The sequence below is a fragment of the Meles meles genome, chromosome 3, assembly GCF_922984935.1.
Source record: "Meles meles chromosome 3, mMelMel3.1 paternal haplotype, whole genome shotgun sequence".
Taxonomy (NCBI): Eukaryota; Metazoa; Chordata; class Mammalia; order Carnivora; family Mustelidae; genus Meles; species Meles meles.
In genome coordinates this window covers 100,095,748-100,150,518 of record NC_060068.1, presented here as the reverse complement: position 1 = coordinate 100,150,518, position 54,771 = coordinate 100,095,748, and the positions used below count along the sequence as shown (strand labels likewise).

The 54,771-nt window shown below is 46.5% G+C and overlaps 1 protein-coding gene across 1 annotated transcript; it reads left to right on the top strand.

Annotated features, from left to right (window-relative positions):
- The first annotated feature begins 28,761 nt into the window (after nt 1-28,761).
- On the top strand, nt 28,762-30,095 carry POU4F3 (POU class 4 homeobox 3). Its single transcript, XM_046001193.1, has 2 exons — nt 28,762-28,881; nt 29,199-30,095. Exons 1-2 carry the CDS (start codon nt 28,762-28,764, stop codon nt 30,093-30,095), a joined length of 1,017 nt encoding a protein of 338 aa, XP_045857149.1.
- Nucleotides 30,096-54,771: the final 24,676 nt, after the last annotated feature.

Below are 54,771 nucleotides of genomic sequence, written 5' to 3'. Positions count from 1 at the left end.
CCTGGTCACATGCCAAACCACTAGCCAGAGGAGGATAGGACTCATGATTGACAGACCCACCAAGATTGTATCCATTCAAGAAGGGCTAGTTCCCCAAAGCAAAACTGGAGTGTCTGATGGTGGAAGGGGGAAGGGATAATGGTCAGATTAACATTATATTCTCTCAACATTTTATCTGATCCCTCCCCAAGAGTGGTATGAGCAAGGCGTCTATAAAAGGAGCTGCCATATATAGGCTTGTTATCATCATAGCCATGGGTGAACCCCACTTAGCTCTCTGTTACTTGGTGCAGTAGGTGTGTACTTGGACTATGCGGACAGTCGTGATGTGCAGGAGAGCACATACATTGGGGCTGCATGCTGCTAGATGTTGGGTTGGTGTAATTTGAAGAGATAAACCATCCTGTGGAACCAAAACCTACACTGTTGGCAGAGAAGGAGAATTTGATCTGGAACGTTTAGGAACAGAATTTTTCTAAGTGGAGATAAATTCAATAATTATTTCTGATCAGGTCCCCAAATATGTTTACTTCAACTCTGAAAATGCCCCCTCCCCTTGACTTCCTTACATCTTTTCAATGAAAACAAATATTTCACATTACTCAGTTTTGGATCATGTCCATGTATATAATATGAAAGCTTCCCGGTTTATTCTCTATTTAGGTTCACAGAGATCGTTGTCCTCTAAAATATTCATCAGTTACTTTAAAGTAATTTTTAGTGCTCAAGTAATTTATGTTCATTGTAAAAAAATAGAAAATAGAGATTGGCCAAAGGAAGAAAAATGAAAACCCACAGACAACCACTTGCTGCTTTTCCGTGTATATACCTCTAGTGAATATATGTACCTACATTCAGTAAAGGATTTATGCTCGCAATTTTCAAAAAATAGAATCATGTTGATTATATTGATTTCATTATCTTTTTCTTCCAAAAATAAGTTGTTATCTTTCCATAACTGTAAAAAAATATTTCCTCTACGTTGTTTTCAGACCTCCAAAGAGCTGCATATTTTAGCATCCTATTAGCTTACTGGTTCATTGCAGAGAAAAAGACAACTCGCCACATTTCTTTTTTTTTTTTTCCCCTTTTTAAAATATTTTATTTGTTTGACGGAGAGAGATCACAAGTAGGCAGAGAAGGGGCGGGCGGGGGGAGGGGAGGAAGCAGGCTTCAGCCAGACAGCTGGGAATCCAGCCAGACTGGATCCCAGGACCCTGAGATCATGACCTGAGCTGAAGGCTTAACCCACTGAACCATCTAGGAGCCCTGCCACATTTCCAGTATCTCATTGGGGCCTTGATTTTGGTTTGCCCTCTTTCCATGACCATGGAATCTAGATTTTTCTGAGGTGCTCCATCTCCCTCTCCCTCTGCACAGCCCCCCCCCACAACTGGTGTGTGTGTGTGTGTGTGTGTGTGTGTGTGTGTGTGTGTTTACACGCGCGCGCGCCCACGCGCACTGTCTCTCTCTCTCTCTCTCTCTCTTAATTGCCCTGGGCAACATTTCTTTAAGGACGCGCTAGCTTTGCTATTTCACCACTAGGAAGAAGGAGACAGACGGCTTTGAGGCCACGGGAGAAGTCAGTGGCAGAGCCCAGAAGAGAAATTCTAATGGCCCAGTACTCTGGTCAAACCGCAGAGCCGCACTGCTTCCCCTTCCGCTGCCTCCCGGGCTGGGCTGGGAAAGGCGAGCGCTGCGGGTCCGGGAGGGCTGAATGATGATTCGCCATTCACCTGCCAGGGCGCTTGGTGGGAGACGCGCACACTCCCCAGCTCTCAATTGCGGGTGAAAGCTTGTTATCACGTGCAGGACCCATTGATCTGTTTCAACAGTGACTCCTGAATTATATGGCCCCTAAATGTTTGCTGCCAGAGGGATCTATATTGTGGACGAGATGATGGTACTTACTGGAAACTGTTGCCTGATATATGAGTGTGGCCGTTTAGTCTCAATGAAAATATCCCCAGCGCTCTTGGAGATCTCGCTCCTTGCTACGCCTTCCCACTGCTCAAGTATGGTGTATGGAGCTAGAAAATAGTGAAAAAAATGACTTGTAAATGTCTTAGCATTTAAAGTAAAGTGGTATTTGTGGTGTGAGTAGAGAGTGGCCAAGCTGCCCAGAGGATGAATTTTTTAATTCATTAAAAAAAGAAAAGAGAAAGCTTAACAAATGCGCCTACGCATTTACCCGGCATTTACTGTGCTTTGACAATTTATCCCAAGTGAATGAACTTCTAAAGTTCATTCTAAAGTGAATGAATGAACACTAAATTACAAGGGTCTTCTCCCTAGCACCGTTCACAGTGGTGAAAAAATTGAAGCCATTTCAAAACTGAACCGTAGGAGATTGGTTAAATGAATTATGATTTGGTTGTATAATGGTTCTGTGCTGTCATTAAAAATAAGTTGTATTAAGGCTTATGATGACAAGGAAAGTTGTTTATGATATAATGGTAAGTTAAAAAAAAAAAACAAGCTCTGAAACGATTTGAGTCGAATGCCCATTTTGGAAATATAATATGGGCATGCACAGCGTCACCCTTATCCAAATGCACACAGAGCATTTGTGCATTTGTGAGTCCTGACTGCCTCTCTTGCTCCGTGTCCAGCTCTTCTCACCCTTGACTCTTTCCCTAACTCCTCCTACAACATCCAGACCCATGGCCTGAGATGTTCACTCTCCCTGAAACATCTCCCTTCGCCAACTCATCCTTCAGATCTCGGCTCAAACATCGCTTCCCACAAATAGGGGTCAGATCCCTGTTATACATTCTCAGGGGCACCTGAGATGAGAAAGACATTTTCGGCACAGCACTGCAGAAGTTATCCATGCTGTTGATCAACTACAGAGTATTTAAAGTCTGGGAACAAGAAAATATAATTTTTTTCATGAATTATAATATCAACAAACTATTCAAAATATATTCTCCTATGTTTTTAGACTTTGTGGACTCCCTGTACTTCCGGTTCCCCTCTGTCTAGGCACATGATTGGCCACGCTTCCCTTGCCTCCAAGGAGTTAAGGGTGGTCGTGAGACTAGCTTTGGTATGTTCAATGGGTGAGAAACAACATATATCAAGTCCCCACAGAAGCCTGTAAGGAGCCGTCCAACTTGCTCTAACCTTTCCTCCTCGCTGCCATGGTCTTGCAACTGTCCAGGGACAGAGATTCCATCAGCCTTCATCGCTGAGTGAGGGTGCCCTGGGCAGAGATACCTTCTGTCCCCACCATTATGTGATGGACAAGTGTGAAAGATAAGCTGTTCTTTGTTATTTGAGGTGGCTGAGACACAAGCATTGTTTGTTATTGCAGCATAGCCCAGCTTCTACTGACTAGTGTATTCTCTTATCAAAGTTGTGGTTTTACACTCACACGTCTAATATTCAGTCTCATGTATGATCCGCATCTCTGAGGTGATAGACACTGTACTAGAATGTGAGGCTTCAGAGCAAGGTATAAACTAAGTCCTCTGCTTTCATGGAGTTTCATTCTGGTGAGAGACAGATAGATCTTAAAGAAAGGAAGCCAAGACCCGCATGAAAATAAGTCATGTGCTCAGATTGGCAGCAGAGGGCTCCACTGGGGTCCTGCTGTTCCTGAGTTGGGGTACAGGAAGCAGTGTGAGGAGTAGGGCGTGTCTGGGGCAAGAAGATCAGAGGGGCAGTGAGGGAGGGGAGTAGGTCCCATAGGACTTTGTAGGCCCTGGGACTGTCTTGGATTTCATTCTAATGTGATGGGAAGTTATTGCAAGGTTCTGAGCAGGGGTATGATATGACGAAACTCTTTCAAAAAGAATCACTCTATTGTTTTCAAAATCAGCTAGAGAGACAGGGAGCTACAAGTAGAAGTCAGGAGGTCAAAGGCAAGAGGAGTGGTGGTCTGGACATGGTGACTGGCTTGGAAGTAGCTATATTTGGAAGGTGAGAGAGATGAGATGTGTCAGTGGATTGGATGTGGGGTGAACAAGAGAGGACTCAAGCATCATTCCTAGATACTGCCCTGAGCAACTAGGCAAATGGTACTATTTTGGGGACAGGCCACACTGAGGGAGGAGAGAGCTTAGGGTGAAGGTGGGTGAAATCAACAGTTGTATGAATGCATCTGAACATCTAGGGGAAAAAACAGTAGGAGGATATATACTAAAATGTTAGAGCGTTTGTGGTTGTGAATTGCTTTTATGCCTTCTTTGTGCTTCTTTATATTTTCTAATGTTCCTATAATAAGCACAGGTTAACAATTTTTTTAATTGAGCCATTTTTTTTTAAGATTTAATTTATTTATTTCACAGATGGAGATCACAAGCAGGCAGAGAAGCAGACAGAGAGAGAGGAGGAAGCAGGCTCCCTGCTGAGCAGAGAGCCTGATGTGGGGCTTGATCCCAGGACCCTGAGATCATGACCTGAGCCGAAGGCCGAGGTTTTAACCCACTGAGCCACCCAGGTGTCCCTGAGCCATGGTTTCTGATTATACCTCGGGGACTGTGAGAGAGAAACAAGTTCTCTGGGAACCCTCAGAGTCCTATAACCTTAGAAAGGGTGTGCTCCGTGTTGCAGCAACACCCACTTTCTCAGCAGTACCCCTAGGGTGTGACCACTACAGCATAAAAAGGAAGAAAGTGTTATGTATTTATGTGGAGAAATACTATTTTTCAAGGTAAAAGTGAATTTTTAAAAAAGATTTATTTGAGAGAGAAACTGAGTGAGCAGGCAGAGGGGCAGAGGGAGAGGGAGAGAGAGGATCCTCAAGCAGACTCCATGCTGAGCACTGAGCCCAACGCAGGGCTCAATCTCAGGGCCCCCAAGATTATGACCTGAGCTGAAATCAAGAGTCGGATGCTTCACCGACTATATCACCCAGGTGCCCAAAAGTGAATTTTTAAGTACAAATTCCTTAAGCATAGCCCACACTTGAGCCTACCAACTATGTACAATTTTTTTTCTTCTGTTTTAACAGCTTTATCCGCCACTGGAGGCAGTATCTTTAGTTGGGCAGACTCTGAAGTCGCTCAGATCCTTGTGCACGTCCAGATGGAGACGCCTGTCTCCGTTACCGTAATTACGCGACAATCTGCGAATCTGTTTTCATGCTGGCACCTGGGGATACAAATAACACCCGCTGCCTATAGTCATGGGGTTGGCAGTGCCCATAAACACTCAGTAGGACGTCTGTCCAGAGCAGATGCCTGGGAGATGTTGGCTACTAGCTGGTGTTGCTTTTATCATCGTGATTTGGGGGAGCATGACTAGTGACAGAATAACCTCCCTATAAAGGACTCACTTATTTGTCTGCACCAATCATCATGAATGTCCACACCTAACCCTGGGAGGTAGGAACCAATAGCACTTTATAAATGTGGAAACTGAAGCTCAGAGTGGTTAATTAATTTATCCCAAGTCACACAGCTGGGAAGAGGCAAAGCATGGATGCCAGCTCCTGTCCCTCAAGTTCTAGAGCTGGTGCTCTCTAGTTACCATCTTACAGCCTCTCCCAGGGAGATGATGCAGTGCCTCCTCTGTACATGGGGCCTTTCAGGGGTCCCCACTGGGTCCTTGTTAAGGAAGACATGTTCATTGTTCCTCATCTGCCATTCTGATTATTGCATACTCATCCTGATGTGGCATTTCACAGCTGCAGGCTTGTTAGCTCGCGTGGCGGAAGGCTCACTGTCTTTTTTTTTTTTTTTAAGATTTTATTTATTTACTTGACAGAGAGATCACAAGTAGGCAGAGAGGCAGGCGGGGAGTGGGGTGGGGTGGGGAGGAAGGCTCCCTGCTGAGCAGAGAGCCCGATATGGGGCTGGATCCCAGGACCCTGGGATCATGACCTGAGATGAAGGCAGAGGCTTAACCCACTGAGCCACCCAGACACCCCGGAAGGCTCACTGTCTTATCTGTGCCCACAGTTTCTGGAACCAGCTGTGACCGTGGGCCAAGGGGCGGGGGGTGGGTGCGGGTCCCTGGCAGCCCAGCTCTGCTGAGAGTGTTTCTTCCAAACATTCTGTTTTCCAAGCCTGGGCACCGAAAGACTTTTTGCAGGTTGTTACCATAGCACAAGTTCTTTTCAGGAGTTAGACACATTAGTTCTCTCTCATCCCATTCTGTTTCCACAAGCATACTGGCAGCACTAGTTATCTTGCTAGCACACGGAACTACTACCTCGTGACACGCCCACAGGTGCACAGACGCATCGGAACGCCACGGGCAAAATGTACAACAATTATGTTTTAATGCACAGGAGTAGAAGGACTCCCTGGGGAGCGGACTGACAGGCACCTTAGAGGAGGCAGGAGCGTGTCTCCTGGCCTCAGTGCCCCCTCGACCGACCGAGACGGTATTTTGCAAAGAGTTGCTTAGGTTTCCCGAAAACCTTCTTTCCCCCACACTCCTACCTTCCAGAGATCTTAGGGTAATCATGTACTTAGAACAAGGCAAACGTCACACGGCAAGTAAGGGGAAGACCCAGCAAAATGTAGAGCAAAGCTATAACTTACTCACCTAGTTGGAAGAGAACCACAGACATCCCTATTCTAATTACAGTGATTTTGGAAAAAGACTTCAGCCCTCCAGTGAGAAAGAAAGAGTTTTGCCTCATTTCAGAATCAGCTTTGCAATAATTCTATCTACCTTAAATATATATATATACATACACACACTTATACATACATATATATGTAATTGAGAGAAAAGAGATCCATTATAATACATTTGAAATTTTTATATCTCTTTAAAAAGGTTATGTGATATTTTAAATGTGTGGTTTTCATAAGGAACTTCTCTTCCATGTCCCCCAACTCCCAGAATGAAGGTGGCACACAGTTATATTTACCCAAAATTGTATGTGTGAATTCTTTTTTAAGATTTTATTTATATGACAGATCACAAGTTGGCAGAGAGGCAGGCAGAGAGAGGGGGGAAGCAGGCTCCCCACTGAGCAGAGAGCCCGACACGGGGCTCGATCCTAGGACCCTGAGATCATGACCTGAGCCAAAGGCAGAGGCTTAACTCACTAAACCACCCAGGTGCCCCTGTATGTGTGAATTCTTAAACAGCCCATTTGCCCTCTCCACTCTAAAAAGACTGTTGAGAACATCACACTTAAATACAAGGGTTGGGGCTAAAAGTCATACTTAGTGACATTGGTGATTTAGTGACTTAATGACATTGGTTAATAGCCAAACATAAGAGTCATGCCTGCAGTCTGAATACGGCTAAACATTGCCAAGAATAAACAAAGAGATCTAATTTTCTCAGTTTAGAAAGATATCACCTGTGCTAGGTCTCTCTGAGATGCTTAATTAGTAGTAATATGGGGAAATGTTCTTTTTGTTATTCAAAGATCAGCTAGGAGAAGAGTCCTACTTTCTAACAGTCCTACAAATGTGTGTCTTTAATGAAGACTTTTAATATCTGATGATTAGGGCGCCTGGGTGATTCAGTGGGTTAAGCCGCTGCCTTCGGCTCAGGTCATGATCTCAGGGTCCTGGAATCGAGTCCCACATCGGGCTCTCTGCTCAGCCGGGAGCCTGCTTCCCTCTCTCTCTCACTCTGCCTGCCTCTCTGCCTACCTGTGATCTCTCTCTCTCGCTGTCAAATAAATAAATAAATAAAATCTTTTAAAAAAAATCTGATGATTATCTGCTTAGCAGCAAGAACAAGTGGCTGCAAGTGACAGCCTTTAAAAATTTTGCTTATTACTTATGTGATACATTTTTTTACAGATTTTATTATTTATTTATTTGCCAGAGAGAGAGAGAGAGCACAAGCACGGAGAACAGCAGGCCAAGGGAGAAGCAGGCTCCCCACCCAGCAGGGAGCTCAATGCCAGACTCCATCCTGGGACCCTGGGATCATGACCTGAGCCAAAGGCAAACACTTAACAACTGAGCCACCCAAGCACCCCGATACACTTTTTTTTTTTTTAAGATTTTATTTGACAGGCAGAGATCAAAAGTAGGCAGAGAGGCAGGCGGGGAGAGAGAGAGGAGGAAGCAGGCTCCCTGCTGAGCAGAGAGCCTGATACCGGGCTTGATCCCAGGACCCTGGGATCCTGACCTGAGCAGAAGGCAGAGGCTTTAACCCACTGAACCACCCAGGTGCCCCCCCCGATACGTTTTTTTAAAAAGATTTTATTTATTTATTTGGGGTGCCTGGGTGGCTCAGTGGGTTAAGGCCTCTGCCCTCAGCTCCGGTCATGATCCCAGGACCTTTGGATGGAGCCCTGTGTCCGGGCTCTCTGCTTGACAGGGAGCCTGCTTCCCTTCCTCTCTCTCTGCCTACTTGTGATCTCTGTCTGTCAAATTAAAAAAAAAAAAATCTTTAAAAAGATTTTATTTATTTATTTATTTGACAGAGAGAGGGCATAAGCAGGGGGAGCAGCAGGCTGAGAGAGAAAGAGAAGCAGTCTACCTGCCAAGCAAGGAGCCCCATGTGGGACTCATCCCAGGACTCTGGGATTATGATCTGACCTGAAGGCAGATGTTTAACCAACTGAGCCACCCAGGTGCCCCATGTGATACATTTGAATCACTCTAAGAAATTCAGAAAATACAGATGAACAAGCAAATAATGAAATGTCCTTCTAATGGAATGCTGTGCCATCATGAAAAGGCTAAGACAGAGCTTTACATTTGCACATGGCAATGCCAACGTGGCCACGCCGGCCACCAGCATGAAAATGGCTGGAACTACCATTAATGAGGGCGTAAATACTTCAGGCACACAACATGTTGGGCACATTAATTTATTCTTTTCCCCTTAAACACCCCGATGATTAGGTACCAAATAGTATCTTCTAAATTCTGATAAATTGCTCTCTGTGAATTTTCTACCTAAGGGTGGACTTGAGCTGAATTTGGGACTAAACAGCTGAGCTCCATCTGGCTAGAGTGTCCATCCGTAACTTCCTGTGATCACTTTGTGGGCAAAGTGGACCCAATTGAAGATGGGACATTTCGACAAGATATTTTGAAACCAGTGACTGAGAGGGCTGTTACTTCAACAAACTTGAGCCAGTGTTCTATGGCGGAATAGTTCCTTTTGGCGGTCTAGACAGGCCCAGGCACTTGCACTATATATAGACTTCAGCTAGTTCTTAAGAAGCATATGATGGGAACTTCTTAAAATGAATGTTATTTACCTGCTAGGATGTAAATGCTGAAAGGATGTGGTCTACATTATGGACAAAGGCTCTGTAAAATGTGATATTAGAAAATGGAAATTTTACGAGTTCTGGGAACAGAAACAGGTGATGTGAGTGAAATGGGAGAAAATTCTAATTTTTGCTGCCTTGCTAGAATTTAATCCAAAGCTCTTAAAAAAAAAACCCAAACAAACCATGAATAGTAGAACTGCAGGGTCCCTGGGTCAGTTGTGCTCCTTTTGACTCTATCAGGCTACCTGTTCCTGAAAAATAACCCTTGTACTTGAGACGACAGTCCTTTCCACCAGAGTTCATAAGGCTCAAGTTCCAGAGTTCCAAGCTGTTGGGGCATTTCGGATTCTCAATCCAGCTCCCAGCCTGGGTGAATTACTCTTTGTTGTGTGGTCAAATCGTCTCCGTCAGAACTTGTAGGATGGGAGTTAGTGGAACGCAAAGCGTGAGACCTCAACAGATTCTGCTGTCATATTTACCTAGCTGTGTTCTAGGGATAAGGCAAGATTAGGGTCCCCCCTACTACTCTGCCATCTTAACTCCTCCCAGATTTTGCTTTCAGGTGATCTTCACTAGCTCTGTGCCCTTGGCGTTGCTTAGCCTCTAAAGATTTTGGCCAACTCATCTCTAAAATACAAATACCTCATGGGATGGTTGGAAGGATTAAACGAAGATATCTTAATAAAGCCTTGGGTGAAGTACCTGACAGCATCAATAACTACCTTTATCACCAAAATCATTGTCAGCAACATCACACAGAGGAGTAAGCATGACAGAGTTGTCATGACATGAGGGATCAGGCTGCAGCTGCTGAGATAGTGATAAGGCTGTAGGGTGACTTTGGATCATAAACCACTCTCCTTATCTTGAACCGGGGACCAGTCTCCATGAGCCCCCACTACCCTGAGTTCTGGTGAGAACTCTGTTTTCCTCATTTTAAAGGACATCTTGTGATACTCTACTCCTGTCTTGAATAGAACGTTCTTTAACATCAAAAAGACCTACCTTACAGAAGCGCTCTCTGTAGTATGACCGCATAGGAAAACAAAATCAAATTCATAAAAAAAGGGAAACAAACTGGTTGATTCTCTGATGCCCCTGCCCAGATGAAAGCCTAATTCTTTCAGTACAATCTTAACCTACCATGTAATTATACGGTGACAAATACTTTCTCATATTTTATTTCATTCACTGATTACTAGCAAACTTGGGAGGAAAATAGAGCAAAGAGTATGTTATCATCCTCGTTCCACAGATCAGGGAACAGAGAGAAAGTAGCTCACTTGCCTAAGGGGCACAGCTATTGGTAGAAAAAAAATCAGAGTCTCTCTGTATAGGCTTCTTGCCTGTTGTCTTTCCACTGCCCCAGAGAAAGCCAGTATGTGCAGTCACTCCTATATTCTTCGCTTGCAACAGACATCACTAATTAACCTCAGTATTCTTTCCCAGCACCCAAACTTACCTTCAGAGTTATTCTTACAGTGTTCCAGATAGCCGTCACCCGTTGAATATAAGTAACACAGGGATATAACAAATGTATTGGCCATTCCTGGACAAGACTGTCTGGCCTTCAGCATTGAGTTTCACCATTGAGCTCATCGTCTCATTCACTTGGCATATCACGTGATACAGCTGGGAGTGAGAATTTTTCCCTAGGAACTCTAGTGCCGGGTTCTCTTCTCAGCAGGTATGCAGTCAACGTTGATTGTGTGCTCCTCCAGCCCTGAATCCTGGTCATTTTCATATCCCATAACTTGAAATGGAATCTGACACAGATAGACATTGAGCCGTGTTTTGATGGATGGGTGGATGGATGGATGGATTTAGCATAGAAACATGTCTAGGGTGGAAAAGAGCCACCACTACTGATGGTTTTATAGACTTCCACTTCAGATGATGGCTTGATGCCTTTGTGTCTCCTAGAACTGGGCTGTCAATCTAGAAAGCACTGTCCACCTTCCAAACACTATTTATCTCCATTCATCAGAGAATATTATCAGACACTGTGCTGCTGAGGTAGCAAATTAGGTAGAGCTTTTAGTTCTGCATCTCTGATAAGGATTTGGGGAAATGTGTTCTGCCAGGGGAGGGCAGGTACACGGTCTCTCTATTCTTCTGGCCTGGTGACAGCTGCCAGCACTCTGCTGAGTGATCAATAACTGTCTGCCAGTCTAGTTACTCCTCCCTGGCTATTTTTAAACTGCCACAGAGACCCACCATGGGCTCATGAAGAAACATTCTGAAACAAGGAAGCCCATTCTTCCACCCTACACCAACTTTGACCTTGGTCGCAGTGTCCAGAGATGTACACAAGTCCAGGTGTCCTTTCAGAGGAGTACCACTGAAAGCCATTTACAATGGGTCAGAAGACCAGCCATTCCCATGCACTTAGCCATCGATCATGGTGCTGTTTCACTGGCGCCTGGACTTTTGGCACTGTTGGTGAGAATGTGAGGTTCTAGCTCCTTCTGCCTTCTCTGGATTGTTTTTCATTTTGGTGGCCTCTTTCCCAAATAAAGATAAACGGAATTTGCAAGAAGTCCAGCCAGTCCCTAAAGCATCTTAGCTAAGACTCTTTACTTTACTTACTTCTTGTTTTACATGCGGAATCTCTGAAAAGAAATTAGGATGGGGGAGAGTTTTTGACCTAATAAAAACATTTGTGGACTTTGTTTACTTACTCTGTAATATGTGATAAAATGGGTACTGCATACGTACTTTCATTTCCTATTCTGTCTTAAAGAAAAGATGCTATAATCTCTCTCTCTGTCTTGAAGCCATGGGGCTTGAAATCACAAACCTGAGACCAAGATCAGAGCTGAGATCAAGAGTTGGACGCTTAACGGACTGAGCCACCCAGGCGCTCCTGTTACAATCTCTTTTGTGGTAATGATGACTATTAAAAAATACTTAACATAGATTTCAGTTAACTTTATTTTTTAAAAAGTGAGATACTTCAAAAATATGAAAAGATATGGAGAATAAAATTAACCCATATATCTATACCCAGCTGAGAAATAAACCATTATAAATGAAGTTGAACCTCTCCAGTAGTATTTTTTTTTTAAAGATTTTTATTTATTTATTTGAAAGACAGAAATTACAAGTAGGCAGAGAGAGAGAGGAGGAAGCAGGCTCCCTGCTGAGCAGAGAGCCCGATGCAGGGCTCGATCCCAGGACCCCGGGACCATGACCTGAGCCGAAGGCAGAAGCCTTAACCCACTGAGCCACCCAGGCGCCCCTCCAGTAGTATTTTTTACTCCAAACTTGACTCCAAGCCCCAAGGGAGGCACTAGACTGCTTTTAGTTTTTCTCATTCCCATGCATGTCTTCATGCTATGTGTTTATAATAGCAGATAATAATAATATTTTGCATGCTTTAAAATATTATATAAATTATATATATAAATTATATATATATAAAATTATAAAAATTATATAAATAAATAAACCAAATCAATCTCTCTGGGCATGGATTCACTGAAATCCTCAGTATATATGTGAGGTTTTTTTCTCATTAGTGCATGTAGTTTAAGTTGATTTTTATTTATTTTTTATTTTTTATTTTTATTTTTTTTAAAGATTTTATTTATTTATTTGACAGAGATCACAAGTAGGCAGAGAGGCAGGCAGAGAGAGAGGGGGAAGCAGGCTCCCTGCTGAGCAGAGAGCCCGATGTGGGTCTCGATCCCAGGACCCTGAGATCATGACCTGAGCCGAAGGCAGAGGCTTAACCCACTGAGCCACCCAGGTGCCACTTAAGTTGATTTTTAACAGCAAACAATGGATTTTTCCAGGCCTGACTGGAGAGTCAAAAAGAGAAGGTTTGGGCGTCTGGGTGACTCAGTCAGTTAAGCATCTGCCTTCGGCTCAGGTCATGATCTCAGAGTCCTAGGATCGAGTCCTACATTGGGCTCCCTGCTCCGCAGAGAGTCTGCTTCTCCCTTTGCCTCCCCCTCACCCAGTCATGCTTGAGCGCTCTCCCTCTCTCTCTAATAAATGAATAAAATATTTTTTAAAAAGGGTAGGCTTCTCCAAACCCTAACCCAGATCAGAGATCCTTATTAGGGATTCTCACCCCACCCTATAATATTTGATCTTTCAGTAGTCTTTGTTCAATGATGGAGTAATAAAGCACTATATTTGTGTCATGTCTGTCTTCTCTGCTAGAGGGTAAGCTCTCTGAGGTCAGGGACTATGGATGTCTTACTGCTGTACCCATTGCACTTGGTTCCGTGCTGGCCACTGAGCAGGCAGATAAATGGGGTTTGCTGGACTGCCTCCGGCGTAAGACTCCCCTTCCTTAGCCATCTAATGCTTTCAGTGATCTGGTTCCCACTCCAGCTTCTGGGCCGAATTCCTGCCCTCCTGTGACCTGCACCCTACCTTTGGGCTCCACTAAAACACCTGCAGTCCCTGAACTCTCTTGGGTCTCTTGCTTTGGCACATGCTGTTCCCCTCAGTCTAGAGCATCCACCCACCTTTGTTTGCCTCTCTCACTCCTTTTCGTCTCTTAAGACTCATCTGAGATGGCACCTTCTCTGGGAAGCCATTGGCAACAACTTCAGACAAGAACAATTTGCTCCTTCTCTGTGTTCCCACAGCACCATCCAATTTCTGTACTCCTTTGTTCACTAATTTATTGAAAAATATGGACTGTGTTCCTACTGCAAGCCAGGACTTCCTCTGCATTCTAGAGTTACAGAACGCACAAGATACCAGCTCTGTTTCTGACAAATGAGTCAACAGGTTCTATGAAGGCACTGGACGGGGCGATGAGACAGTCATTGGCAGTCTTCTGTAGGGAAGGCAGAGAGGAAGGCCTGTCTGCGGAGCTGATATCTGAGCTGAGACCTAAAAAGATGAAAACAAGTCAGTCCCTCGAAGGATCACGGCAGTGTTTTCCAGGATAGGAACTGCCTGTGATGTATCTGCTCTCCCAGTGCCAGCGAACGACCATCAAAGTGTTTAATGAACGAATGAAGGAGCCAGATTATGTTGGCTCAGAACAAACCTCAGTTGTCAAACTTGCAGCAGCCTCACTTCACATGAAATATTCACACCAACCCAACTCAGGCCCTTCTCAGGTGCTAATAGCTGTGGGAAGAAAGGAATTCCACGGACCAGACCAGGTTACAGCCACGGGCAGAGAGAACGAAGTGTCCATCAGTTGCGGCTTGCCCTATTTTGGAGTTCACGTGCGTGAGTCAAGCTACCCCATGCAGATGCTTAACAGCAGGCCCACAGCGGCCCTGCTCCACTGTCGCTAACTTGTCCTTGATATTTCCACAGCATGAGAGAGAACTATCCCCTGTGGAGTGGTTGGCATGTGCCAGGCGTGGTCTCACTTCATCCTCATTTTGTTCCTATTATTATCTCTGAGAAAATGAAGACTCATCAAGGCCTTCCAGCTAGTAAAGGTGAAGTCAGGGCTCATACTGGAGTCTGCCTCACCTGGAAGCCTGTGTTCTTAACCCAGCCAGCCCAGGGCTGGTTTGATGGCTCGGCGCTGGGAAGGGCCCTGTGCTTGGTGTAATGTTCTGTTGCTGCCATCTTGAAATTCTCTTTCTTTTTTTAAAAAATATTTATTTATTTATCCTGGAGGGTGGTGGGAGAGGTGGAGAGAGAGGGAGCGAGAATCTCAGACTGATTCCCCACCAGGCTTGGAGCCTGATGCAGGCTCTATCCCACGACCCTGGTATCATGACCTGAGCTGAAATCAAGAGTTGGTCACTTAACCAACTGAGCCACCCACGTGCCCCTCTCATCTTGAAATTGTTAATTATTTTTGAGCAAGGGGATCTACATTTTCATTTTGCACTGGGCCCTGCAAACTACGTAACTGGTCTGCCTACCTCACACTATGTCCTGAAACAATACACTGGGTGTGGTAATACACCCTAATTTTTGGAAAACCCTGTGTCAACCGCTATATTCTCTTCAAGTCCCGAACAGAAACTCCTTCCCTCACGATCTGTATGGCCAAATCTGAGAACACTTGGGTCTTTTTTTTTTCTGATTGTAAAAGTAATACAGATAAGTACTAGAAGTAGTAGCCAAGGGAACTACAGTTTTATCTGTAGTGGAACAAGTTTTCCGAAGGAGAGTTAATTAGGCTGGGTATATAAAGCTCTGTGTCCTCTATATAAACTTTGTATCCTATTTATACCTTTTCTTATCCTTAGAATGATTTTTAGACTGACTCTCAGATGGATACCTGAAGAGGAATTATTTTTTTTTAAAGATCTTATTTATTTTTTTTTTTTTTAAAGATTTTATTTATTTATTTCTCAGAGAGAGTGAGCACAGGCAGACAGAGTGGCAGGCAGAGGCGAAGGGAGAAGCAGGCTCCTTGCCGAGCAAGGAGCCCGATGTGGGACTCAATTCCAGGATGCTGGGATCATGACCTGAGTCGAAGGCAACCGCTTAACCAACTGAGCCACCCAGGCATCCCTTATTTATTTATCTATTTGACAGAGAGAGAGATCACAAGTAGGCAGAGAGGTAGGCAGTGAGAGAGGGAGAAGCAGGCTCCCCGCTGAGCAGAGAGCCCGATGTGGGGACTCGATCCCCGGATCCCAGGACTCTGAGATCATGACCTGAGCCGAAGGCAGGGGTTCAACCCACTGAGCCACTCAGGCACCCCTTGAAGAGGAATTCTAAGAATTTGTATCACCCAGGGGACTTGTTGTTATATTTGCAGTCTACTTTTGCTCAATTATATGCTAGAGAGACATCTTTGACTTTCAACTAAAATGTTGACTAGTATGTGTTGTGAAATATTCTTATTCCTCTTGGTAAATATCCCCCTCATTTGGTAAAGGGAACTTAGCTTACATCTTGTCCACTGCTCCAGCTGTCTAAATCAAGCTCCCAGCCGCTGAGCTCCCTTCCCTTTGCCGAAGCTGAAACTAGTCCCCCTGGGGCTTACCACTTGATCTCTGGTGCTGGTGATCCTAGGGCCCTTTCTTGCCATGAAAAGACTCATATTGTGGAAGTTGCAGTGTTGCAGGCTGGTCAGGTAACTTCTGTTACTTAGCAACTTTTTCCTGCTTTGTTAAGTTGGGCTGTTCAATCTCCTTAATGAATAAGAGCCTCAAGCCAGGTAATTGATGCCTGGACGTTTAGCTCATGAATAATTGACTGTCTGGGTAATCCTAGATACATTTCCTCGATCAGATTGTACAATGGAACAGTCATGTCATAGCCAGTGTCAAGTTTTGTGTATGTTTTTTTTTTTTTTTTTTTGTCTTAATTGGCTTTATGATGTCAGAAATCTGCTTTATTGACCCAAAGGCTCAGATGAACAATGGAAGCAGTGATCCTCCCAAAGCTAGGACATGCTTCCTTTTTCCTCCACAAGAGCTCAGCATTTCCCCTTCAGTGTGGGCTTAGAAAAGTTCCGGCTCTTCTTGTATATCTTTTCAGTTATCTTTTCCCACATACATCGGGAAGGCAATGTAGTCTAAAGGGGAGGAGGGAACTGGGAATTGGGTTTCCTGGGCAATGCCAGTCACTCATTCTGCGGCTCTTGGCCAACGTTAGCTTGTCTGACTTGTTTATTCATTTATGCATTCATTCAACACGCATTTCGAGCACCGCCCTGTGTGCTGGGCACTGGAGATTCCATGAAACGCAAGGTTGGCCAGGTCTGCTTTCATGGAGCTTATGTTCCAGCGAAAACACGTGGGGCACAAACACATGAACAAGTCAAGGGAGAAGTAGTTTTCAGATCGTGCTAAGTGCTAGGTTGAAAAACAAGAACGGAATAATGGGGTAGAAAGCGACCAGTTGGGGGGATGGGGTATATGGAGGTAGTTTTTGATTGGGTAGTCAGGGAAGGCCAGGGAGGGCCTCTCTGATGAGGCAGCCTGTGAACTGAATGACAAGGACGAGCTGGCCAGGGGAAGAAATGGGAGGATAACATTCCAGGTAGAGGAACATGAAGACAAAGACTCGGAGATGGGAATGGGCTTAGCATGATGAGCAGAATCATGGGGAGCACAGTCTGAGACAAGGTTGATACCCATGTTCCCTTTCATACCTTCCAAGATGACAAAATGACTCTGTGGTCCCCCTGAATGAGGGGACCCAAATAGATGGCTCACCAATGGCACTCGTAGTGTCATTGTTTTAAACCAGATGTTGTCAAAACTCAGCTCAGTTAGTTCATTGATTCCATGCACATTTATTTAGCTCAGGCAGTGTTTGTGACACAAGGTAAGTGGAAATGGCTAAAGCCAAGCCCCTGCCTCCATCAAAACTACATTCTGTTAGCAAAATAAACAACAAACTATTAAGAAAGTCAATAGGACTATGAAGTTTCTAAGATAATGAGTGTTATGGAGACAAAGCTGAGAAGGGCAGAGACAATGTGAGAGGGAAGAGATAGCTGAAATAGTAACTAGAAGGTTTTGGGAAGGCTTCCTGGGAAGATGACCTTTGAGCTGACGTCTGAAGGCCGCGTGCAAGTGAGCCACATGACGTCTGCGGGAAGAGCATTCCAGACAGAGGGAACAGCAAGAGTAACACTTTTTCCTGGAAGACCTCCTTGCTCTGTGCCTGGTAGGTTGTGTTCCCTTTTAGGAGACTGTTATCAAAATGCTTATCACTCCCCTACTTAAAACTTTCCACTGCTCTTGGAACAAAGCACCAGTTTCTTACCATGGCTCATAAGGCCCTATTTAATCCCTTTCCCTCTCCAAACTCATCCCTTTCCTTTCCCTTGTTCCCTGGGCCCTGCAGAGTGTCCTTCCTCCTGGTCTTTGAACACACAACCTCTTTCCCAGCCTGGAGTGCTCCACTTACTCTGCCTTTGTAAACTTGTCAGAGATTGTCACATGGACAGTTCCTTCCCTTCATTCAGGTCTTAGCAACTCAGAGGAAGCTTCCCTGACCTCCCCTCCCCCTCCGACCCACCGACCCACCATTCCCTATCACACAGCCACTCTACACACTCCACTCTGCTGATAGCAGTTATCAAATGCTTACCGCTTATTCAGAAAGGATGCGATCCTGTCCTGCCACCCTGAAACTGGCTGGTTCTGTGCGACACACGCTCTTTGGGAGAAAAGGAGGTTATAAACGTGAAGTGAAATCTGACAGTGTCACCTACCATATTGTGTTGTGTACAGCGCTTTGAATATGACGTTCACTTCCAGATCCTTCTGTTTACCTTCCAAGACCTGATCTTGTTCGAATTCTGAAAGACGGAGTTGCAAATTGCATGCAAAATCTTGCCCCTGTTCAGGAAGTAGGATGCTAGAGCGGAAGAAATAGATGAACTGTCATCTTCACAGAGAGAAAAACATGTGAGAGAAGAGCTTCCAGGTTCTCTGTATTTCTTTTTTTTTCTTCAAGATTTTATTTATTTATTTGATAGAGAGAAATCACAAGTAGGCAGAGAAGCTGGCAGAGGGGGAGGGAGAAGCAGGCCCCCTGCTGAGCAGAGAGCCCGCTGTGGGACTCAATCCCAGGACCCAGGATCCAGGACCCTGGGATCATGACCTGAGCCGAAGGCAAAGGCTTAACCCACTGAGCCACCCAGGCGCCCCAAGGTTCTCTGTATTTCTAATCTACTAGAACTTGGATTCTGAACCCAGGAATAGAGCCAGATCTTCATTGTCCTTTCTGTTATATTAGAAAAACAATGTTTGAGAAATATAATAAATTATGGTTAAATATGCTGGGAAGAAATAGAATGGGGCAGAGGATAATTGATAGTATTTTGTTTGTAATGTGATGAATTTTAGTAAGGAGAAGCAACTGTCCGTAACACCCTTCTGGACTGACACATTAAAATGTGTCAATGGCAAGGTCATCATATATCAAAAATAATGTTTCACCCCTGCCCATGCACATGGAGGACATGGGTCTTGGAAGACGGAGTCTCTCCCACCACGACTACACCACCACAAACAACACCAACACACCCCCTTCCAACTCCCATCAAAGCATGAATCCACTAGATCAAAATATCTTGATGTGCCAGGATGGCAACTCCTTTGTAGTGTTGTTTAGAGCCACAGGACCAGCAGAAAAACACAGACACACATTCATCCTCTAGCTCAGACTTAATGGTGGAGTAAAGAGGTGAGTGTGTAAGTTTCTTTTAAATGCACTTTTGGGGGTACTTAATCAGAGCATAAGAAATTAAAGGACTTTAAAAAGGAAGATGGATGAGGCACTTGGCTGGCTCAGTTGGAAGAACAGGTATGTGGCTCTTGATCTCAGGGTTGTGAGTTTGAGTCCCACAAGGGGTGTAGAGATAACTTAAATAAAAACCTTCAAAAAATAAAAATAAAATAAAAGGGGAGATGTATAGTTTCTTCTCATTGAGGAATGCCTGCTCTTAGTCCCCCAAGGAAGCTAAAGGAGGGTGTTTAAATGGGGAGGGTTCTTTCTGTGCTATATCCTGACAGAGAATGGCTCAATATGGCCCAGCTGGGAGGAACCCAATGAAAGAAAAGGGCCAAGGTAGCTGCTATTTACCCACACCCCATCCACCTTCAGCCCAGTACACAGGCCCACCCTCTCCTCAACCGAATGAATCCTCACTGTTTCTTTCCAGTTTGGTAGATTTTTATTTTTCACGTTCAGGAGATCCATCAATTATGTAGGCCCAGTGATGATCTCAGGCAGTGACACCTCGGTAGGTCTGAATGGCGTTTCTGAAGGGAAACCATCTGGCCTACCTTAACTTGTTCATCCCTGGGCTGCTCTCCCAGCCTGTAAGGTGTGGCAGCCACAGAGAGAGCCAAAACCATCAATATTTCACAGCCTTAATTAAAGTAAGCCGAGAGCTGTCAGCCTCTCACAACTGGCTTCCTTTTCCAAAACAAAACAAGCACCTGGCATCTTGAGCAGGGGGCACAGAGAGAGAAATGGGACTTGGGCTAAAGTTGGGGTGGGGGAGTGAGGAAGCCCAGGACTTCGCCTACCCAGGCCTCTGGGACTTACGGGCTGGCCGGAGCATGGCCAGCAAATTCCCTGGCGCTGGCTTGGGGGCGGGCAAGAGGGAAGGAGGGCCGCACTACAGCTCTCTAGCGACAAACTCGTGAAGGGGACCAGGAGTTGGGCAGCTGGGAACTGCAGCTCAACTTCCACTTTCCAACTGCATCCCCTACGCTGGGGTGAATTAGTTCTGGGGTCCCAGCAAAGCCTTCCCCAAGGGCGGGGCTGGGTGGAAGGCGGGGATGGCGCGGGTCTCTCTCCAGCTGCCTCCCCTTTCCGCACCGTTCCCAAGTGCCAAGGCCCGCGCCGCCATCCAGCCCTGCCGGGCAGGGGAGCTCGGAGCCCTGCGATTTATACATCTATTAATTACCTCCAGCATGGAAGAACTGCCTATAAATACAGTAGCACTTTAGATAAAACTTTCATGCAGCTATTTAGATCCTTTAAAATATAAATGATTTCCTCTAAATTTTTTATCATAAATCAGGGCATGGAGCTAGGCGACAAGACGCCGATTTCCCCCCTGATGGGAGCAAAGCCTTTGCTTGTTTTCCCTTTTTCTTTTTCTTTGCTACTTTTCTTTCTCCTTCCCATCCTCTTCCTCCTCCTCCTCTTCCTCCTTCTCCTCCTTCTTTTCCTCCTTCTACACCCTCCTCTTCATTCCCCCCACTCCTCCTCCTCACTTTCCTACCCTCCTTCTTTTTAATGTACAGACACTAGTTAATGGTTCTGCTTCTCTTTGTTTCATCCAGGGGACTGAAGGGGAAGTGAACAAGTTGCAGGAAGTTTCAGCCCCTTTCCTGAAGGGTGCCTGGTGTGGGTCAGAAAGCCCACAGTTTAGGGCAGCAGACCTGAGTTCAGATCCTAATCCTGATGCTTATTTCCCTGGTGCTTCAAGGAACACAACTTCTCTGAGCCCTTGGCAGTCCTCTCTGTGAAACAGACGTAGTAACAGTACCCTCACCATAGCTAGGGTGGCTGTTAGGATTAACTCACATAATGCACACAGCCAGGAAGACCGAGTAAAGATCTCAGGAAACAATGAGCTGTGCATTGGCAGACAAGTTACTTCACCTCTCTGAGACTCATTTCCCTCATCCATAAAGAAAAGGTGGAACAATATTTCACTTCTGGGGAGTTATTGTGAGGAATGAATAAGACAACAGCCATATTCTAAGCTTTTAAAGCAGGGACCATGTAGCCCTTGTTTATCATTGTATCCCCAGCCCTAGCAGGTGCCCAGCACAGAGGAAGTGCTTGGCAAGCACCTGATGGATACATGAAACAACAGAGCTTCCTGGCTGGTTTGCAGAACACCCTGCAGAACCATTAGAGCTTGGCTTCCATTTATGGTGATGGATCTGACCTGCACCACCTTTCCAAGAGCCACACATAGAGAACTTTGACATGTCCACACTGAAAAGGCCAATCCTGCCTCACCAAGCCTCTTGCAGTCCTGAGTAACCAGAGGCCCACCACAGCCCATGAGTGACTTGTCCAGGGTCTCATAGCTGGTTAGCTACATATCCATGTCCGAATCCAGACTTTTTCCCTTGCGGCCTCTTCACAACCAAACTGACTGGATAAGAGCCTAATCCTTGGGTCAGGGAAGAGGAGACAACCAGCTTGGTGACCTGGGGATTGACTTTATGACTTTGAGCTCAAAGAGAGCTATGAACTGGAAAAGAGAAAGGCAAAACCAGTCTTCATGGGCCAGGAATAGGACCATGTGATTACGGGGTCCAGATTTTTGAGGACAAGCACAGAGCTGGCCATGCTGCCAAGGACAGAGATATTCTAAAGTCCAGAGCTGGGGAGAGTATGAAAAAGCCAAGGGCTAAGTGTGAGAACTTATTAGGAAGTGTGTTTGGGGCACAGGTGTGTTAGATCCAAACTACTGACTGGGTCTCCTTGATCATAGACTAAACCCAGAAAATTTGGGGCCTCACTCATCCGTTTTGGGCCAAGGCAACCCTGTTCCTACACAGCTACTAGAAGTAGAGGATTCCAGGAATCCTCTGTGGGCTCTACAGGGGTAAGGGTAAGGGGGGGGGGGGGGCTGTCTTGTTTGTAGCTGAATTCCTACCTGCTAACATCGTGGCTGCCAGCCGCACAGTAGATGCTCTATAATTGTGTTCAGTGAAAGAATGCATGATAGCGAAAGGCTCTAGGAGATCCCTGGCTTGGTCCCCTCATTTTTCAGGTGCGGAAAAGTGAAGCAGTAAGGAGTCAGGGACCTGCCTGGAGCCCTCCTGAGAGAGGGCCAGAGCTCGGTGGGCAGGGACTGGGCAGGGACGCCGAGCAAGAGGAAGGCTGGGGCGTGCGGACCCCTCAAGGGTGCTCGGCCTCGGGCTCCCCAGTCCCTCTGGGCGTCTCGGATCTTCTGAGTCCGAGCAGACAATGCGAGGCGAGCGGCCGACAGGCGAGGCCGGCAGCAGCTGCGCAGGCGGCGGGTACATGTGAGAAGTTTGTGAAAGGAGACGAGAGAAAAGGAGAGGAAGGCGAGGCGGGCGGCTGCGAACACCTGGCCCGGCAGCCCCGCCAGCTGCCTCCCCGCGATGGCATCTTGAGTTCGGGCGGTCCTATCGGGCCATCTCCCACCCCTCCCCTTCTTCCTCCTTCCCCACCCCCCACCCCGAGGTGGAGCTCCGCCAGGGATGGAGGTGGGACCAGGGAGCTGCTGCTTCTGCAGGTGGTCTCTGCAGGAAGCGTGCCTGGAGCAGGGCCAGCCTCTGTGCCTCAGGGTAGAGGCCGCCAACCTTCTGGGAGAGAAGTAAACCCGACTCACCATTCCAGGCTAAGCCTTTGTGCTTGGAGGGCGGGGAAACTGGTACCAGCCCAGGACATTAGTTAAAACGTGGGCTCAGAAGTTAGAGAAACCTGGGTTCTAATGCCTACCCTACCAGGCTTAAATGTCTCCAATGCCTTGGAGAATTCAGTCTCTTTGTGCCTCAGTTTTCTCATCTGGAAAATGGAGAAATAATACCAGTCTCGAAGTCCTGATGTGGAGATCCAGCTGTAATTCTTGTCTAAAGCATATAGCCTAGAGCCCGGCCATCCATAACTGTTTTTTCTTGCCACCATCATCTTGTCATCATCACCACCATTTTTTCTTGTTTTTTCTTGTCACCATCATCCTACTGCCGGAATCTTGGGAAGGATATTATTCATGCGTTCATTCATTCCATGCAAATTATTATATTAAGCTCCTATATGGTGCCTGGCCTGTCGAAATAGGCACTGGAGACACAGGGACAAATAGGACCCATCCTTAAAGAAGTCCCAGGGTAAAAAAAAAAAAAAAAGAAGTCCCAGGGTCCTTCAAGGAGTTGAGACGTTAAAACATCATGTTCTTGAACAGATAACAGAGGAAGATGCAAAAGACTCCAAGAAGAGAAACTATCTCTTTGAGTCTTAGCAAATCTTACATAATTAGGTCAGGGCTTAAAAAAAAAAAAATGTCAGGTAACAAGTTTCCGGAGCAAGGTTTTCAAGCTGAGGGTCCCAGGTCACCTTCATGCAAATCATGAATGCTTATGAGGAAGTACCTCAGCCTTTGTGGTCAGAATCTCTCTTGTGTGGTTCTAGGATGCGGGATCCTAAGGGCTGCAGATGATTCCTGTTCCTGCTGAAGTTGAAAAGCTCTGGCCCACAGGAAAATGCCTCTGCCCCAGCATCCCCCCCAGGGCTAGTCCTTCAGGGGGACACAGTGCTTTGCCTTTCTGGTTTAGAGTTACATGCGGCAATTTTTGGTTCCCACCAGATGCTAAGCTCTTTTTTTTTTTTTTAAAGATTTTTTATTTATTAATTTTGACAGAGAGATCACAAGTAGGCAGAGAGGCAGGCAGAGAGAGTGAGAGGGAAGCAGGCTCCCTTCAGTGCAGAGAGCCCGACGCGGGACTCGATCCCAGGACCCTGAGATCATGACCTGAGCCGAAGGCAGCGGCTTAAACCACTGAGCCACCCAGGCGCCCCAGACGCTAAGCTCTTAAAGCAGGGTGCTCTGTGCCTGCAGAAACTATCACAAGACCCAGCTGTCAGTAGGTATTCTGAAATGATTGCAGGATGAGGAAAGGGCCCCTTTAGTGTCACTTTCATAAAGTTCGTGGCATCCCTACTTGGACCATCAGACAGATTTTGTTATGTGGCGTTGTGTGGGGGGCACGTGCATGTGAATTTTAATTGTAATGTAATACTGGGGTTGGGGGGAAGGATGGGGCATTTGCTCTCCAGTTTACCTGTGTCCCAGTCTTCCCCTTTACACACCCAACTAGTTTGCTTTCCTGGACTTGCTTGGACAGAAATGGTTTGCAAAGAGAGTGTTCATGGTTCTCCTTCTCATTCTTTCCTATGTGGTGTTTACCTTATCTCCTCTCTCTCTAGGGCCTTCTCAGAAGGACTGGTCCCTAAGGAAGGGTGTCACCTTACTGCTGGTTGTATAGAGCTGTCAGTAGACCTTCTTTTTTAAAAATTAATTAATTTTTTCAGCGTAACAGTATTCATTGTTTTTGCACAACACCCAGTGCTCCATGCAGTACGTGCCCTCCCTATTACCCACCACCTGGTTCCCTCAACCTCCCACCCCGGTCCCTTCAAAACCCTCAGGTTGTTTTTCAGAGTCCATAGTCTCTCATGGTTCGCCTCCCCCTCCAATTTCCCTCAACTTCCTTCTCCTCTCCATCTCCCAATGTCCTCCATGTCATTTGTTATGCTCCACAAATAAGTGAAACCAAATGATACTTGACTCTCTCTGCTTGAATTATTTCACTCAGCATAAACACTTCCAGTCCCATCCACATTGCTACAAAAGTTGGGTATTCATCCTTTCTTTTTCTTTCTTTCTTTCTTTTTTTTTATAAACATATAATGTATTTTTATCCCCAGGGGTACAAAATGACAGATGCTGGCGAGGATGTGGAGAAAGGGGAACCCTCCTCCACTGTTGGTGGGAATGCAAGCTGGTGCAACCACTCTGGAAAACAGCATGGAGGTTCCTCAAAATGTTGAAAATAGAACTACCCTATGACCCAGCAATTGCACTACTGGGTATTTACCCTAAAGATACAAACGTTGTGATCCGAAGGGGCACGTGCACCCGAATGTTTATAGCAGCAATGTCTACAATAGCCAAACTATGGAAAGAACCTAGATGTCCATCAACAGATGAATGGATAAAGAAGATGTGGTATATATACACAATGGAATACTATGCAGCCATCAAAAGAAATGAAATCTTGCCATTTGCGACGACGTAGATGGAACTAGAGGGTATCATGCTTAGTGAAATAAGTCAATTGGAGAAAGACAACTATCATATGATCTCCCTGATATGAGGACGTGGAGATGTCAGTAGACCTTCTTGAAGGGAAGGATGAGAAAAACCCAGAGAACACAGGTTACCTGATGCAAGAGTGGTTTTTGATTTGTGATTCTAAGGCCTGGGGATGCTAGAATGGGGGCTGGTGAGCTGAAGGTCAGCACGGGAAGCCTGAGGGGGCCAGTTAATCTTGCTCTGGCTCTGACCCCTGCCTGACCTCAACCATGGCAAGTCTCCCAGGCCCCTGAGGGGCAAAGCCCGGAAGGTTGGATGCGGATGGGCTTGTCCTTCTGTTTCTGGGGGTTCAGCTTCATAGACAACTAGAATATGATGAAGTGAGTGTGGGTCTTAGGGTACCACAGGGTCAGGCAAGTTACAAATTTTTCTCCCTGGAGGATCCACCATTCCCACCTTTCTTTCTCCTTTTTGCCTTCCTGCACTGGGCAGAGAACAAGAGTGGGTGATCCTAAATGTTGGTGAAATAATCAAATAATGCCGCATTCAACTTCTGGGAAGCTATGGGTCCTTGGAAAGAAGCTCTTGACTTAATCAACATGCATTTCATTTAAAAAAAAAAAGATTTATTTATTTTAGAGAGAGAGAGAACAGGAGGGGAGGAAGGCGCAGTGGCAGGGGGAGAGAGAGAATCCACAAGAAAACTTCCTGCTGAGCACAGATTCCAATGCATTGGGCAGGGCTCCATCCCAGAACCCTGAAATCAGGACCTGAGCCCAAACCAAGAGTCAACAGCTTAACCAACTGAGCCACCCAGGTGCCTCCAAATGTGTTTTATTTAAATTAACTAGAATGGTAGTATTTGGCTGGAGTTGGAAGTACTTACTATCCAGTCCAGCCCTCTTCTTGTGGGTAAACTGAGGCCCAGCTATGGTCACGTAAGGCCCAATATTTAAAATGATGTCTAAACCCCAGCCCTCCTAAGGCCCACAGTTCTGGTGTGCATTCTGTGTTTCAAGAATCCCACCAGCCTTGCTCTGTTTCTTGAATCTACATCATTGTTTCCACTGCAGAGCGAGATTGCCGTCCATTTCCTGCAGTAGATTTCAGACTGGTGACTCCGTGAGGGCAGGGGTGGAGTCTGGTTCACATCTGTGTCCCAGTCCTCTGCACGGAATCTGGCACAAAGCAGGTGTTGAATAAAGGAAGGACAACAGAGAACCAGTTTGCTCCTCCAGACTAACTATTCTCTGGGGAGATTACTCAGGCCACTCTGGCTCCCAAATGCTTTATCTATAAGGTGAAAGAGGAAGAGGGGAATGAAGATTTATTTCTGGATTTCAGTGCGCCAAGCACTGTGCCGAATGCTTATCTCAGTGCATTGCTCGCAGCAGTCAGGGGAGGAGAAGTGATTCCTCCATTGAACACATATGGAGACTACAGTACAATAAGGTATGAGGTGGCTGGTGGCCTTTTCTGCAAGAGGCAGAGATGCATGCTGAATCTGAGGGCAAAACCTGTTCCCCAAAGCATCAGGCTATGAGGTTTGCTGAGCGCTCAGTGCTTCCTTTCTCTAGTTCACAACACCTTCACCAGAACCTAGGAAGGCAAACAGTAGCACAGACGCCATTTTACAGTCCGGGGAACGGAGGCTTGGTTTAGAGGGCAGCCCTTGGCCTTTGGCACCCCTGCTGAGGGGCTGGCTGTGATGTGGAGAAGACGGATTGCTGGGCCCATGCTTGTGGGGAGCGAGACCTAGGCAGGATTTCCTCTTAGGCCAAGGGCTGGCCCCTCCACACCCAACCACCATGTTCACGTCTGGGAAACCCGGCCCTCACATGCGGGCGCGCAGGCCTAGCCCGCAGGCTGGTGAGAACCCCAAAACCCAAAAGCCGCTCCAGAGCAGAGGCGGGGTGGGCGTCAGAGGAGAGGTGGGCTCAGCTGGGCGAGCAGGGCTCCGCTCCGAACCCGGAACCAGGACTCTCCATCCATTATTCAAGATGTTTACTAACTCGGGGAAAGGAGAGGAAGGAGAGGGGATCAGAGCAGAGGGGAGGCAGGGGGGGGGGGGCGGGGGTGTGGGGCGGGGCGGGGCACTAACCCCAGGGGCACTCCGTTCCCAAACGGGAGGAAGACAAAGTGCAGAATTGTGAAGAGCCTGGGAAGTCAGACGTGGCGCCTCACACACAGTAGGCCATCAGTAAAAATTCGAGGAATGGGTAACCGAAGAGCGAGTGAATGGCTCTGCTCCTAACCAGCTCTGTGATCTTGGGCGAATCACTTAACTCCTCTGACCCTCGGTCTCCTCAACTTGAAACCAGAGTAATAGTACGAACTCCGTAGGGTGTGAGAATACCACGAGCTAAGTCTCTAAACAATCTAGCACGTATTAGGAGCTCAAAAATGGTAGCTATTGTTTTGGGGGAATGGGGCTCCTAAGCGTTGGCAGCCCAGCATAAGTGTACTGACTGACATCTAAGGCGGATGGGCAGCCCCGAACTGTTACTAAACAGTACTCAAGATGCTTCCTTTGACTGACGGGTTGGGGAAAGGGGGAGGGGGACCAAGTTATCTTTCTCTAGCGAAGGCAAGAACCGTGAGCATGGGGAGGAAACCTCAGGCCTCCAGAACCAAGCGGGCAGTTACTTCCCCCATCTCCATCCCACTGGGCGATTGAGGTCACCTGGGGCTCATTCTGGCAGCCCCTCGCCCTCCCTGGAGCCCGTCTGGATGCTTGGAGGCGCCTCTTCGCTGAGCGGCGGGGCCGGACTCTCATGGACCTCTCGGGCGTGGGGCCAGGAGCTCCCTGGAAATGGGCAGTTTGGCGGCAGCCTGGCCGACAGGGAGTGTGTGTGTGTGTGTGTGTGTGTGTGTGTGTGTGTGTGTGTAGTAAGGTCAGCTTCCTGGCCCCGCTCAGCCCGGGGCTGCCCTTCGAGGGGGCAGTCCGAGTTGGGACAGGACAGAGAGGTTTGAGACTTTGGGGGAAACAAGTCCTCGAAGAAGAAGAAAGAATCCGGAAGGTCGGCCGCGCTGGAGCCAGGCGGGGCGGGGCGGGCCTGGACAGGCCAGGCTAGTTGGTATAAATGCTGTTGGCGGGGGCGGCCGTGGAGGGCTCACAGAGGCGCGCCTAGAGCTGCCGCCTGGCCTCGCCTCCCGGGCCGCCCCTGCGAGTCCCGGGCGCGTGAGCACGCCTGCGCGCGCCCGGGCCCTTCCTGGCAGGCTGCTTGTAAGATGAGTGAAGAAGCAGGTGGGGGAGAGGGGAGGCAGCGAGCGAGAGGGCGAGGGGAGCGCGGGCGCTGAGCGGCGCTCACTTGGAGCGCGGCGAGCGACCGAGACAAGCCTGATCCATGTCCCTCGCTGCCTCCCTGCCAGGCGCGCGAAGATGATGGCCATGAACGCCAAGCAGCCTTTCGGCATGCACCCGGTGCTTCAAGAACCCAAATTCTCCAGCCTGCACTCCGGTTCCGAGGCCATGCGCCGAGTCTGTCTCCCAGCCCCGCAGGTACGTAGTGGAGCATAATTACCGCTCTAAGGCACATTTTTTGACAGGCACTAGCTTCATGTTTTTTTCATGTCGCCCAGAACAATCGCCGCTGTCTGAACCTCTCTCCTTGTCTCCCCCGCGTTTTCTCCCGGCGCGCTCCCTCTCTCATTCATGTCTCTCTGATCCACACGTCTGTTCCAGCAGAGCCTCTGTCTCCGTATTAATTTTTATGACCTGGGCTTTGAGGAGAGGCATCTCGGTTGCTTGAAAATGTGTTTTAATCCTGAGTTGACAGTATTCCCCACTGACCGTGCTGTGCGCCTTCTCGCTTGCAGCTGCAGGGTAATATATTTGGAAGCTTTGATGAGAGCCTGCTGGCACGCGCCGAAGCTCTGGCGGCGGTGGATATCGTCTCCCACGGCAAGAACCATCCGTTCAAGCCCGACGCCACCTACCATACCATGAGCAGCGTGCCCTGCACGTCCACTTCGTCCACCGTGCCCATATCCCACCCGGCCGCGCTCACCTCGCACCCGCATCACGCCGTGCACCAGGGCCTCGAGGGCGACCTGCTAGAGCACATCTCTCCCACGCTGAGCGTGAGCGGTTTGGGCGCCCCAGAGCATTCGGTGATGCCGGCGCAGATCCACCCGCACCACCTGGGCGCCATGGGCCACCTGCACCAGGCCATGGGCATGAGTCACCCACATGCCGTGGCGCCTCACAGCGCCATGCCCGCATGCCTCAGCGACGTGGAGTCAGACCCCCGAGAGCTCGAGGCCTTCGCCGAGCGCTTCAAGCAGCGGCGCATCAAGCTGGGGGTGACCCAGGCGGACGTGGGCGCGGCTCTAGCCAACCTCAAGATCCCCGGCGTAGGCTCGCTCAGCCAGAGCACCATTTGCAGGTTCGAGTCTCTCACTCTCTCACACAACAACATGATCGCGCTCAAGCCCGTGCTGCAGGCCTGGCTGGAGGAAGCCGAGGCCGCCTATCGAGAGAAAAACAGCAAACCAGAGCTCTTCAACGGCAGCGAGCGGAAGCGCAAACGCACGTCCATCGCGGCGCCGGAGAAGCGCTCATTGGAAGCCTACTTCGCCATCCAGCCGCGGCCCTCATCTGAGAAGATCGCGGCCATCGCCGAGAAACTGGACCTTAAAAAGAACGTGGTGAGGGTCTGGTTTTGCAACCAGAGACAGAAACAGAAACGAATGAAGTACTCGGCTGTCCACTGACTGCGGGGGGAGCGCAGCGTCCTGGTCGGGGAGAGCTGAGTGTACACCACCCCGGCGTGGGGGTGGGGGAAAATGGTTATGGGGGACCCCAAGACGTTTCCTGGCAGGTCAGGCTCTCTCCCCCGAAGCCACAGACTTTCCCCTTTATCCCACCTGGTTGCGTCCCAGCCTTCTCTTTCTCTTCTTTCTTTTCTGTTCCCACCAGAAAATTATGGCGCTAAGAAAAAAATTAATGAAAGGTCGGACTGGAGGGACTAGCTCTGTCCCTGGTGCTGAAAATAGCTTTCGAGCGCTGGGCTGCGCGACCTCAGGGCGGGGGCCCAAATGCAGGGGATGGTGAATTGGCCCGACTGCACGACTCTGGGGGTGAAGGCGCCACTTTGCTAAGCGCGATTAGACAAAAGCTGAAAGGATGCGCAGGCAGTGATAAATAATAATACAAAGTCTAACTGGGGCACAAACATGTACTGGAGATTTATTTAGAGTATATAAAATACATGTATGTTTCCAAAGGATAGCCTTATACTCCTTTCCCCCTCTTAAATTTTGTCCATCTCATCCTTTGGTTTGTTGTAAGTTCTCTAAGGTAGCATGGATTAGGTTCAGGGAAAGTGTTTGTGGAGTTTTGAGATCGCAGCTGCTCTCTGCGGTAAGTTGGGCTCCAGAAAAGATGCGCCCAATTCAGTGACTGAAAATGATGGGATCGCATACCTCGTTGCAAACAACAGCTGGCAACTGCTTGGGCCCAACCTCCCTGATGTGATGGTGTTTGAGTGGGTAATTACTGCCTGCTGGAGAGCAAGGGGGATTGGTAGAACTCTGGACTGATTGAGGACTCTCTGACCTCAGCTCATTTCTCCAGCCAGATTTCCAACGCAGTGTAGAGGCGGCTTTTCAAAAGTGTTTGTAACTTCTCTGAATCATATGCAACTCCTTCCAACACGTCTAACCTCGTTGTGATTTTATTATTGTTGTTAGCATTGTTATTTCCTATTATTTATTTAACTCTGCTTCTTTCCATCCCCCTTATTTGGGTGTCTCCCGGTGGAGGTTCACTTATGGATTTGGGTGGAAAAGGAGCCAGACTGCTGGCCTGGACCCTTCTCACCCATGTCTCTCTGGCCCCATCATATTTTATCTTTCGTTGCTTCATGTAATTTGTGTGTTGCTGTGTGACCTTTGGTTTTGTTCTCCAAATAGATACAAATAAAATATTAAGTTTTCTTCTCCTTACCCCTTGAATGAACTTCTAAAATAAATGCTTTATTTTTCAACCCGAATCACAGTGCTTTTCTTTCTCGGAGGATAAGAAGTACTAGTTTGGGAAAGGATTTAAAAGCAAGAGCCCATACAGGCTGTGTTCTCATTTCCAGTATGCCTGTGTCTGGCCATCTCTCCCTTCTTCCATGCGGTCTCACCTTCTCACTCTGATCTCCTTTAGGGAGATCTGGCAGCTCTTCTCCGGACCTCAGGGTTACAAGGCACTCCCCCCCCCCCCCCCCAACGCTTCCCTGCATGCCAATCTATCAGCCTCTGTTTGCTCATTTTGATTCAGACCCACTGCAAACTTTGAGGCCAGACTGATGGGAACAAGAGCCCCTAATACTTCCACTCATTGGCTGAATAACCCTGAAGCCAGTTTCTTACCTTTTCTAAAAGCCTCGATTGCTTGTCTGTAGGATGAAGAGGCGAATATTTACCTCACAAGTTTATTGTCAAGATTAAGTAAAGTTATTTATTAAGGCATCTGGTAGTGTTTCATGTTTGAGATGAAACATTTCAAAAGATTCAAATGTGTGGATAGGAAGTGAGTGGATAGATGCAAAGAGGGAGGAAAGTGTTCTTTGTTGGGACAGAGTCCGCTGGGGCCCCTTTGGGGTCGGAAACTTATTTAAAACTGTCACACAAGAACTTACCCCAAGGTCTGTCTCTTCTTATCTGTGGGGATCTAAATGATGGATCTGCTGCAAAGATCCTAGCCTGGCGCCTTGAGCACAGTAGGTGCTCCACAGATGGCAGTTCCCTTCTCTCTCACTCCCTTCAAAAGGAGTAAGAAACCTTTTTATTTGTGAGCCGCAGAAACACCTTCACCGCTTAAAAATTAATGTTCCAAGTCTAGGAGTGGTCAGCACATTTTCCCTCTGTGTCTTCAAAGAGAAGTGGGTCATCACCTCCGGCCTGAAATTCAGAGCAGAGTTGGTCTCCCCTCGGCAAGGTGCACCCCCTTTGCTGCACAAGCAAACCTGGGGATCGCCCCCAGCCCCTGGGCCTCAGCCCCTCTCCCCCGCCTAGTGCAACAGACCCAGCGATGCCTCCACCTCCTTCTCCATCGGGTGTCCTTTAATAATAAATGCCCTTATGCCATTACATTATATTGTGGGTTTTGAAAATTTAAAATACGGCTGATGCAATATTAATTGCCTATAGTGGTATAAAACACAGGGCCGGAGCCCAGCCGGGCTTCAGAGGCGGCGGCCGTGAACGTCCCGCGCCGAAGTGAAGCGCTCCAGACAGACGCGCCTTTGCGGGCTGCAAGGTTTCCTGCAGGTAAGAGCCTTCAGCTTTTCTGGCCCGGGAAAGAACCCGATATCCGCCTCCATCTCCTTTCTGAAAAGTTCCCTGCTGTGTTATATAAATATAAATATAAATATAAATAAATATATATATTTAAATTAATAGCCTCAGAAGTTTGGAAGACTTTTTTTTTTTTTTTTTTTTTTTTTTTTTTAATGGCGGGGGAGAGATGAGCCGCCTGAAAGTTAAGATCTGCTCCATAACTGGACCGGTTGGCTTATGAGTCCACCCGCGCCTCTGCTACTGGTCGGCTTCAGATGGGCTGCCCTCTCGCACTGGTATTTTGACCAGCTTCTACCTGCGGGGCGGGAGCTGCTGCTCGGTCCACGACGCGCCCCACCCTCTCCCACCCACTGAGTGCGCCGGCTCGGCGCCGCTGCCTCTCTCCTTGGGCTCTCTCAGGAAGCCTCGGGAGCTGCGGTTTCTCCGGAATTGTGCAGTCTCCTCTGCGAGGCGGAGGCACAGACCTCTCAAGAGCGGAGGGTGGGTAGGTTCCAACCGGTTCGGGGTTCACAGAGGCCTCTTTTGCATCCTGGTGGGCCATTTCCTAACCGTGTGACCTTGGGCAAGTCACATCACTTCTGTAAGCTTCTCTTAATGACTGCAAAACCTCACAAGAATAATTTTGAAGAGCACTGGAAAACACTTCAGAGCAGATTTTCCGTTCCAAAATAGCACCAGCTTGAAATATTCACTGTCTGGGCCCAGCTGGGAGTTTCTTTAAACTCCCCTGAAGAGAAAGGGGGCTGGGGAGGGGGCAGTGTTCAGTGCTGTTTGTATGGAAAGCTGCACTGGGCCTTTCAAGGTGGGATTTTGAGAATACTCTGTGGAGTAGGGAGAGGATTCTAGGCACTTAGCTGTCTGGAATTAGGGTCTGACCCGGAATGAACTGGAATGCATGCAGAGCCCCGCATGGCTGAAGTCATGGGTTCCTCTTGAATCCCGGGCTCCTGGATTCCTGTGCAGATCTCTGGCCAGGAGTTTACTGTCTCTCTCTCTGTGCTTAAGATAGTATCAGTTCTGTTCACTGTTTTATACCCAGTGCCTAGCTCAGGGTCTGGACCAGAGTGGCAGAAAATGGGTATCTGTGAAATGAATGAAGGAATGAATAAATGAGGTTTTTGTTTTGTAAAATGAAAGGACCCTTTCCAGCCCTATCCTTCCTAGATTCTGGGCACCTTAGCGAAGAAGAGACACCATGGGAGTGGGGGCAAGGTCAAGGTGATGATCTGAAGCCCCAGCTTCCATTCAGAGGCAGCCAGTTTCCTTCCTGTTTAAATTAGAAGAAACCTAAACCTTGCCTCCCTCTGTGGTTATCATGGGTACAGAGGGGGTGCTCTGTGATATGGGCCCTCAGAACCTAGAGGAGGAATCTGGGGAGAGGATCAGGGGGTGACCTCTACCCTGCTGCATGTTCCTGAAACTCTCTTGGCCTTTGGGGCTGGGTTATTGTACTATCTTACTCAGAAGGAAACAACTCTGGCTCCAGAGTAGACAGCCCTGGGTGGAAAACCTACTCCATCTTTTAGACGAAGTGCCTTTAACTCTCTGATCCTCGGTGGTCTCATATGTAAAGTAGGAAAAAAGACAATCTTTCAGGATTGCTGTGATGAGCATCACACAGGCTAGGGCCTGACCCATAGTAGGCATTAATGGATACTTAATCTTTTAAAAACATTACTTATGCTCAGAGAAGTGAGAGTTAGTGTCGCAGGGGCAAAATCAGGGCTTGGCCTCCGCTAGGATCAACATTTTCCCCTCTGGGAGCCACAGTGTTCATTTATAAAATGAGAGCAGTGGCACTATCAGCTCTCCATGCGGTTGTCAGCGATAAATCAGAAAGTGTACAAGTGATCTCTTTGCACACCGTGTGGCTCAGGAACCGAAGCGACCATGTAATTTGCTCTCCTGGAGTCCACGTTGTGAATAAGTTCCCGCAGAGAAGCTGGACCCCTATGACGGCTCCTCGAACTCACGCCTTCCTTCTCTGCGGAATCCTGGCAAGCACCAATGTCTTGATTGTTGGAAGACTCAGCGCAGCTCTCCCTCCCAAGGAGTGGGCTCCAGTGAGCAGAGGAAGCGGGGATGGGGTCTTTGATTCGGTCTCCCGGGTTCAGCTCCGCCTTTGGACTTGGTGTCCCCAAGCGTCAGCCTAGGGCGGCACTCGCTGACGAAAGCCCCTCTTCCACTGTAGGAGAGACTGAGGCCGCCAGAGGGGCAGAGGGGCGGAGGGACTTAGGTGGCTCCTTCTACCCTAGCTTCCTCTCTTCTCGGGTCCTGCTATCTTACTACCCTGTTGTATTTCTTTCTCAGTCCTAATCACTCCCTGACCGCACCCTGTTTATTTACTCAGCAGTAAATGCGCTCAGGGACAGTACCCGGTCCTCACAGTCCCTCCCCGCCCCCCCCCCCCCGACCCCCAGGAACCCAGCGCGGAGCCTCCCACAGAGGGGCGCTTCCCAAACGTTTGTTGGATAAGCGAATAATAAAATCTAACATGTATCTAGGGCTTCCTGTCAGGTACTGTTCCAAGCTCTTTATATGCGTTATTAATCTTTAAACAACACGAGTCGGTCCCATTTTAAACCCCATTTTACAGATGAGAACGTGGAGGCACAGAGTGTTTACGTAACTTGCCGGGGACAAGCTGTGACACAGCAATTTTGGGGAGAGCTGGCAAAACACCCACTTCTTCGTCTCACCAGTCCCCAAGCGAGACCCAGCTCTGTCCGGGCAGGCGGACAGAGGCTAGGCGCCCTAACTGAGGGCGGAGCAGACGCGTCGGATTTGGCTGAAGGTGCCGCGCGAGCGAAGGAAGTGGTGTAAGCCGACGACGCCCCCTGCCCTCGCAGAGTTTCGGGGCCCTCCACTAGCGCTGCGGGTCTCTCCTTCGTGGTTTCGTGCCGTCTCCCCAGTCTCTGTCACTATCGGCGTCTGTGCGTTCGCTTGTCTCCCACGCAACCCGCCCTCAGCTCCACTCCAACTTCGCAGGCGCAAAACTTGACCCCAGAGCGCAGGAGCGAGACGGGCCGCGAGCTCTGCGCGCGCAGAAAGCCCCCTTCCCCTCTTCCCTCTCTTCCGCCGAGCGGCGGGAGCCCCCTGCGGTCACCCCGCCCCGGCGAGCGGACGGAGCCAGCGAGGACCCCGGCAGACGAATTAGCCGCCCCTTCGATCGCTCGGTGCGGATCAGGTCAGGTTTCCCTCCGTCCCCCGACGGCGCTTCCGCACTCGCCCGGCTCCCAGGGCTCCCCCGCCGGGTCAGGGTTCGCCCTGCTCCTCCCGGCGCCTCCGGGGGTCTTCCTCTGTGCGCTGTTCCGGCTTGGGGAGCCCTGGACTGCGGGAGGAGGCGTTGCGAAGAGAGGGTTGCGCAGCCAGGCCCGGGCTCCTCCCGGGATGTCCTCCCTATCCGTTGCTTTCCGTCTCTAGCGCGTGGAGGACTTGTCTCCAGAAAGCGGCAGTTCTCTCTGCGCTTTGCCTCAGCCCAGCACTGCCCAACCTGGCGCTGGAGGCAAACCGGAACCGAAGCAGCACTCTCTCTTGAGTTTTAGGTTTCACACACAAAATCCAAGTGTTCATCTTAAGAAAATCAAAATTTTGTTTATACCTATTTAGGATTGATGTTTTTACTTATAATTACATAGGGAGGGACATCACCCTAATTTTTAAGAGGTCTCTGGACGAATCCTACCCACCCCCAACACCATATCTTTTTTCTTTCACTCAACACGCCCCCACCCATCCCACGCGCGCGCGCGCACACGCACAGGCACAGACACACGCACACACACGCATAGGCACACGCACACTAGCCCAGCTCCAAAAACCCCTGCGTTTCCTCCTGCGACAGAGCCTCCCTATGCCTGGGGCTTTGCTAGGCAGCTCACCTCTTGGCAGATATAGTTAATGTCCAGCCCTCGTAAATCAAGACCATAAAAAGCTTACTTTCATATGCACTCAATTTCTACCAAACCTAAACTAATTGCATAAATTCCTTTAGGCCACTCAGGGCTGCTCTCTGGGTTGGGATCTGATCAATTAGTCATTAGGCACTCCATTAGCTGGGGTTTAAGCTGCCTCATATAAATGTCTCCTGTCAATTTGCTTGTAATTGAATGAATAAAAAAGGGTACAATTATTAGCACAGAGGATCAGAATGAGGAGAGGTCAATTTTATTAAAATATTCTAAAAATGTCTTAATCTAATAATAATAACAATAACAACAACAGAAACAACAACAATAATTGGAAGGCATTTAGACATGAGCTACTCCAAGAATCTCTCCATGTTAAAGAAAGGTCTGGCCTGAAACACAGCAAAACTGACTATGTGTCTATGCTCTTGCCACCTTGGGAGACTAGTCTGTTCCACTCTTAGGGCCTTACTATTTTTACCTGTAGGTTGGAGGTGATTTTTTTTAAACTACTTTTATATTTTGTCAGAGTTAATTCATGCATATAGTTAAAAACTGAACACAGAAAGACAATTTGATGAATCCCCACCCCAGTCACTTTTAGCTGTTTCTTTCGGAAGTTAATTGCATGTCTAAATAATATGGTTTTCATACTATTTTTCTCCTTCTAAAGTTGAGAGTTTGTGTCTTCATGTTTTGATTCAATAATACATGATTCAAATTCAAAAGAACTACAAGATTTGCAGTGAAGAGCCTTTCTTCCACCCTTCATCCCAAGTTAGCCAGTTCCCACTGTTGAAGGCAAATAACATTATCCATTTCTTGTGTATACTCCAGAGAGATTTTATTGGCTGTCATTTTTTGATTTATCATGCACTAATTTCTTGCTATGGTATCAGAGAACTAAGAATAATAATAATCTTGAATAATCTTCCATATCAAGAAACCTCGGAAGTTTTATACAAAAATCAATAATGAAAAAATATGAATTGGATGGGCAGTTGGAAATTCTGGTTCTTTTTTTTTTTTTGCTAAAAATTAATTTGAAGTTGCAGATTCCATGATGTATATAAACTGCCTACTCACAAACATAAAGAGTGTTCATGGACTGATTTGCATTCTATCCCATCTCCTTCCAAATAGAATGTAAAGCAGCCTATCTGTAAGTACTATGGGATCAGTGAGCCCGTTTTTGCCTTAAAAAGAGTTTTTCTGTGGTATATAATAGCAGTGATGGGACTGGAGAGAACATCAGTGACATCATTTAATAATTTGCCTAGGGCTGGGGATTGAGCACAAGACTGCAGAAATTCCAGCCAAGCTCCTGTGTGTGAAGGAATTATGAGCATCAGAGCGTAAATTCTGTCTCTGACAGCAGTTCAAGGTGGTGATCCGGATTGACTAATGGGCGATGTACAGGGAGCCATTGTTTCGGAGGCAGGATTGATTTGTACTGAGCCTTACATACTCTCTCAACGAATTCTTCTTGTAGTGAAATGCATGGATTGAAAGAGTTAACTGGGAGAATCCTGGTCATCTCTGGTCACCATACAGGCCACAGGGTGCAGTGGGAAGGAATCTGAAATGTGCGCAGAAAGGTCAGATTTCAGGCACCTTGTTCTATGTGTTCTTGGCAACTCAGTTCACATCTCAGTGCCTCAGTTTCCACAGCTCTATGGTAGGGAACTGAATTCGGCAGTAGTTCAATTTTGGTGAGGATTCATGGACTCCTTTGAGAATCTGAAGAAAACTATTTCCCTAACCCAGAAAAATGTAGCTCTGTACAGTCAGGTTTTTTGCTAACTTCTTGAAGGTTAACCATGTGTCTGCTAGATTCATCCCATGAATTTATGCGTCCCAGATTAAGACCCCCCTGGAACAGGTCCTGTAATGGCTACTCTCATCTGGCTATCTGAGTATATGGTCAAATACCCATAAGCACGGAAACCAGTTTAGCAAACTGGGAAGAACTTTACTGAAGGTGAAAATAAAGTGTCAATTAGAGTATGAGCCAATTGTCAATAAAGAATCCGAATGGCTTTGGCAAAATTATTCTTCAGATCAATAGTCTCCCAAGAGACAGTGTGGTGGAGTGAAAAAAGCCTACATTAGGGGTCAGAATCTAGTGTTTTTGTTTTTGTTTTAACCAGTCTGCAACAGCTAGAATTGAGATTTTGAGCTGGTGGCTTCCCTGCTCTGACCCTCTCTTTTCTTTCTTTCTTTTTTTTAAAAGATTTTATTTATTTATTTGACAGAGAGACAGAGAGATCACAAGTAGGCAGAGAGGCAGGCAGGCAGAGGGTCGGGGGAAGCAGGCTTCCTGCTGAGCACAGAGCCTGATGTGGGGCTACATCCCAGGACCCTGAGATGGTGACCTGAGCCGAAGGCAGAGGCTTTAACCCACTGAGCCACCCAGGTGCCCCTGACCCTCTCTTTTCTTATGGGTAAAATGAGAAGAGGCGAGATGACTTGCGAAGCTGCCAGTTATGACATTATTGAGCTTGTATGTGTAGGCACTGCAATATCTTACATTTAATATTTGTTTCAGCTTATTTTACTTTTCAATCTTGCTTTCAAAAAGATAGCTGTACAATCAAAGTAGAATTGGAAGGAGAGGCTACCAAGTGTGGTGTCTGCTGGTTTCCCAGCACTGAGGTTCTAAAACCAAGGGGCGGAAACATAACCCCATATCCTAATGAAAAAATAAAAACACCAACAGTTTGTAAGTTTAAAAATTAAAGGCGGGGGTGGGGTGAAGGAGGCAGGATGAAATTAAAACATTTTGTTAGACTAAATAGTCCTGGCTCAGCCAAGCCAGTTCATCACAGGCCTGGGGAGCCCCCAGTGAGGAGTAGAGGGACTAGGAGGGGCTTGGTTGTAGGCTGGGCAGGGTAGTGTATGCCTAACCGCCCCCCCGCCCCCCATGCCCATTCCAGCTTTGGCTGGAATCCATACATAAGAGAATGCTGACCAGGGCCCCAGAGCTTCATTTTTTTTACCCCTCTCTGACTGGGGGCAATGCTTGCACCACTAGCTCACTTAGCATCTGAGGGGCTGTATGGTCATGTGGTTCGTGTAAAATGATAAGAACATCGGCCACCTTCAGTTCTTCCCGCTCCAACTTCCTGAAGTTTCTCTGGTCCTATAGACTTTTCCCCCAGTTTTGTTGAGAGATGATCGGCAAATAACATTCCGTAGGTTTAAGGTGTACAACATAGTGATTTGTTACGCTACTGAGCTATTGAAAATAATCTCCACAATAAGACTAGTTCACACCCATCATTTCACATAGTTACGATTTTTTTTACTCATGGGGAGAACTTTTACAATCTCCCCCAGAGCAACTTTTAAAATATAATACAGTTTTGCTAGCTATAGCCATCATGTTGTACATTACACCCTCAGAACTTAGTTATTTTATAACTGGAAGTTTGTGCCATTTGACAACCTTCACCGAATTCCTGTGTTCTATAGTTTTTACTTCTTGCGTTTTTCTCCCATAGTATCTTTTTTTTTTTTTTTTTAGGTTTTATTTATTTATTTGACAGAGAGAGGGAGCTCACAAGTAGGCAGAGAGTCAGGCAGAGACAGAGGGGGAAGCAGGCTCCCTGCCAAGCAGAAAGCCCAGCGCGGGGCTGGATCCCAGGACCCTGAGACCATGACCTGAGCCGAAGGCAGTGGCTTGACCCACTGAGCCACCCAGGCGCCCCTTCCATAGTATCTTGATATTGCTTATAGCTTTGGGTTGGATGGCCCTATGACTTCTAGTGTGATTAGGTCTTTGAGAGGAAGATCTGTATCTCTTGTCACAGTAGGGTTTTTTCCATCACAAGAAGAGTTTTAATACTATTTCCTCAAACGCTTTACATTGTCATTGTTAGGCACATGAAATCCTAGAATATGAAGGGAGAAGAGTTCATGGAGATTTTCTGGCTGGTGGACATGATGTTCTATTTGTAGGGGTCCAGGAATCTATATTTTTCACAACCTGTCCAGCTGACTCTGCTTACATGCCTGGATTTAGGAAGACGTTTCGTATACTTTTTTCCCCCACCAAAGTGCCCCACACTAAAGTTTGGGTATATAGCTGGAAAACCAAAATTACTTTGAAGGCTTATTGCATTTAAGGTGGGATAAAATTTGCCTCCCATTTCACAAGGTATCGGTGACTCTTTTTGCCCTCCCCACCATTGCCACGTTAGTTTAGTTAAGGAATTAATTGGGGAAGCACCAGAACCTTTGGTGTAACCACACCCTGCACAATGATATGTGGCTCATAAGAACCAGTAGCTTAGATTGCCAGCAAATTCTAGTGCAGCCTCTTTATTATAGGGCAAAAAATGAGACCTAAAAACAATTTAGTAGGTGTATCACAAATAGCAATAAAACAAGCAACAAGTCTGAAGACTACTTTAGCAAGTACTTAACAAATTTTGAAATTAAATCTGTGAACGAGCTATTCTTGCTTATAATCCTCCCATCCATATCTCTCCCCTGCAAAGGTGAAGGGAGGAAAGGAGGAAATTTAAGGTATAGTGTGTTCCTAGCTTAAAAGTACTGCTCCTTTTAAGATGTTCTACAGATCTAGGTGAAGTACTTATAATAAAACCCATATTTTATTTTTTTTAATTTTATTTATTTATCAGAGAGAGAGAGGGAAGGATAGAGCGAGCACAAGCAGGTGGAACAGCATACAGGGGGAGAAGGAGGCTCCCCTCTAAGCAGAGAGCCTGATGCGAGCCAAAGGCAGAGGCTTAACCCACTGAGCCACCCAGGCGTTCCTAACTCATATTTTAAAGTTGTTTTTTTTTTTTTAAGATTTTTATTTATTTATTTGACAGAGAGAAATCACAAGTAGGCAGAGAGAAAGGGGGGAAGCAGGCTCCCTGCTGAGCAGAGAGCCCCGATGCCGGGCTCCATCCCAGGTCCCTGAGATCATGACCTGAGCTGAAGGCAGAGGCTTAACCCCTGAGCCACCCAGGTGCCCCCTAACTCATATTTTAAAAATGAGGTATCAGAAAGGTTAAAAAGCTTGGTCAAGGTCACACAACTATAAATTATAGAACTTAGGAGTTCTATACCTATACTAAACCCGGAGTTATCTACCTCTGGAGCTGGACTTGCCACTATGCCATGCTTGCTCCTATAGAATAAATTGGACTTAAAATTTTAGGGGTGGAATCAGAAGGATTTTATGTGAAAGAAGCTTAGTCTTGTTCAATGGGGCAACAAGGGGGTTTAATTAGATAAGAAATGAAGTCACAGAAAGAAAAATTTCATTTCATACAAGGAAGAGGCTCTGGCAGTCAATATGGTCCAAGGAGTGGGCTGTGCTGTGAGCCCCTGTCCTGGAGGATTCAAGGCAAGATGTCAGAGAGTGACTGGGGGGCCAGGTGGAGGGTGGGTTTCAGCATCAGGTGTTTGGTTGAATAAGATCACAGCTCATTCCGGTCCAAAAGCTACTGTTGCTCCGGATGTTTGTTCATTCTTAGGTACCTCCAGTGAAAAATATAAAGGGACTATCTCCTCCAAAAAATATACAACTTCCTTAAAGGAGCATAGAAAAGAAATGTTATTTTAGTAGGTATATCATAAATAGTAAAACAAGCAATGAGTCTGAAGACTACTTTGGCAAGTACTTAACAAATTTATTATTATTATGTATAATAATGTTATATTAATATTTTAATGTTATTTTAATATTTTTATGTTATTTCCATATATTATGCTATTTTAATATTTTATTAAAATATTATTTTAATATGTTATTAAATGTTATTTTAATATTTTTATTCTTGTATTTGCCTTTTGGAATGTTGAAACATGTACTTGAAGCCAATAACTGTAAAAACAGGCTCAGCTCCTTTACTAGCTTGCCATGTTAGAAGAACTCAGGGTCACTCAACTTTCATCTCTAGTGTTATCACTGAGAGTCACTAGAGACTTTCCGGGAATGGGAGCTGTCATTGGAGGTTTGTTATTTAAAAATGGTTTTGTAGGGGGGCGCCTGGGTGCCACAGTTGGTTAAGTGCCCAATTCTTTGTTTTGAGCTCAGGTTGTGATCTAAGGGTCCTGAGATGGCTATGGAGGCCATTCGTGCTCCCAGCCAGGGCTCACCTTCCGAAAGGTGAAAGACCAAACACGCCAAGTGAAGACACACCAGAACCAGAAAAGGTGTTCTGGGAGATGTCAACATCTGATATTAAAAAAAAAAAAAAATCCTAATAGTCAAGTTCAGAATTGTGTTAGACTTCCTGAGGCAGTGTTTTTAAATTTCATATGGGCAAAGGGTTAACAAAACATTAAGTGCTTAAAGCCTCAAAGATCTTCCTTTGACCCAACATAAAATAAATACTATTATAAAACTGATCATGAATACCCTGAACTGTGCTTTTTTTTTTTTTCATTCTGTAGCACAGGTTGATCAAGAACTAAAGAAAAGTGGGGGTCTCTTCTGATTTCTGTGTGTATGCCTGGCTTCATTAGAAATTGCTGAGGTCTAGGGGCACCTGGGTGGCTCAGTGGGTTAAACCCTCTGCTTTCAGCTCAGGTCATGATCCCGGGGTCCTGGGATCGAGCCCGCATTGGGCTCTCTGCTTAGTGGGGAGCCTGCTTCCCCCCCGCCCCGCCTGCCTTTCTGCCTACTTGTGATCTCTGCCTGTCAAATAAATAAATAAAATCTTAAAAAATTTTTTTAAAAAATTGCTGAGGTCTAGAAAATGATAGAAAGCTTGGGTGGCTCAGTGGTTAAGCCTCTGCCTTCGGCTCAGGTCATGGTCTCAGGGTCCTGGGATCGAGCCCCGCGTCAGGCTTTCTGCTCAGCAGGGAGCCTACTTCTCCCTCTCTCTCTGCCTGTCTCTCTGTCTACTTGTGATCTCTCTCTTTGTCAAATAAATAAATAAAATCTTTAAAAAAAATAGAAAGAAAGGAAGAAATAGCTGAGGTCTAGATATATAATGAATTAAGGTAACAAATAGGTCTTATGTTATTACTCTGTGACAGGTCTTGCTTAAGGTGCTGGAGACTCAGCAGAGAACTTGAGGTTCACTGCTTGTCCTCATGGAGCTTACACTCCTACCAAAGACTAGTGATGTCTCATTCCTGGGACTCCAAAGCCATTTGTTTGTTAGGTGTTAACCAAGTTAATCCGACCTTTACCTGTCTGTGGTTCTTGGGAGCCAGTCCCAATCTTTCTATCTCTGTTAGCCTAGTGTATAGTGTATGAATACTCTCCTCCTCCTTCCTCACCCCTCTGCAGAGAGAAAAGTCATGGAAGTTGAAAAGAAGACACCAACTATAACCCACAAACACTTGGGACCTAGCTGAACATCAGTTGGCACCATGTTGTGGAACTACACCATTGATTTTTTTCAAAACCAAAGATAAGAGGCAGTAACAGCTGGAGAGCATGGTGTGTGCTCCTGGCAGTCACAGTTGGCCACTTTACCAACGAAGCCACTTCCTCTACCTCCCGTTTTGGGAGGCACATTGCATGATCCAGATTTCATGGGGCCCCCCTCTGTGTACATGATGCGTTGAGATGGACACATCTTCTTTAGAACAAACCAGCTACTGACCGATATGCAGCTGGACTCTGCAGAGCTTACGCCCAGTTAAAATGATTTCAGAGGGTGGGAGGGAGGATGAGAAGAGCCGCTTCCTTTCTGAAGGATGAGAGGTTTGATGCCAACGAGGCAACAAAGTGTATGTCTAGGAGAGTTAGTGAGAAACTACGTTAGTTAGGAATCAGGTGATGCTTATGTTCCTCCCAGGATTCACAGTAAGATTTCTTTCAAATTTATTTTTTTTTAATTTTTAAAAAAGATTTTATTTATTTGACAGACGAAGATCACAGGTAGAGAGAGAGAGAGAGAGGAGGAAGCAGGCTCCCTGCTGAGCAGAGAGCCCAATGTGGGGCTCAATCCCAGGACCCTGGGATCATGACCTGAGCCGAAGGCAGAGTCTTAAACCCACTTAGCCACCCAGGAGCCCCTCAAATTTATTTTTAAAGTAGAAGTTATATGTGTCCATAATTTCAAAGTTCAAATAATTTAGCAAGGCTTGGCATGATTATACATATCCTGCAGACCACCTGCCTGCCTCCTCCAGTTCTCGGGGCGATCAGAGAACCTTCAGCAGGTTCTCTTGCTGTTGACCTCACTGTCTCTAAATACCATGTTCACATGGCCACCTCTTGTGTGTTCAGAGAACCTTCAGCAGGTTCTCTTGCTGTTGACCTCACTGTCTCTAAATACCATGTTCACATGGCCACCTCTTGTGTGTTCAGTGTCCAGGAATGAGGTGAAGATTTACCTGTCTCTTGTTCCATACCCTAATTTCTGCCCCCTTGCCATTCCAGAATAGATCTTAATTTTGGTTAGATCAGTATTCGGTGTTCATATGTTTGACTCTCAAACGTTACCGCTGAGCCACGTAAGAGGATATAGTTCCTTTTCCTTTTCCACACCATATTTTATTTTTCTTGGCATTAGTAATTATTGCTGTTTTCTGTTTTGTTTTCTCTTTTATTTAGGTACCCCCAAATCTCCCCATGTACATAAATCTTGTCTCAAGACTTTTGAACACACCAAGTGTTCCATCAGTTTACTCTCCCTGAAGGAGACATTTAAGTCTTGGAGCTTTCTGACTTTTCCAGGATGAAGCAGTGGCTCTCTTCACCAGCTGAAAGCTGTCGTCCTACGGGGCCCCCTTTGCCATCAGCCTACAGATCGTCTTTTGGGCTGAATCCTCTGTTTTCCAGAATCAATATCTTTTTTGGGTTTGTGCCTCATTTTAGGTGGCACACATGTTCCCTGAGAAAGACTGTGATGGAAATAGCTTTTTTGGAAAATCATCAGGTCTAAGAACATCTTTATTCTATTCTAACACATAAATGGTTATTTGACAGCTATAGGATTCTAGGTTGGAATTAATTTTCCCTAAGCCTTTTGAAGAGTTTGCTCCATTGCTTTCTAGCATTTGGTGTTGAAAATGCTGAAAGTTGAAAAGTTCAAGGCCCTTCTCATTCTCGATTTGTGTAGGAAACTTATGTTCTCGCTCTGGAGGCTTGTATGGTATATTTTTAAAATTTATTCTGCTGGGGTACCAGGGTGGCTCAGTGGGTTAAAGCCTCTGCCTTCCACTCAGGTCATGATCCCAGGGTCCTGGGATCGAAGTGGCCTGTATCAGACTCTGCTCAGCAGGGAGCCTGCTTCCGTTCCTCTCTCTGCCTGCCTTTCTGCCTACTTATGATCTCTGTCTGTCAAATAAATAAAATCTTAAAAAATAAAATAAAATTTATTCTGCTGGGGCGCCTGGGTGGCTCAGCTGTTTGGGCAACTGCCCTCAGCTCAGGTCATGATCTTGGAGTCCCAGGATGGAGTTCTGCGTTGGGCTCCCAGCTCCGCGGGGAGTCTGCTTCTCCCTCTGATCTTGTCCTCGTTCATGCTCTCTCTCACTGTCTCTCTCTCCCAAATAAATAAATAAAATCTTTGAAAAAATTTATTCTGCTGAGCAGTTTCCATCTTGAAATTCACAACTTTCATTCTTAGAAATTTCCTTGCATTATTTCTTGGAAACTTTCTTTTTTTTCCCCCCTCCGTATTTCTTAAATGCCTATTGTTTTGATGCTGAGCCATCTGGATTGGTTCTCTGATTTATTTATCATTTCTGTACTATTTTTCTCTGTTTTTGTTTTCTCTTTTAATTTCTTCTACTGTTTTCCTGTTTAAAAAATTCTTTTTTTAAAAAGATTTTATGTATTTATTCATCAGAGAGAGAGAGAAACTGGGCAAGCATGGAGAGCGGCAAAGAGAGGGAGAAGCAGGCTCTCTGCTGATCAAGGAGCTCGATGTGGGACTTGATCCTATGATCCTGGGATCATGACCTGAGCTGAAGGCAGATGCTTAACTGATTGTGCCACCCAGGCATCTCGTGTTTAAAAAATTCTAACATATTTTTGCTCCTTAATTTTTTCTTGTTTCATGGCTGCTATCTTTTTAGTGATAGTAGCTCTGAGTTATATTCAGTTACATCTCTAATATTACTAATCATTTCTAAATTTCTTCTTTCCTCGGTGTCTGTTTCCTTTCAATATATTTTCCCACCCTTAACTGTGGCTGGTGTTCCAAATACAGTCACTTAAAAAAAAAGAACCCCACATTTTTCTAGTGCACAAATCACCAGCATTCTGTGGGGTTTGGATGAGGCCGTTCCCCAGCTGAGCCACGTTGTTGTGGCAGCTCTAACTGCCCATCTGGAGGTCTAACCACTTTTTAAACAAGATCTTTGCCAAGTCACCGGTTTGCAGCCTCATCTTAACTTCCATTTCCAGAGATACTCCCCCCTCCCCCACCAAACTTAGGATTCAGCTTTCTTGACTCTGTTATCACTTATCTCTTGCTTGCCCTCCAGTTTTTTTTAAAAAACCCCTTTTTTTTTTTTTTAAATTTGTCTTTGTTCCTGTTCTCTTTGTCCATGTAGGCTTATGCTTTAAATATCCTTTTTTTTTTTTTTAAAGATTTTATTTATTTATTTGACAGAGACCACAAGTAGGCAGAGAAGCAGGCAGAGAGAGAGAGAGGAGGAAGCAGGCTCCCTGCTGAGCAGAGAGCAGGATGCAGGGCAATCATGACCTGCGATCATGACCTGAGCCAAAGACAGAGGCTTAACCCGCTGAGCCACCCAGGCGCCCCTGCTTTAAATATCCTTAATCATGATTTTAAGGTCAGGTTCTGGGAGAGAGGGAGCTGAAGTATATGTTCAGTCTCCTATTTTAACTGGAAATCTCCAGAGCAGAGATTCTGGACAAAGGTCTGAGGACTCCTGGAAGAGTCACAGATGTGCTTTGAAGGGCATCTTTGTGTCCCTTGAAACTGTATGCAAAATTGTGTGTCTTTATGTGTATATCCCCCCCTTACTAAGTCTGGAGCTTTTATCAAATTTTCAAAGTGATCCGTCCTCAAAATCTAGGTACCATTTCTCCAGAGGCCAAGTATATGTTACATTGGGAAGAAGGTTGCATAAGCTTGAAAATACTCAAATTTAGGGAAAGATCAGACCAGCCTCCAACTTTTCAACCCTGCTAACAGTTGAAGGTTCAGTCACTAGGGGAGAACAGTCCTTGAAGACCAATTCATTCCTACTCACAGTTCTTGTCTGGGTCCTAAGAACCATGCATTATATCTGAGACATGTTAAAAAATCACAGGCGGAAAGTAACTGATGAAACCTTTGAGATGATTCTTTCAGATTAACAGACCCATTAAATACCAGAAAGTCAAGTAATAAGAAAATGAGCCGCCCATAGGATGGCAGAGAGTAGTGCAGATGGTGGTGAACCGGCAGGCACATGTCTGGCCTGAAAGGGGCAGAAGGTTCCCAGCATCAGCCCATGACTGCTGTGTGGGAAAATGAGCCCCAAGGAAGCAAATCTGTTTTTCAAGAGAAGCTGGAAATCTAGGTTTCTATAACATGATACGATACCTACTTGTCTCTTCTTCCTTAAAATAAAAGTTAAAAAAAAAAAATCAGGTAGAGACCCACTTCAACACATATTCAGGCCAGATTTAACTTCCAGACCACAAATTTGTGCTATCTTCTCTGCTCTAATCTTCTTTGGAATATTGGGAGCCCAGAAGACGGATGCTTCCATGTCATTGTTGCCCAAGAAAAGGATCTAGATTGGTTCTTGGATCTCAGAGGAGAGCTGTGGGTCCTTCCTATATAAAAGGTGAACACTGGTGGCATGGGAGTGTGTGTGTGTGTGTGTGTGTGTGTGTGTGTATGGAAAAGAGACAGAAAGAGGGAGAGACAGAAAGGGAGACCAAGTGTAGGAGGAAGGAAGGCAAGACTCTGGTGAAGAGATAAGATGAAGAGACAGAGTTGGTTTTGGCCCCAGAAACTCTACTTCTCAGAGTTTGATGGAAAGAGTTATACAGAGTAGGGGGATAGGGTGGATGGAGATTGGGTGGGCAGCCCTGCTGAGGGGTTTTAAGATATTTTAGGGAAGTCCAGTGCTCTCTAATGAAATTTCTCTAATTATGAAAATGTTTTCTGTATCTGCACTGTCCAGTATGGTAGCCAGTAGCCACATGTGGCTACTAAACACTTGAGATGAGACTAATGCAACCAAAGAAGGGACTTTTTAGCTTAATTAAAATTTGAAAGCCTCCTGTGGCTACTGGCTACCACACTGGGCCGGGCAGGATGGACCAGTTATCCCAACATGCATTATGTCTTCCTTCGTGGGTGGCATGTGGATAATTATGACGGAGAAACATGTCTATTTTTGTAGCTACACCCATCCCCTACACACACACACACACACACACACACACACACACACACACCCCGAGCCCATGATTTCATGGCTACCGTTGCCTGGCTGGGATCAAGTTTAAAAAGGCAGTACATTTAAGAAAAATGTTTAGAAAACATTTTTAGTAAACATATTTAATAAATAGTATTTAGGAGGTATATACATAGGCAGTTATCATAAAGGTCATGCAAATGACTGAAGTTTGGGAATCAAGGACCTTTATAGATATTTACCAAACTGTGGTCCACATAACACTGGTCACTCATGTGGTTTCACAGTAAGAAGTATCCCACTGACAAGTTAAATCAGTTTGGGCAGTGTTCAAACAACTCTGTTGTTGTTGCTGTTTAACGGCAGAACTTTTCAGAATCTCTTATAAGTTGGAATGAACGTGAATCTCCAGGAAAAGGGTGTAGAATATAGCATTTCTCACACCTATTGTAAGAGGGAAGGACTCCTGTCCTGTTTTTTTTTTTTTCTCCAGGGCATCCACTGTTTTGAGGGATGTTGCTTAGAACCTAGTTTGGAAACAACATGGCCTAGTTTTTCTCTACGGGTCAGAAAGTAAGTATTTTAGGCTCTGCGGCCATACAGTCTCTGTTGCAGCCACTTAAGTCTGCCATCCCTGTACAGAGGCAGACATCATACACCAGCGAATGGCCATGGCTGCATGCTTAGAACACTTTGTTTACAAAAACGGGCAGCAGGCCGGATGGAGGAGGCAGCACCACAGCAGATAACCTTGCCACAGTTCTGCCAGCCGTTAACCTGAATTTGACCTCATGACCTTGAAAGTGGAGAGAGTGGGAAAGGCATAGGCTTTGGAGTCAGGAAGATGGGCGTGAACACTATATATATATATAGCTGTGCTATAGTAGTTATGTGACCTTGGGCAGGACCCGTGGCTTAGCCCTTCTGCCTCTATCTGGAAAACAGTAACTAACATGATTGAATATCCACTAGGTGCCATGCTGGCACTCTACCAGGCTCTGGGCAGACCGGCGAGATGTCGGTCCTCATGGAGGCAGAAAAGTATGACAGACAGTAACTGCCAGGGTTGGAAGTAACCCTTTACTTGGGGTAAAATGTGGAAATAATACTTCAGCTGAAGACATTTTTATTTGTTGGTTACTTACCATGAGCCAGTCCCCTACTCTTCCTAAATGTGTGATGTCATTTGAGATAAACATGTTATCCCCATTTTAGAAGTAAGAGAACTGTGGCACAGAGAGGCTAAGTATCTTACCTAAAGGCACACAGCCAAGAAGGGGCCATTAGGGACTTTAGGACCTTCTGACACCAAATCCCCTGCTCCTTCCTTTACACCCTACTTACCTCACCAGGTAGGCTGAAGCTCAAGTAAGAATGTAAGTGAAAGCTCAGACATCTAGCAGGTGCTTTTCAAATGTCAGTCCTTCCCTTGGAATCCCCCTCCTCCGAGTGGAATCCTTCAGGGTGACTTTCCTGGAATCTGCAGGTTAAGCTGCTAGAGAGCGGGGCCCCTAAGCCTTTATCCTGGGGAGTCGTGGATTTCAACATTGAAACAAGTGTAAGTGAAATGAAGAATCTACCCCTTTCTTGACTGCGGGCCAGCAAATGGGTAAGAAATAGAGACACAGAGATCAGATCAGGGCAGAAGGACATTAATCCCTCCCTGGATTTCCAGGTGAGCTCAACAGAGCATGTTCTTCCAGGGGCCAAAAACGACTAATGGGCTAGGTCTCTTAAGACAGGTGTCTGAACCCTGCATTTCTCCTCAGCTCCCTTTCCTATGCTGGTGTGCTCCCTGATATCCTGCTCAGCATCTCCTGAGAACTGGTGCCTTAGAGATGAAAGCCAAGAAAATGCAACAAGCCATCGGCGGCGCTCACTCAATTGATTTTTACACAAAATTTGCCTTCATGCACGAAGGATGGAAAAATGATCCCATAAATAATGGATAACAAAAACAAATGCAGGGAGGAAATCAATAGTCACACACTTGATACCGCAGGGAGATGGGAGAGGAAAATATGGAGGCTCTTCCAGCTAAACGGCCCCCCGGGGAACCCCTTCCAAGCACTTCCTGCTGGGGAGGGAGAGGCACATCTTGCCCTAGCCAGTCTGCTGAATCCCTGGGGAGAGCACCAGGAGTGGGGTGTCTTATGGAGCTTTTGGCTTCCCTGGGTCTTAGTGAGGTTTGGGCTTCTTCCAAAGTTTCAGAGTCAGTCTCGGGCCATTGGAACCATCTGCCCCTCCAAGATCAGCCTGGTTTCCATATACCCAACCTGGGTATATGCCCTGGCTCTTTTCCTGAGCTGTCCTTGGCCTCAGGAGCTCCAGAGGGCTTTCAGAGATGTCAAAAAGGCGGCCATGCCCTGTCTGAGATTCCTCCCTTGTTCTGTTCACAGCAAGTTGTGCCCAGAGCTGGTCACTCACTCCGGTGGGACAAAAGCCCCCAGAATGGCATGGGGAGAGGGCTTTGCATCCTGGTTCTCCCTTGTGCTCTCCCTGTACGGTTCTTGGCTTTCGTTTCCTCATCTGTAAAATGGGCCAGGCAAAATCTCTAAAGCTGGTAGGAGAGGATACACTACTCTATGTGTATACAGAGCCTGGCATACAGTAAATGCTTAGAATAAGGTAGGCAGGGGTGCCTGAGTGGCTCAGTGGGTTAAAGCCTCTGCCTTCGACTCAGGTCATGATCTCAGGGTCCTGGGATCGAGTCCCACATCGGGCTCTCTGCTCAGCGGGGAGCCTGCTTCCTCCTCTCTCTCTGCCTGCCTCTCTGCCTACTTGTGATCTCTGTCTGTCAAATAAATAAATAAAATCTTTAAAAAAAAAAAAAGGAAGAAGGTAGGCAGAGTCACCCTCCAGTGACAGCTGAAATCTGTGCTGTATGCTCACTTCCGCTGCCTTCACGGCTTCGCTGTCTTGTGACTGGCCAGGGGCCGTAGCTCCTAATTAGTCTTCCAGCCTCTGCCATAACTTTCACCTGCTCCCCCTCTGCCTGGGAAACTCCATCATCCTTCAAATCCTCCCTTGATGCTACTTCTGTGTTACTTCCTGTGCTCCTGTGCTCCTGTCAGTAGCTCCTTCCTGTGTTCTTCCACACCACACACCGTTTGTACAGCACCTACCACACAGGTCTGATTTGGTTCTGTGCTTATTATCAGGGCGTACTCATCTGTGTATCCTCAGTGAGAACTGGGAGCTCCGAGTTACTCTTTACTGGATGGACATGCAAGATACTGCAATAAACTCAGTCAGGGAAACAAGAGGGAAAAAAAAGCAGGATCCCTACTCTCAAGGAACTTGCACAATTTATTAGAATTCTCTGATTCTGGATAAATGGGTACTTGGCCATTTTAATAATTTCTATTGCTGTCCCAGAATTCACATGGACCTTGCAGTGAACAGAGGTGAGTGAATGTGTGTGTGCCCTTGAGAGAAGACAATACACACACAAGCCCATCCCCATCTTGAATGTTTTCCTTCCTCCCTCCCACTTTCCTTCCTCCTTCCTTTATTTCCTCCCTCCCTTCTTTCCGTCCCCCCTCCCTTCTTTCGTTCCTTTTTTCCATCATCCTCCCTTCCTTCTTTCCCTCCTTTCTTTTAGGAACAACTGAGGAGAAACTGGCTTTGCCAAAGTGAATGGGAAGCTTTGAAATATCAGGTACATGATAAAAGCACACTCTCTTGCTCTCTGCTTCTAAGAGGACATATTCTACTATAAGACCAGATCGCATAGATCTGAAGAAGAAGAGAGCAAGTGCAGTTTACAGACCAAGCCATCACAATAAGGTAAAGGAAAAGTTACAGGAAGGAGAAAAAGTGGACATGAGAATGAAGCGAGTGCTGCAAAGTTAAACTGGCGTATGCCAGGACCAAACACTTAACTAGAAGAGAATTTTGAGCTGCTCATTCTCTTGACTCCCCGATTTGAAACCCCAAATCTATCAGAGGAGCTTGATCCTTAATGTGGATTATTATTTTATAAATTATTAAGAAGAGCAATATCTCTCCATTTACTGAATGTCATAACAGAAGAGATAGGAGGAAAACCAAGACATTGCCTACCCAAAGAGCCTAGCATTTGGACAGTGTAAAGTCACTAAATAATTCAGCAGCTATTTGAAAGTATAGTGTTTTGTAATTTCGACAGAACCATCTTAGTCTGGCTCTCTGTAGCACGGAATTTTAAAAAGGTGTTCGCCTTCGTGATGATCTATTTCTAGGAGAAATGGGAGTCGGGTGGAAACGCTGGTCAGGAGAGAGAGGACTATCTAATTAGAGAGCCTTGTGTTTACTCTGATTTTAAACTTTCATGAGACTGCTGAGGGTGAGTTCTGACCAGCTTCTAGTACTGTCTCTGATTTCTTTCTCTGTGCCCACACGCTGGTGCTCTAACTAGACACATCTGTGCCCTGTATGCCCATGGAGAGGACAGTCACTGCCTGTGTGCCAACTGTCACATATTGCCGGAAAGATGAATGGAGGAGCAAGCCAGGGTAGCCTCCGTAACTCTCCTAGTAAGGTTGGCGTGCCTGGTCTGACTGGTTCGGAGCAGCTAGAAACACAAGCTCAACAGCACCTGGAAGATGCTACACCCGGTAAAAGACAGGGAGGGGGTGAGGCAAGGGGCATGAGGGCTGATCCCACGCAAAGGAACTAATTCATCGCTCTGGGCGTGGTTTTATGTAGAGCTGACCTTACTACAGGGAAGATTTCAGGCAGTTTGCTGGGGTCCATAAAATTAAACAAAGTGTTCAGAGCATGACAGAAGGCAGGATAGTGTTATAGATAAGAGAGCACTTGGGTTAGTCTTTAGGTCCTGCCCCTCCGTGGCTGTGGGACCACGGGCAAGTGCGTCATCTCTGTGTGCCTCAGTTTCCTGCCCTTGAAGGCACAGATAATCATGCTTACCTCCCTCAGTGGCTGTGAGGATTTCAGTGGAAAATGATGTGGTGTAGCAGAACAATGCCTGGCTCAGGGTAAGCGCTCAGTATGTATCAACTGCTCTTACTCCTTCGCCCTTAGCTCCCTTGACCCCCGAGAACTGGGGTAGGCACAGTAGCTAGATACAGAGAACGGAGCTCTGTGTTTAATGTGGCTGTTGAGTGAGGGCCTCTGCAAGTACTTATTGGCAAGACAGACTCCTGTGGATGAGTTATGTAAGTGGCATCCCAGAGGTCCCGGCATGGATGCAAACCAATTAAGTTAAGCACTTACCGCAATCACAACTGCAGCTCATAGGTTTAAAAGTGGGAAGAGAGTATACGTGAACTTGGCTTTGCAGTACTTCGCTTTGTCAGGTCTGTTAGAAATATAGCCCGTGATTTCCTCACTCTGGTTCTAAATTCTGGAGTACTTTTTGTCTAATGAAGTATAGAACTCTGGACCTATCTTTTACTAGCTGTGCAGTCTTGTACATCTATTTATATTCTCTGAAGAGAGTATAATTTTTCTTACCCATTCAATTTCCTTATCCATTAGAAAGGTTTTAGTACAAACTAGAATCACCCTAGCAATTTTGAAGCACACGGATTTAATCTTGGGAATTAAGTACTTGTAGAATTGTTGTAAGGACTATAGTTGAGCATGTAGGAATGACTCCCAGGGTATTATGGAAGCTCTGGCCTTTGTCACAATCGGGCAGCTCACCTCTGGAAGAAGTGAAGTCTGGGACATACCATCTTGGCTGCTATCCAGAGATCAGGAGGATCTCCTCTGCCAGTGCAGTGTCCAGTCTGAGCACTGGACCACTAAGACCATTGCCACTACCACTAGCTCTGGAAGCTGGACATGAGACATTGGCATCTCTACACTTTTTCTTGACCATTTGAAAACAGCAACCATAGCAGAAGATTACCTTTCACTTCATTTCTACCTTCCCA

What these genes read in the sequence shown, in the direction of transcription:
- POU4F3 (XM_046001193.1), top strand. Translation starts at nt 28,762, where the DNA reads ATGATGGCCATGAACGCCAAGCAGCCTTTCGGCATGCACCCGGTGCTT. An exon ending in TCTGTCTCCCAGCCCCGCAG is followed by an intron (nt 28,882 to 29,198) that starts GTACGTAGTGGA and finishes TCTCGCTTGCAG; the next exon opens with CTGCAGGGTAATATATTTGG.